Source organism: Coregonus lavaretus (genome assembly GCF_964263955.1).
Source record: "Coregonus lavaretus genome assembly, chromosome: 20".
NCBI classification, from domain to species: Eukaryota; Metazoa; Chordata; class Actinopteri; order Salmoniformes; family Salmonidae; genus Coregonus; species Coregonus lavaretus.
The window spans coordinates 6,067,553-6,133,534 of record NC_140007.1 but is presented as its reverse complement, the minus strand read 5'-3'; the positions used below and the strand labels follow the sequence as shown (position 1 = coordinate 6,133,534).

Here is a 65,982-nt window from a genome sequence, read left to right as displayed (position 1 = left end):
ATTCTTGCCTGGCTACCCAATCCACATCGCTCCGGCCAACTGACGTTTCTTCTCGCGATCGATAGAGCAGCGGAAATAAATTCAGGGTGAGTCATCAGGCAAATCAAATTCCTCCACCTTTTTAAAAATGGGAACAAAGGCCATAAAATGTTAAAGGGTGTATATGAAACAAGGGCTCATGGAGAAGGAAACCCTTCACCAGGTACCATAGTATTATTTTGAACTCTATTAACGTTTGATCCCCCCAAAATAAACGACCTGAAGTTTAAACCAACAGTTTGCAAAGTACTTTTGAATGTTCTGGACGTTTAGCGTTCTGAAAACACACACCTGGATTGTTGTTATTCTTTAAAAAATTATTCAAGCTCTGTCAAGATGTTGGGGAACATGGCTAGACAGCAATTTTCAAGTCTTGCTATAGATTTTCAAGCAGATTTAAGACAAAACTGTAACTTGGCCACTCAGGAACATTCACTGTCTTCTTGGTAAGCAACTCCAGTGTATATGTGGCCTTGTGTTGTAGGTTATTGTCCTGCGAAAGGTGAATTCCTCTCCCAGTCTCTGGTGTAAAGCAGACTGAAGCAGGTTTTCCTCTAGGATTTTGCCTGTGCTTAGCTCCATCCCGTTTCATTTTATCCTGAAATACTCCCCAGTATTTGCCGATGTCAAGCATACCCATATCATGATACAGCCACCACCATTCTTGAAAATAAGGAGGCAGTTACTCAGTGGTGTGTTGTGTTGGATTTGCCCCAAACATAAGGCTTTGCATTTTGGCCAAAAAGTGTATTATATATATTTGTATTCTTGTTTTCACTGTCATTTAGGTCATTATTGTGGAGTCACTACAATGTTGTTGATCCCTCCTTAGTTTTCTACCATTACAGACATTGAACTCTGTAGCGGTTATAAAATCACCAATGGCCACATGATAACATCACTGAGGAGTTTCATTCCTGTCCTGCAGCTCAGTTCAGAAGGACGACTGTATCTTCCAATTATTTAAAGTTTTAATGTCACATGCACAAGTACAGTGAAATGCCTTTCTTGCAAGCTCTAAACCCAACAATGCAGTAATCAATAACAATGTAATACTAAAAATAACATAAGGTAGAACAAAAACACACAATAAATAAAAAAAAGAAATAAGAAGAACACGAGAAAGTAAGTAAGCATACTATATACAGGGACAGTCAGTTCCAGTACCATATTTACAATGTGCAGGATAATAGAGTGATAGAGGTTGATATGTATAGGGGTAAGGTGACTAGGCATCAGGATATACTGTATGATAAACAGAGTAGCAGCAGCAGCATATATGATGATTGAATGTGGGTGTGCGTGTGTGTAGAGTGAGTATAAATGTATGTGCATATTATGTGTCTGTTTGAGCAAATGATGGAGTGTTTGTGTGTGTGTTGGAGTGTCAGTGTGTGTGAGTGTGTAGAGTCCTGTGAGTGTGCATAGAGACAATGCAAAAATATTCAATATTCAATCTCTGATTTGTTATTGTTACCCATCTACAGTACCAATCACTGACCTGTATGAGGCTTTCGAAAAGCTCCCTGGTCTTTGTAGTTGAATCAATGCTTGATGTATGTATGGGGGACAGAGGAAGGGTTAGTCATTCAACAATCATGTCAACTCCTAGTATTTCACAGAGTCCATGTAATTTATTATGTGATTTGTTAAGCAAGATTTTACTCCTGAACTAATTTAGGCTTGCCTAAACAAAGGGGCTGAATACTCATGCAACGACTGACTATATTTTAGTTGTTAATTTTTATTATTTATCCAACAAACAAACAAAATTATCTTCCACTTTGACAGAGTATTTTGGGTAGATTGTTGACAGAAAATGACAATTAAATCCATTTGAATCCCACTTTGTAACACAATAAAATGTGAAGAAATCCAAGGGGTCTAAATACTTTTTGAAGGCACTGTAGGTATCTCCTTCTAGAAATAAAAATACATCTCTATTTTGAGCATCCGCAGATGTGACAGCCCTATATGATCAATGGCTTGCGCTTCACATTTGCAACATTGATCATGCAACGCATGCATGCACAACCTTAAAAAAACCTGCACTTCTCTTTTCCTACTAGAACTGACTTTGCTGTTGTGGTACCTAAATAATGATGCTAATTATGCTGTGAGAAAAAGGAATCCGCTGACACTGTCCTCGATTATAATAGTTTATTTACATTGAAGATTTCAGCGCCAATTTACAGACTTCTGCAGACATCTGGAGAACAACCGTCCCAATCTCTGATATGTTGTTACTACCCGTCCTTTGTTTCAACCATGGTATTTATATCCTATGCCCTATGTAACATAATATGGGTGTTTTCCCATAAACCAATCCCAGGAGGCCACCTAACAGACTTCCTCTAACACACCATTTGCAAACATCAACAAAGTCATAAACTGTTTAGACACTACACTGTTAACTACTTTATTGAGAAAACATGTACTTACTACGACTTTGGTTGTCTCACCTAGCTATCTTAAGATGAATGCACTAACTGCAAGTAGCTCTGGATAAGAAATGGACTTTGCAAGAATGGGAACATTGCAAGAACATTCATGTGTCCAGTTTTCTGAGGGTTAGGAGAATATTCCATCAACGTCCCACCAAACATACACAGAACATGGTTGCCATGTTCTCAGACTATAAGATATTAATGTTCTAGACACATTTCATGGGAATTTTGCAAGAACATTCCTGTGTATCAGTTGTCAGGGTGTCGCCTGCTGGTCCCAAAGAAACGTTATCCACCCCCCCAAAATGTTTTGGATCATTAAACATCACTGCTTGTTACTGTGGCCGAGCCCATCAAGGCTCTGATTGGTGAACCACTGATCCATTCACAGCTCTTTGTTTGTTGGCAAGGGACACTCACACAATGATTTTAACATAGTGTTTTCAACTTACATGTTTGACACACTTTGACATACATGATTACATTGTGCATGTTCATTTATACAGTAATTATTATTCAACATGTCCTCCCTGGGATTTGATCACAACCTCTTAGCTCACGGCATTCTGATCTTCCTGCTATGCCACCATGTCTTATTTCAGCAATTTTAGGGCTTTTTGTATAGTTGTCTAATGTTGGTGGGGCATATACTGTAACCCTGTTTTAATGTTACTCCTGAATCACTATGATCAATCAAATCGTTTTTCTAGTTTTCAGAGCTGAGATTTACTTCAAAGTGCATTAATCCAATTGCTTACACCTGTCCAGTTGTTTTACATCTACACAAGTGCCTAGGGAGAAGGGGTTAGTTAGGGCAGAGTTTCCCAAACTAGATTCCTGGTTTGAAAATGGGGTCGTGAGAGAATGGCTAAGTTCATAGAACCGGGGTTACGTCAGTAACCTCCCGTGGCCGCTAGATGTGGTTTTAATAAACAGAGTGGTTTCTGTTTTCTACCTACAAATGTGGCTCTCTCTTTTGAAGGGTTTAAGTTACAAAATATTATGTCCTCATCATAGAAAGATAAGACTCTAAGGAACACGTATGTTTCTTCTGTTTCCCTCTACAATGCCCACTCATTAGAACAGAGTAGACAAGACCAGGAACTAAATCAGACTGGGGGGAAAAGAACTTCATCAATGATGATTTTCTTTTCTACACAGAAGATCATACTAAATCATTGGGTGATGATCATCTGAACTTCCCAATTCCATTCTAATGCATTTTCCTTCAGATTGAAATCCTGTCAAAAGTACTGTTACACTGATTTGTAATACTGTCATAGCCTCAATAAAAAAAGTAAACATTGGCCATTGATTACACCACCTTTTTTTTTTACATAAAAAAAATCTAAACAGGTTCGCGGGCCAATAGGGGAACCCCTGGGTTAGGGTTTGGTTCTGGACAGGGCACAACTATAATGACCCAAAAGACGGGTTGGTTGTTTAGCAACAAACCGCCGCATGCCCAACCAACCATGGGGCAAAACAGACAGGGTTGACTTAGACAGTTGACAATATGTAAACAATGTTTTGTTTCCAAATGTTTATTGAAAACATAAAGAAATTTGCACAATGAGCCCTTGTTGTCTCTCAAATACATTGTTACAGTTGTTGGTTAGGTAGCTAGCAAATTTGATCCATATTAGCGTAACCATGACATCAGTCAAAACTCCTGAAAACAAGACATATAACGAGCTGAAACGAGATACCTACGATTCCCTGCACGGCAGCTTCTTGTCATTGCTAGTTATCTGACCGTTCAGAATCATAACAGTGCACGCCATCCGGCCACATCGATGTGCCAGTGCATCATTTTCGTGACGTTGTCAGCCAACACGTCTAGAAGCACATGCCCCAATGACATCCCATGTTGGGACAGTGGTTAGTGCATTTATAATTAGTGCTGGTGGCCTGGGTTTGAGACCCGCTAGGGGAATCACACTACTCTTACATTCTTATCAATATCTTTATGTCATTATTTGGCAACATTTACAATACCCCTAACTGATCTAATTAAAATCAGTTCCTCATTGAAAGTTGGGAATGTGTAGGACTGACCCCTGAGCACAATTTATGACCACTACCTCTCATAAATGATCAGTATTTATTCATTCTATATAGCTGAGCATCTCTCCATCTTCTTCTTGAAATGCACTTTGAAATAAATCTCAGCTCTGTTAAAAGTACACTCAAGAAAGTATTATATTGACCATAGTTATTCAGGAGTAACATTAAAACAGGGTTACAGGGCCTTCAGAAAGTATTCATACCCCTTGACTTATTCCACTGTTGTGTTACAGCCTGAATTCAAAATGGATTCTTCACCTGTGGGATTGTCTGAGGGGTGGTGCTGAGGATTATTTCTGTCTGTAATAAAGCCCTTTTGTGGGAAAAACGTATTCTAATTGGCTGGGCCTGGCTCCCCAGTGGGTGGGCCTATGCCCTCCAAGGCCCACCCGTGGCTGTACCCCTGCCCAGTCATGTGGAATCCATAGATTAGGGCCTAATGAATTCATTTCAATTGACTGATTTCCTTATATGAACTGTAACTCTGTAAAATCGTTGAAATTGTTGCATTTATATTTTGGTTCAGTATATTATTCAGCATGTCCTCACCTTCGATTTGAACTCACAACCTCTTGGTTCACGGCATTCTGATCCTTCTGCTACGCCATCATGTCTGTGTCAGTTATGGTGAATTCAGAAGAAGTGGGACACTATCCAACATATTAGCCCAACATGATATATTTCTGAAATCCTCAACATGTTTCCTAATCACACAAAAAGGAAACATTTTGATATCATATTCACAAGAGGCATGACACACCCATTTGTGTACACTGCACCACAACCATACTTTCAGTTCGCGTTTGATATGCTGGAACAGCCGTTAGATAAACTGGGACACCGTTATTATTAGGGCTAGGAATTGCCAGGGACCTCAAGATACGATATGTAGTGCGATTCTTACAATTATTAATTCCTAATTGTACAACAATGACAATTCAATTCACACTGGGTTATATTATCATCTTGACGATTTCAGAAATGTATAATCTGTTAATAATATAATTATTAGTAATAAGCTAACATGTTAGATAGAGGTTACAGAAGACGGAAATGCAAAAAGTGTCCTACCTTTTCTGAAATGACCCTACTATAGATGGGTTAGCTGACAACTTCACGAAAACTATGTGCACGCTGAAATGGGGCAGAAGTCCGACCGTTTATGTTATTTTGGATGGCCAGATAGCTACCAACAATTACAAGAAACTGCCATGTGGGGAATCATAAGTGACTCGTTTCATCTTGTTTTTGATACCTTGTCGTTTTCACTGATTAAATGTAAATGCTAATATGGCTCAAATTCGCTAGCTAGCTAACCAACAACTGTAATGATGTATTTAAGAGACAAGTGCTCATTGTGCAAATGTATGTTTTCAATAAACATTGGAGACAAAATAGTTTACATGTCAACAATCTAAGCCAACCCAGTCGGTCTTGCCCCATAGCTGCACACGCGTCGGTTTTGTAGCTAAACAACCAAACCGTCTATAGTTCTGTTTGGTGCCAAGGTACTCTGGAAAACACGTGTAAATTAAACAGGATAACAGTACCACAAGAACTAGAGCCCTGCCTAACCTAAGTACAGGGGGCCCTAATGTAAACTGGATCTCTTTCCTCCATTGGAAAAGACTGTCGCACTTTAGCTACTCCATGCTGCCCTTCTTTATCTAGCTATGGTTGGTAAAGCAGGACAACAAAAAATGACAATTACAAAAATGAAACCTAATATTGGCAACTTCTTTATTTTGATGCACCAGTACATAGTATGCGCATTTACATCATCATTTGCCACGATGCATTATTTATGACAGCTTTATAACCTTAACATCAAAACAGCAAAAAATATGTCACTGATCTTACCGTGTGCTTCGTGGGTTGCACATCCTGTTTGAAGCTTGCTCCGCCCCCTCTGATGTCACACCAATTAAGTGAGGGGTTTCTCTGCAAGGGCTTAGTAACAATAGTTTTAATTTTCACTTTTCGGACCATGAAATAAACATGGCAGGATTAAGCTGTCCCAGTTTATATGTTGTTTCACTTTTTCTGAATTCATCAGTTAATCTGACCGTTCTTGAATCATTGATTCGATTTGACCATTTCAGCAATTTTAGGGCTTTCTGTATAGTGGTCTAATGTGGGTGGGGCATTTGACCCTGTTTTAATGTTACTCCTGAACCACTATGATCAATACAAGTTTTTCTTGAGTGTACATTTATTTTTATTTTACCTTTATTTATACAGGTTAGTCAATTAACAACAAATTCTTATTTACGATGACCTGCCAAACATCAATAAACAACAATTCCACTGTAGATGTCTACAGTGCATTCGGAAAGTATTCAGACCCCTTGACTTTTTCCACTTTGTTACGTTACAGCCTTATTCTAAAATGGATACAATTATATTTTTTCCTCAATCTACACAATACCCCATAATGACAAAGCGAAAACAGGTTTTTAGAAATTTTAGCAAATGTAATAAAAATAAAAACAGAAATACCTTATTTACATAAGTATTCAGACCCTTTGGTATGACTCGAAATTTAGCTCAGGTGCATCCTGTTTCCATTGATCATCTTTGAGATGTTTCTACAACTTGGTGTCCACCTGTGGTAAATTCAATTGATTGGACATGATTTGAAAAGGCACACACCTGTCTATATAAAGGTCCCACAGTTGACAGTGCAAAAACCAAGCCATGAGGTCGAAGGAATTGTCCGTAGAGCTCCGAGACAGGATTGTGTCGAGGTCTGGGGAAGGGTACCAAAACAATTCTGCAGCATTGAAGTTCCCCAAGAACACAGTGGCCTCCATCATTCTTATATGGAAGAAGTTTGGAACCACCAAGACTCTTCCTAGAGCTGGCTGCCCGGCCAAACTGAGCAAACAGGGGAGAAGGGCCTTGGTCAGGGAGGTGACTAAGAACGCCATAGTCACTCTGACAGAGCTCTACTGTGGAGATGGGAGAACCTTCCAGAAGGACAACCATCTCTGCAGCACTCCACCAATCAGGCCTTTATGGTAGAGTGGCCAGACGGAAGCCACTCCTCAAGTAAAATGCACGACAGGCCACTTGGAGTTTGCCAAAAGGCACCTAAAGGACTCTCAGACCATGAGAAACAAGATTCTCCGGTCTGATGAAACCAAGATTGAACTCTTTGGCCTGAATGCCAAGCGCCACGTCTGGAGGAAACCTGGCACCATCCCTACAGTGAAGCATGGTGGCAGAATCATGCTGTGGGGATGTTTTTAAGCGGCAGGGACTGGGAGACTAGTCAGGATTGAAGGAAAGACGAACAGAGCAAAGTACAGAGAGATACTCTATGAAAACCTGCTCCAGAGCGCTCAGGACCCCAGACTGGGACGAAGGTTCACCTTCCAACAGGACAACGACCCTAAGTACACAGCCAGGACAATGCAGGAGTGGCTTCGGGACAAGTCTCTGAATGTCCTTAATTGGCCCAGCAAGAGCCCGGACATGAACCCGATCATACATCTCTGGAGAGACCTAAAAATAGCTTTGCAGCGACGCTCCCCATCCAACCTGACAAAGCTTGAGAGGATCTGCAGAGAATAAATGGGAGAAACTCCCCAAATACAGGTGTGCCAAGCTTGTAGCGTCATACCCAAGAAGATGCGAGGCTGTAATCGCTGCCAAAGGTGCTTCAACAAAGTACTGAGTAAAGGGTCTGAATACTTATGGAAATGTTTTATTTTTAATACATTTGCAAAAAATTATAAAAACCAGTTTTTGCTTTGTCATTATGGGGTATTGTGTGTAGATTGAGGGGGGGGGAAACAATTTAATCAATATTAGAATACGGCTGTAACTTAACAAAATGTGGAATAGGTCAAGGGGTCTGAATACTTTCCGAATGCACTGCACACACACACACACAAAAAGCAAAGCACAATCATACAAAACAAACATTCAGTAAAAAGGCCCTCTAACATCTACCTGAATTGCCCTAGAGCAGGGCTGTCAAACTCATGGTCCTCTGTAGCTCAATTGGTAGACCATGGCGCTTGCAATGCCACGATTAAGGGTTTGATTCCCGGGACCACCCGTATGTAAAATATATGCACGCATGACTAAGTCGCTTTGGATAAAAGCGTCTGCTAAATGGCATATTTTAAATCCATGGAGGGTCTACTGTCTGCAGGTTTTTGGTTTTTCCTTTCAATTAAGCACTAGACAACCAGGTGTGGGTCTAATTAGTTCCTTACTTATTAGTGAACTTCATTCATCAATTAAAGTACAAGGGAGGAGCGAAAACCCGCACACTCGGCCCTCCGTGGAATGAGTGACACGTGCCCTAGAGGCACCAAATCCCCCAATATTAAGGGCTTTAAGATAATTCCACAAGAGAAAAAAAAAAAGCAGATTTACCCAACTCGATGGAGATTGAAGGGATCTCCAGGGTTAGCCATACCTGAGTCCGAGCTGAGATTTACTTCAAAGTGCATTTCAAGAAGACGATGGAGAGATGCTCAGCTATTTAGAATGAATAAATACTGATCATTTGTGCTCAAGGGGTAATCCTACAGATTCACATCTTGCAATGAGAAACTGATTTTAATTATATCAGTAAAGGGTGTTGTAACTGTTGCCAAATAATGACATTAACATATATTGCTAAGAATGTGAGAGTAGTGGGACTCCCCTAGCTGGTCTCGAACCCAGGCCACCAGCACCAATGACAAACGCCCTAACCACTGTCCAATGAGGGATATCCCAAGGACATGTGCTTATTGGGCCAGTATAGTTAGGCCCTGTCCAGAAGCAAACCCAAACCCCTTCTCCCTCGGCACTTGTGTAGATCTGAAACAACTGGCTGGGTGTAAGCAATAGGATGACTGCGCTTAAGTAAATCTCAGCTCTGTTAAAAATATACTCAAGAAAAACTATTTTTCTGGAGTAACATTAAAACAGGGTTATATGCCCCATCAACATTAGACAACTATACAAAAATCCCTAAAATTACCGAAATAAGTAAACATCAAATCAATGATAAGACAACAGTCAGATTAACATAACTGACACAGACATGGAGGTGTAGCAGGACGATAGGAATGCCGTGAACCAAGAGGTTGGGAGTTAAAATCCCAGAGGAGGCCATGTTGAATAATAACTGTATAAATGTATATGCACAATGTAATCATGTACAGTACCAGTAAACATTTTGGACACTTACTCATTCAATTTTATTTTTTTGTGAAGACATCAAAACTACGAAATAACACATTTGGAATCATGTAGTAAGCAAAAAAAGTGTTTAACAAATCAAAATATATTTTATATTTGAGATTCTTCAAATAGCCACCCTTCGCCTTGACAGCTTTGCACACTTGACATTCTCTCAACCAGCTTCACCTGGAATGCTTTTGCAACAGTCTTGAAGGTGTTCCCACATATGATGAGCACTTGTTGGCTGCTTTTCCTTCACTCTGCGGTCCGACTCATCCCAAACCATCTCAATTGGGTTGAGGTCGGGGGATTGTGGAGGCCAGGTAATCTGATGCAGCACTCCATCACTCTCCTTCTTGGTAAAATAGCCCTTACACAGCCTGGAGGTGTGTAGGGTCATTGTCCTGTTGAAAAACAAATGATAGTCCCACTAAGCCCAAACCAGATGGGATGGCATATCGCTGCAGAATGCTGTGGTAGCCATGCTGGTTAAGTGTGCCTTGAATTCTAAATAAATCAGTGTCACCAGCAAAGCACCCCCACACCATAACACCTCTTCCTCCATCCTTTACGGTGGGAACTACACATGCGGAGATAATCGTTCACCCACACCGCGTCTCACAAAGACACGGCGGTCGGAACCAAAAATCTCCAATTTGGACTCAGACCAAAGGACAAATTTCCACCGGTCTAATGTCCATTGCTCGTGTTTCTTGGCCCAAGCAAGTCTTCTTCTTATTGGTGTCCTTTAGTAGTGGTTTCTTTGCAGCAATTCGACCATGAAGGCCTGATTCACGCAGTCTCCTCTGAACAGTTGATGTTGAGATGTGTCTGTTACTTTAACTCTGTGAAGCATTACATTTGGGCTGCAATCTGAGGTGCAGTTAACTCTAATGAACGTATCCTCTGCAGCAGGTAACTCTGGGTCTTCCTTTCCTGTGGCGGTCCTCATGAGAGTCAGTTTCATCATAGTGCTTGATGTTTTTTGCGACTGTACTTGAAGAAAATTTAAAAGTTCTTGAAATTTTCCCGGATTGACTGACCTTCATGTCTTAAAGTAATGATGCACTGTAGTTTCTCTTTGCTTATTTGAGCTGTTCTTGCCATATTATGGACTTGGTCTTTTACCAAATAGGGCTATCTTCGGTATACCTTGTCACAACACAACTGATTGGCTCGAACACATTAAGGAAGAAATAAATTCCACAAATTAACTTTTAAATTAACTTTTAATATATTTTATATTTGACAAACACTTTTTTGGTTACTACATGATTCCATGTGTGTTATTTCATAGTTTTGATGTCTTCACTATTATTCTACAATGTAAAACAGTAAAAATAGAGAAAAACCCTTGAATGAGTAGGTGTCCAAACTTTTGACTGGTAGTGTATGTCAAAGTGTGTCAAATATGTAAGTTGAAAACACTGTTAAAGGCATTGTTTGTGTGTACGCGTGCAAGTGTCCCTAACCTTGCCAACAAACAAAGAGCTCTGAATGGATCAGTGGTTCAAATATCAGAGCCTTGATGGGCTTGGCCACAGTAACAAGGGGTGACGTGTAATGATGAAACAAATGTTTTGGTTTCAAGAATATTTCTTTGGGATCATCATGCGACGTCCGGACAACTGATACACAAATGTTCTGGCAACGTTCCCATGAAACGTATCTAGAACGTTCATATTTTATAGTTTGCCATGAGCCCCCCGTGTAGCTCCGTTGGTAGAGCATGGTGCTTGCAACTCCAGGGTTGTGGGTTCGAGTCCCACGGGGAGCCAGTATGAAAATGTATGCACTCACTAAGTCGCTCTGGATAAGAGTGTCTGCTAAATGACTAAAATGTAAATGTGCATGTTTGGTGAGACTGATGGAATATTCTCCTAACAATTAGAAAACATGTCTAGAACATTAATATTGAATATTCTGTGAACATGGTAACCGCATTCTGGGTACGTTATGTTTGACATTAAAGGAATGGTCTCCTGGAAACAGTCCTTGCACATCACTGGAACATTCCTATGAAAACATTAGGTAATGACCTGAGACTTAAGGGAACGTTCTCTAAAGTTGTGGGAACGTTTGTTAGCTGGGTTTTGAGAGGTGGAAAATTCATGCACCTATACCCCAGTGGTCCCATGGGCTGCCAACTCCCCTAGCGCTCTGCCTTATTCATGTGATGTTCTGTACCTCCAATAATGGCTTGAATAATAGGCTAGTTAGTCAGAGGAGTTTTATAGGCAGAAACCATGGCATGTTTTCTAATATGAGATCGTGGCAGCTAGCATTCAGACCTTATGACTGTACACTCCCAGGCAGTAGCCTTTTGGACATATGAGCCTTGAGTTGGACAGCTAAAGGGGTTGTTTGTTAAATGAACATCCCCTGATCAATCCATCCCAGTGTCACATATTTTACGTCACAATTACTGTTATGATATTACAGCTATTATGATCAGCACATTTCAGTGATGAATAGGCCTATTATGCAAATCACCTTGTCATCACTATTGACAGCTGTAAATTATCCAAAGCGTTGTGTCAGAACATAGCTTCATGATCTAAAATGCTGCACAATGTTTGTAGTTCCACGCATTGATTCCTATGCCACCAGTTTAGCGAATGGTTACCCAGTAATGTCACAGCGCAATTAAAAGAAATCCAACTTTTAATATCTCTGCAGAAAAAATGAAATTGAGATTACTATTGGTTGTGAATAGGCTACTGGGTGGTTGTAGAGTTGTTTTGTAACAGTTGTTTGCCCTGTTCAAATGTTTCATATACATCCTTTAACAAATGTATAGGTCTCCCGAGTGACGCAGTGGTCTAAGGCACTGCATTGGAGTGCTAGCTGTGCCACTAGAGATACTGGTTCGAATCCAGGCTCCGGGAGACCCATGGGGCGGCGCAAAATTGGCCCAGCGTCGTCCAGGGTAGGGGAGGGAATGGCCGGCAATGATGTAGCTCAGTTGGTAGAGCATGGCGTTTGGCATGGGGTTTGATTCCTACGGGGGGGCCAGTATAAAAAAATTATGTATGCACTCACTAACTAACTGTAAGTCGCTCTGGATAAGAGCGTCTGCTAAATTACTAAAATGTATAGGACCTCCTAACTTTCAAAATCACACCATTTCAATGGACCCAATTATCCGAAATACAGTAATGACATGACTAGAAAGTGATATAAAATATCTGTATGTATATAGCCCTCCTGTAGCTCAGTTGGTAGAGCATGGCACTTGCAACGCCAGGGTTGTGGGTTCGATTCCCACGGGGGCCAGTATGAAAAATGTACGCACTAACTAAGTCGCTCTGGATAAGAGCGTCTGCTAAATGACTCAAATGTAAAATTCTAGCAAGTGAATGCTGCATAATTATACATGACATGGCTTCATTGTCAAAGATGTTTATATCATTTATAAAACAGATAAGAAAATTACATTTCATAAGGGTCCAATAGAAGAAAAAAAGTGTAAAAAGACAAATATACTGTAGGTACAACTCATATGGGGACATACATTGTGCCTCACCACACTTCTCCATTCCTTCCCTTATCAGTCAAGGGGTGACCTATACTATGTGCAGTGTTAAGACAAAACATAAAGCATATTTTTGGATGTTTAGGCAATACCCCAGTGTCCTCTTATGTAAACATATTAACATAAATATCATTTTTTCCAATCTCAGAAAAGTATCCCAAACAATCCCAATCCTCCCAAGCTGAGCACAGCTAATACAAAGCACTGTCTCGATATGAGATGCAACTAAAAATAAAATAAAAAAATAAAAAGGTTTAAAAATGTACATGGAGGACAAATGGACTAAGACTCTTGACGGCCGTTCACATTGGGTAGGCAATAAGTGGTCAAATCTATGACCGGTGACCTCGAAGGATCTTCTGGGCTTACCTCACCTCCTTGTCTGTGATCGAGTCATCAACCTTGATCACCTCAGGTTGTTCTGGCTCAGTCGGCGGTCTTCCTGCTCTTTGACCAGCCAGACCCCATTTCTGGGCCTCTTCACAGAGTTTGTCCTCAGCCTCATCAGTCCTTTTCCTTTTCTGGTCCCTCCAGCAAGGCATTCTGTTGCATTCCTTCAAAACCCGGTCGTTTTGCAGCATGGCAAGAACAGGGACTCCAATGATATTGACTGGGCAAGGCACAAAGTTCACTCTCCTCAAAGTTACTGATTTTGCGGAGTTTCCGGTACCTTCCAAATGCAGTGCTTGTGTCCCTGTTAGAGATGGTGGCCGATGAGAGTTCGGCACCGTTACCTCTTCTGACCACACCTGTGTGGAACTGCAGTCTCGCAGTGTGGCCTGTAGAGGGTCCAATAATGTTTGTCAGTCTTATGTATGACTGCATCTGGACAGGCCCAACAGCCAATTCTGGTGGTTTTGAGAGGACAGTCTGTTTGAGAGACTCCTTTGACAGATTTGTCAAAAGAATCTTGGGTTGATTCTTCAGGACAACTTTCGCTGCTGCACTTAACAAAGCATAGTTGATTTCTGTGTTCTTGCCCAGGGGTTTTCGACCTTTCTTTTTGCCAGTCTTTTTAACCTTTGAGGAAGCAATGTCCAGTGTACTCTGCGTCTTTACTACAGGCCTGAGTACTGAAGTACAAGACCTGTAACCATAAACATCTTTACTTTTAAGTACAGTAGGCTTGTGACCTTCATCTTTGAGTCCCTCAATAAAAGTGGCCAGTTCCTTTTCACTGTCGAAAAGGTCTTTTGACATAGGACTGAATGCCTTCAGGGTCTCCAGTAGAGTAGTTTGGCCAGCTGAGGTGAATCGCGACCATGACAGGACAACCTTCTCTGTCGCTTCCTTACAATTCATGGCATATACCGGTTAGCATTGGTGATACTCACGTCCGAGATCAGCCCTGTGGGAAAGAAAAGTAAAATAAACGTTACAAAATGTGTAGTGACATCGTACTAAACTTCAGTAAATCATTGACATTCAAAAACTTGGATATGGGACATTTCAGGTTGCTGATTAATTAGGCTAACACAACATTTGATTAAAAAGTACCACCACAGACAAAAGGCGAAACCCAGACACGTCACAGGGGGTATAAATCTGAAGCATCCGTTTAGAACTTCCACTCACCACCAAATATGGTGATGATCGGCAGTCCAGTGGCGGGAAGTGGGAGAAAATGGTTCTAGATTAAACTCGGCTGACATTCTTTTAATTCTCTCATCAAGGAAAGATTCAATCTCAACACCGCTTTCGGTTCCCCAAACTAGAATCTGTGCACTAAGTTATGTAGACTTGACCATTTGCCAAAATGTCAAAAAATGGCGTTGTTTAGAACGAGTGCACGGGTGTATTGAGTTATTGCACACGCGCACTTCAGAGTAGTAACGGAACTATGCAAATGCAGCCTAAAATACGGCAATAGGCTCTTGCTAGCTTGTGCTTAGTTCTGCCCACCTCCTTGATTATTTTGCCCATTGTGCTTCATTTGCTCCAATTGGAAACAACGGCGATGATATATCTTGGGTTAGTTACCAGCAATATTCCCTAATTTTTTCTAGCAATGAGCAAATTTCAGGTCTGCTGAGCGCAAACTTGAACGTTGTGAAAATTCAGTGCAACTTCCAGCGCGCATTTACTGTGAACACCGAGGCTTCACCCGCTTTAAGTTAGTTTCAGACAGTGGTCAAGTAGGCTTCTGTGGCTATTTGATTATAATGTAGTGGCCTACCATCAAAAACAATGGAGAAAATGCATCCCATAACATTTTAACATGGAAATAGCTGTTCTATCATTCAGCCTACAGTAGCAGTCAATGTGTGGTGTTCAATGCCTACTTTCCATGAGACTTTGAGGTGGGGGAAAAAATGCACGATTTGACATTAACCTGCTTATTCACTTGTCCTTCAGGCAAGGTGACTGAAAATGTTGTGTTCGACGCAAGAAACCACTTTACAAAATAAAATGCATTATTCCCATACCATTATACAGAGAATCAGACAAATTATGCTACCCTATGCCTATTAGCTACTTAGCTTATTCAAGCCGGTCTCAAAATACAACACTGGCCCTTTAAGACCCCAAAAAATAGCTTTTTACCCAACTCGCTTTGCAAAGATATCTAGAAAAGTACACGTTTTGTGCTCTTGTAGGACGCAATCACGCCCCCATTGCTGACTACAAATTATCTAACACTGGGCTAAAAACTCACTACCTAGCAAAGGATCTGAGCAAATCTGCACACGTGGCTACATGCAGCTCTCGCATGGATCTCAAAACAAGCGCATCTACTCACGACCGCTTATGCTGTAAACACAGTCCAGTTCAACGTGAATGGCACAGATCTATATATGGCAATGGGATATTTGCATATAGGCCGACTGAAGCTCTGATTGGTTCTGCCGCACCGGTCTGTGTAGAGTACGGGCTGAGTTGTGCATGTCAATGCAAAATCTCTTGTGTAGTTTGTTTTGCATACTAAGTCTAGCATAGTTCATTTTGCTTCGGTATGTTGCATTGAAAGTGGCTAATATGTTGATTCAATCATAAGGGGGAAAACTCTTGAATGTTGAGAAGTTCAATCTCGCGCTTCTGCCAGGCTTAGAGGGAACATCGGTTACCAGTATCTTTCAGAATCTTGCCGAAGAGAGCTCGACAGACTCTGAAATAAAGTTGATCCATCAGTGGGGGAAAAAGGCACAACCTTTTGCCCATTTAAGAGAAAAGCAATAAGGCTTTTATTAAAACACTATTTCCTCTTGCTCCTAGCCTAACATTTGGTTAGCAACATACACTTTGACGCTATATGGAGGCATGGGCGGTATACCATATTTTACACCACACACTGACCAGTTTGAGTTTTTACTTGACCTTCTAACAGTATTTAAATGTTTGGTTCGTTAAACGTGATACGCAACTCTGGCGAGTATAATGTCCATTTTGATAGTTTACTCTATATGCTATTTGAGCCATCTCCCTCTCCTCCTGCATGCCGCTAATCACACCAAGCCCTGCCCCGTTGCTCGACCACGGAGTCACAAGCACTTTCTTGCCGTTCACTCTGCATGGGCAGATGGATGCAACAATGTTGGTGACATGCTGCTTTCCACAAGCGTTCTAGAATTGCATTATTAGTTTGTGCATTACTGTTTGCTAGTTTGTCTTTTTTTAGCAAGGTGTTGCTAAGATAATTTGTGTTAGCCGCAAATTCCAAATCAATAGTTCGCACATTTAGCAAGCTAGCTAGCCAGCCAGATAAGAGTCAGCGCAAATGTAGCTAGTTAGCTAATACTGCCTGGTACCAGTGCTGGTGTAGGCCTAGATAAGCATGTCAGAGAGGAATATGCGAAGCATGAATATGTTGGCTAGCTAGCTACATGAAGTAAGAAAACATGTAATGTAACATCTAGGGTCACCTGGAAACACTGACCAACAGATTGGTTCCTACCCTGTCAATAATTCCTCACTGGCTTATTCATTTGTTATCACGTCAAAACAATGCATTCAAGGTGCTGCCCACTATATGAATTAGAATAATCATATTTCCATGAGTCCAACAGTTCACCAATTAACTAGGCCTAGATTTTTTGCCCATACAATGATGCGTGGCACAATGTGGAAATAAAAGTGCAGCAAATACAGAAATGAATGAACATTCTGAAAATATTTTTTTGGGAGTAGGATTCAACAGTATAAATGGAGAAAGTCCCATTGAAATCCCTTATAATGTATGTGTTGCCACTCCATGGTCATGAACTACTAAAGCATATTTAGAACATGTATTATTCAAAAATATAAAATACCGTCAAAAATCAGAAGAATATTGTGATATGATATTTTGTCCATGTCGCCCAGCCCTAGTATACATACCGTATACCGGGGTATTTGGAAATAGCCACGGGATGGTTTTTCCAATAACAGCAATACTGTTTAAACTATTTCCTTGAAGTTTTTCAATACATTTAAAATGTGTAGCTACTCAAGTAAAGTCCTGCAGGCAACTTGTGCAATACGTTAGGAGATAAAGCAGATTGCATTCATTTCACCTGTCACATTATGAAGCTTCCATTGTTCCCCAAAACAGTTGAGCCAGGCCTGTGTTTGTTTGTAAATAGCACAACGTGAGCAGGTCAGTTCACCTGTGTAGACAATGGTCGCTTTTTATATTGAAAGTCAGTTTTATTTTTTTGCTTCAGTGTTATCAGGGACATGCAACCTTCACAGAAAATGCATTAGTCCAACACATGTGGCAGAAAACGGCTTCATTGACAGAGGACAACAGAAGTGCAACACTATTTGGCTGGCAGCCACACAAGTAAATGAGCTTACAATAAAAAACAAAGCAGTATCTTTAGCAAAATGATGCATGGACATGTGGGGATCTATTCTCTTACAACTAGATGTGATGCCTAGCTTAGAAAGAATACATTAATGATTAAACATAATAGGTTTGTGCTGTACTGATATAGATTGTTTAACATAACAAGCTGTGATTAATGTGAGGAACCGTTAGGGGGTAGGCTGAGACAGACTTGTGACACACACACACTGCCTCTTTGTTAAACCGCTCAAGGACATGTGTTCTGCTACAATGAAGAAGAACAAACTATGTCTGAGGTTGCTGACTCGAGACAAGTTGTAAAGATAACAACTAATGCCCGGCAACAGTGAAGTGCCAAGGGGCTGGGACCAGCCTGTGCGCCATCGATAGGTTGGGTAAGTTTAAACCACACCCAGCCTCTAATCTGACAGGCCCAGCAGGGAGATGGGAACTCTCTCTGTCAGAGTATTTAAAGAAGAACTTATAACAATAGCTCAGTTCTCTGTCTGCCCTGCGTGGTGTTTCAGGGAGCCCGTATATACACGAACATCATATTTACCATTGAAGTGTTTGCATTAATTAAAATACTAGTCTATTTTAGAAGACGTGTATTGACTTTTTGTTCCTATACCAGATTTGAATTGATGCAACTTAACAGACATCATATTTCTAATGTTCATCACTGAAAGAATGTAGCCAGCTACATTTCTTAATGTTTTGCTTAAGTTCATCTTGGAGAAAAGTAGGCTGGCTACAGAGAAGTACCAGAGAAAAGTAGCTACACAGTCAGAGAGCAGTCTGCTGATAGAATGCCCAGTCGTGAATTCTCATCCGAGTGGAGAAGTAACTGAAGCACAACATTTGTCTGATGCTGAGCAGAAATTACAAGAAGCATTTTTGATCTGAGTTTACAAAAAGCATCAATAGATTTCTTACGCACTCTTTTTTTTTCCCAGTGTAAAAAATGTATTCTGCGTTAACTAGTGAGTTAAACTTAGTGGTCGCGTTATCTAAGTAAGTTACTGAATTAATAAAGGTGACTGGGCATCATATTTTGCAAGCTTTCTGCCGTGTTTGAGAAGTCAAAGCCCCTTGGATGAGTTCTGTACATCTGCCACCTTTTGATATGGTTGCATTTTTTCTGCTCTCTGTTCTAGGCCCATCTGCTCCTCCCCATCTTCTCTGAGCAGGCAGGCCTGTTGCCCTAGCAACTCCAGACACCCCGTGTATACATGCTATTTCAGAGCCAGTACGATTCTTCTTTCAGACAAGCATGCATCAAAACTTTGTTCATTTTTACAATGTCTCTCGTTCACATTTAATAGTAAATCTAAAAATATCTATATTATTTCGGTAGCTCCCACAGACACATAAAAAATTGAACTGGATTGCCTGTCTTTGCGCTCTTTAGCTAGCAGCCTCCATGGAAATTCACAATTTTGCTAATTTTGTTAGCATTCTGGTGTACTAAGCCAGTAATAACATAAATCCCGGGATGCGAGAAGGACGTATGAAAATCCGACATGTTATTGACTTTGACCAACTGCGGTCTATTGGTTAGAAAGATGGTTTTATACAGAGGGTGGTAGGTTAGGTAAGGGATGAAGTGTAAACCTATAGGAGGATAGCTCTCCACGACGAGGGATCAGCATGACAGCAGGCTGTTCAATACTGAGCCATACTGACTGACAAGTGGCGTGGATTGGTATAGCTAGGCTCAGTCCCACATAGTATGTTATCACTTATTTGGCTACATTATCAATAGCAAGGTTTCCGTTAGCCGGCAACTACCGATAACATTTTTTTAGTGAAAATGCTTTCATTAATGGAAATACCAGTCGATCTACAGTGCCTTCAGAAAGTATTCACACCCCTTGACTTTATCTAGACATGTGTTATCTTACAGCCTGAATTTAAAATTGATTAAATTTAGATTTGTCATCACTGGCCTACATCCAATAACCCATAATGTCAGTGGAATTATGTTTTTCTACATTTTTTACAAGTTAATAAAAAATGAAAAGCTGAAATGTCTTGAGTCAATAATAATTCAACACCTTTGTTATGGCAAGCCTAAATAAGTTCAGGAGTAAAAATGTGCTTAACAAGTCACATGGACTCACTCTGTGCAATAGAGTTAAACATGATTTTTGAATGACTACCTCATTCGGTACCCCACACACACACAATTATCTTTAAGGTCCCTCAGTCGAACAGTGAATTTCAAAACAGATCCTACCACAAAGACCAGGGAGGTTGTCGAATGCCTCGCAAAGGACACCTATTGGTAGATGGGTCAAAATAAAAACAAGCAGACTTTGGACATCCCTTTGAGCATGGTGAAGTTATTAATTACACTTTGGATGGTGTATCAATACACCCAGTCACTACAAAGATACAGGTGCCCTTCCAAACTCAGTTGCCGGAGAGGAAGGAAACCGCTCAGGGATTTCACCATCAGGCCAATGGTGACTTATACAGTTCTATAGTTTAATGTCTGTGACAGGAGAAAACTGAGGATGGATCACCAACATTGTAGTTACTCCACAATACTTACCTGAATGAACAGAGTGAAAAGGAAGCCCGTACAGAATAAAAATATTCCAAAACATGCACCCTGTTTGCAATACGGCACTAAAGTAAAACCACATTGGAAAAAATCCAATGTCACCGAGTACCACTTCATAACTTCAAGCGTGGTGGTGTTGTAGAAAATAACCACTATACTTTATTACAAATAAGGTCTTAGAGTTTTTGTTGCATCAAGAAGTGACTTTATTAAAATTTCAACAAAGCCGATACCAGTCTGCAGAGTGGCACACCGTTCTTCCTCTCTCACGTCACATTATATACCATCATCCCAACTCTTCTAGCTCTAAATCCCTCCCTCTTCAGTTTCCCGCTCTTTATCACTCCACACCCACTTCCTTTGTCCCCGAGGACGGCTGAACTATTACGCTAACCAATCACTCGCTCCCCTGTCTTGCACACACACTCATGTATAGTTTAAACATGACAAGGCCCTAAATTCTTGAATCATACACAAACCTCACCCCCTCATGCTGTAATCAATCAAGAAGATACCAAGGAGACAAAGGTCTAGCCCAAACTCTATTCAACCCTGGTGCCGCTCCCTTCACTGTGTTTGAAGAGAGAGACAAAAGGCCACAAGCTAGTTTCAGTCTCATCAGATAAGACAGCCATGGATTTAAGTAAGAGCAAGCAATCTGACCCTAGGGCAGATTCCCGCTCTACTCACCCACAGTGAAATTAAAATGACCCAATACAATTCCTGGCCCAGTTACAAAGAATTCTAACTTTATGCTCTTGATTAACCCAGTTCTACCTCATAGTCCATTAAACTCTACAGTTCATTAATAATAATAATTCACCACAGTGGCTGCATCATGTTATGGGTATGCTGGTCATCGGCAAGGACTAGGGAGGTTTTTGGGGGGCTAAACAAACTGTACAGAGCTAAGCACAGGCAAAATCCTAGAGGAAAACCTGGTTCTGCCTGCTTTCCAACAGAAACTGGGAGACAAATTCACCTTTCAGCAGGGCAATAACATAAAAACAAGGCCAAATACATTTTAGTAATTTAGCAGACGCTCTTATCCAGAGCATACGTTCATACTTTTCCCCCCGAAGGAATCGAACACACAACCCTGGCGTTGCAAGCGCTATGCTATACCAACTGAGCCACACTGGAATGGCTTGACAAGACGACATTGACGACATTTTACAGCCCTCTAACCAATTGTACTATTATGTGTGTTTTCCCGCATTATTTGTAATTTATTTTGTACATAATGTTTCTGCCATCGTCTCTTATAACCAAAAAGTGCTTCTGGATATCAGGACAGCGATTACTCACCTCGTATTGGACGAAGATTTTTTCTTCAACGATGCGGCCACGAAGGATATCCTACAGACACCCGACAAGGCCTAAAACCCTGTCATTCGCATGTGAAAGAGAGATATCGTGGACGTAGGCCGGGGTGCCTTGTAAGGATCCAACAGCGAGCGAGTAAACTGCCTCTCCCATCAACCCTATTAGCCAATCTTCAATCATTTGAGAATAAATTGGATGACCTAAGATTACGGTTATCCTACCAACGGGACATTAAAAACTGTAATATCTTATGTTTCACCGAGTCGTGGCTGAACGACGACATGGACAACATACAGCTAGCGGGCTATACGCTACATCAGCAGGATAGAACGGCTGACTCCGGTAAGACAAGGGGTGGCGGTCTGTGTATATTTGTAAACAACAGCTGGTGCACAAAATCAAATACTAAGGAAGTCTCGAGGTTTTGCTCGCCTGAGGTAGAGTATCTTATGATAAGCTGTAGACCACACTATTTACCAAGAGAGTTTATCATCTATATTTTTCATAGCTGTCTATTTACCACCACAAACCAATGCTGGCATTAAGATTGTACTGAATGAGCTGTATAAGGCCACAAGTGAACAGGAAAATGCTCATCCAGAGGCAGCTCTCCTAGTGGCTGGGGACTTTAATGCAGGGAAACTTAAATCCGTTCTACCTCATTTCTACCAGCATGTTAAATGTGCAACCAGAGGAAGAAAAAAAAGAAAAAACTCTAGACCACCTTTACTCCACACACAGAGACGCATACAAAGCTCTCCCTCGCCCTCCATTTGGCAAATCTGACCATAACTCTATCCTCCTGATTCCTGCTTATAAGCAAAAACTAAAGCAGGAAGCGCCAGTGACTTGGTTAATAAAAAAAAAGTGGTCAGATGACGCAGATGCTAAGCTACAGGACTGTTTTGCTAGCACAGACTGGAACATGTTCCGGGATTCTTCAGATAGCATTGAGGAGTACACCACATCAGTCACTGGCTTCATCAATAAGTGCATTGATGATGACGTCCCCACAGTGACTGTACGTACATACCCCAACCAGAAGCCATGGATTACAGGAAACATCCGCACTGAGCTAAAGGGTAGAGCTGCGCTTTCAAGGAGCGGGATTCTGACCCGGACGCTTATACGAAATCCCACTATGCCCTCCGACGAACCATCAAACAGGCAAAGAGTCAATACAGGACTAAGATTGAATCGTACTACACCGGCTCTGACGCTCGTCGGATGTGGCAGGGCTTGAAAACTATTGCAGACTACAAAAGGGAAGCACAGCCGCGAGCTGCCCAGTGACAAGCCTACGAGCTAAACCACTTCTATACTCGCTTCGAGAGCACCAGCTGTTCCGGATGACTATGTGATCCCGCTCTCCGTAGACGATGTGAGTAAGACTTTTAAGCAGGTCAACATTCACAAGGCCGCAGGGCCAGACGGATTACCAGGACATGTACTCCGAGCATGTGCTGACCAACTGGCAAGTGTCTTCACTGACATTTTCAACATGTCCCTGACTGAGTCTGTAATACCAACATGTTTCAAGCAGACCACCATAGTCCCCGTGCCCAAGGACACTAAGATAACCTGCCAAATGACTACCAACCCGTAGCACTGACGTCTGTAGCCATGAAGTGCTTTGAAAGGCTGGTCATGGCTCACATCAACACCATTATCCCAGAAACCCTAGACCCACTCCAATTTGCATACCGCCCCAACAGATCCACAGATGATGCAATCTCTATTGCACTCCACACTGCCCTTTCCCACCTGGACAAGAGGAACACCTACGTGAGAATGCTATTCATTGACTACAGCTCAGCATTCAACACCATAGTGCCCTCAAAGCTCATCACTAAGCTAAGGATCCTGGGACTAAACACCTCCCTCTCCAACTGGATCCTGGACTTCCTGACAGGCCGCCCCCAGGTGGTAAGGGTAGGTAACAACACATCTGCCACACTGATCCTCAACACGGGGGCCCCTCAGTGGTGCGTGCTCAGTCCCCTCCTGTACTCCCTGTTCACCCACGACTGCATGGCCAGGCACGACTCCAACACCATCATTAAATTTGCCGATGACACAACAGTGGTAGGCCTGATCACCGACAACGATGAGACAGCCTATAGGGAGGAGGTCAGAGACCTGGCCGTGTGGTGCCAGGATTACAACCTCTCCCTCAACGTGACCAAGACAAAGGAGATTATTGTGGACTACAGGAAAAAAAAGAGGACTGAGCACGCCCCCATTCTCATCGACGGGGCTGTAGTGGAGCAGGTTGAGAGCTTCAAGTTCCTTGGTGTCCACATCACCAACAAACTATCATGGTCCAAACACACCAAGACAGTCGTGAAGAGGGCACGACAAAGCCTATTCCCCCTAAGGAGACTGAAAAGATTTGGCATGGGTCCTCAGATTCTCAAAAAATTCTACAGCTGCACCATCGAGAGCATCCTGACTGGTTGCATCACCGCCTGGTACGGCAACTGCTTGGCCTCTGACCGCAAGGCACTACAGAGGGTAGTGCGTACGGCCCAGTACATCACTGGGGCCAAGTTTCCTGCCATCCAGGACCTCTATACCAGGCAGTGTCAGAGGAAGGCCCTAAAAATTGTCAGAGACTCCAGCCACCCTAGTCATAGACTGTTCTCTGCTACCGCACGGCAAGCGGTACCGGGGCGCCAAGTCTAGGTCTTTTGCACTGCCCCCCCACCATATGTTTACGCTGCTGCTACTCTGTTAATTATTTATGCATAATCACTTTAACTCTACCCACATGTACATATTACTTCAACTAGCCAGTGCCCCCGCACATTGACTCTGCACCAGTACCACCCTGTATATATAGACTCCCTACTGTTATTTTATTTTACTTCCTCTTTTTTTCTCTCAACAATTGTTGTTGTTTTATTTTACTTTTTTATTAAAAATAAATGCACTGTTGGTTAAGGGCTGTAAGTAAGCATTTAACTGTAATGTCTGCACCTGTTCTATTCGGCGCATGTGGCCAATAAAATTTGATTTGATTGTTCCCGAGTAGCCTAGTTACAGTTGACTTAAAATCTGCTTGGAAATCTATGGCAAGACTTGAAACGGTCTGTCTTGCAATGAACAACCACCAACTTGACAGAGCTTGAAGAGATTTTAAAAGAATAATGCGCAAATACTGTACAATCCAGGTGTGCAAAGCTCTTGGAGACTTACCCAGAAATACTCACAAGCAGGTGATTCTAACATTTGACTCAGGGGTGTGAATACTTCTGTAAATGAGATATTTCATTTCCAAAAAAGTTGCAGATTACTAAAAACATGTTCACTGTCATTACAGGGTATTTTGTGTAGATGGATGAGAAAAAAAATCAATTTAAATCAATTTTGAATTCGGGCTGTAACAAGAAAATGTGGAATAAGTCAAGGGGTATGAATATTTTCTGAAGGTACTGTAAATACATTTGACCACCATGCTTATCGGTCTATAGGTTAATATGCATAATATAGTTAATAAAATTGGCCTGTATTTGTTAGTCATCGTGTATCTTATTTATCCAACTATGACATGTGCACAGCATACAGAGCCTATTTTGAGCGTAATTTCTCCTGTAGCTCCTCAGTTGGTTGCTGCTGGAGAAAAGAACGGTGCTTTTACATGGCTATTCATTGCCCAACAATTCCAAAATGCAATCGCGTGTTAAAAGCAGGAGGAGTGCCTCTCATAGCCTATAGGCCAATGCAGCGATAGGCCTAGAACTTCCATTGCTCTTTCACACCGAGGATTGGTGATTAGAGGGGGAGATTGGTCTAAATATTTTTCTAATAGCTTACTGTGAGGAAATATAGTTTTAATGGATCACTAGCAATGGATGTTAAACACACCTACATTTCCGCGCAGCAGGCCAGGTACTCCTATGCTTGCTCAGGCGCACCATTATCAGGACAGAGAAACCAGACATGCTCATTGCTCACATTGAGCACTCCAAACAAGAACGAAAATATTTACAAATCTCAAATGATGGTTATGAAGTAAACCAAAACTTGTTTCTCACAAGTGTAGTAGGCTGTGAACTCTAAACGTTTCCAGAATGGTAAATGACCAACAAATACATTAACAGAATTTAAATGTAACCAAATGACTGGGATTAACGGTACAAATGTACTACTGGTGACATGTAAACGGGATATTATTTTTTTTATCGATCAAAAGGGCAAACAATTCACACATTGATTGCACAAGAATTGGCAGGAGACAGCTGAGCCATTCTGGAGGGAGACTCGCCTAGATCCTCGCCACACACCCCTCCCCTTCTTGTCTCAACATTTTATACTATACTCAGGACACATCATCTTTACACAAACTCAGCAAAAAAAGAAACGTCCCTGTACTCTGGAGCGGGATCGATTTGGAGGTGGAGGGTCCATCATGGTCTGGGGCAGTGTGTCACAGCATTATCGGACTGAATTTATTGTCATTGCAGGCAATCTCAACGCTGTGCGTTACAGGGAAGATATCCTCCCTAATGTGGTACCCTTCCTGCAGGCTCATCCTGACATGACCCTCCAGCATGGCAATGCCACCAGCCATACTACTTGTTCTGTGCGTAATTTCCTGCAAGACAGGAATGTCAGTGTTCTGCCATGGCCAGCGAAGATCCCGGATCTCAATCCCATTGAGCACGTCTGGGACCTGTCGGATCGGAGGGTGAGGGCTAGGGCCATTCCTGGGTGAGGGCTAGGGCCATGGACTGCACCACATTTGCCAGTTCTTGCTGAGATGTTACCCCACTCTTCCACCAAAGCACCAGTAAGTTCCAAGACATTTCTGGGGGGGAATGGCCCTAGCCCTCACCCTCCGATCCAACAGGTCCCAGACGTGCTCAATGGGATTGAGATCCGGGCTCGTCGCTGGCCATGGAAGAACACTGACATTCCGGTCTTGCAGGAATTCACGCACAGAACGAGCAGTATGGCTGGTGTCATTGTCATGCTGGAGGGTCATGTCAGGATGAGCCTGCAGGAAGCGTACCACATGAGGGAGGAGGATGTCTTCCCTGTAACGCATAGCGTTGAGATTGCCTGCAATGACAATAAGCTCAATCCGATGATGCTGTGACACACCACCCCCAGACCATGACGGACCCTCCACCTCCAAATCGATCCCGCTCCAGAGTACAGGCCTCAGTGTAACGCTCATTCCTTCAACAATAAACGCGAATCCGATCATCACCCCTGGTGAGACTAAACCGTGACTAGTCAGTGAAGAGCACTTTTTGCCAGTCCTGTCTGGTCCAGCGACAGCGAGTTTGTGCCCATAGGAGACATTGTTGCCGGTGATGTCTGGTGAGGACCTGCCTTACAACAGGCCTACAAGCCCTCAGTCCAGCCTCTCTCAGCCTATTGCGGACAGTCTGAGCACTAATGGAGGGATTGTACATTCCTGGTGTAACTCGGGCAGTTGTTGTTGCCATCCTGTACCTGTCCCGCAGGTGTGATGTTTGGATGTACCGATCCTGTGCAGGTGTTGTTACACGTGGTCTGCCACTGCGAGGACGATCAGCTGTCCGTCCTGTCTCCCCGTAGAGCGGTCTTCGGCGTCTCACAGTACGGAACATTGCAATTTATTGCCCTGGCCACATCTGCAGTCCTCATGCCTCCTTGCAGCATGCCTAAGGCACGTTCACGCAGATGAGCAGGGATCCTGGGCATCTTTCTTTTGGTGTTTTTCAGAGTCAGTAGAAATGTCTCTTTAGTGTCCCAAGTTTTCATAACTGTGACCTTAATTGCCTATCGTCTGTAAGCTGTTGGTGTCTTAACGACCGTTCCACAGGTGCATGTTCATTGAACAAGCATGGGAAACAGTGTTTAAACCCTTTACAATGAAGGTCTGTGAAGTTATTTGGATTTTTTACTAATTTTCTTTGAAAAGCCTGCCTTCTTGGATGGGAACAAGGAAGAATGGCTCCCGTCAAATATGTGTATAACTAACCCAAGATAAACCCCTGCCTGTCGTTTCCAATGGGAACAAATTAGTCATAGTGAGCAGAACAAGCAAGGAGGGAGAAGGGCCAAGCACGAGCTAGCGAGATCCCATTTGCGCGTTATAGCATGTATTTGCATATTTCCGTTAGGGACCACCTACTCTGAAGTGCGCAATAACGCAATTCGCCCATGCACTCCTAAACATTGCAATTTTTGGAAACCTTGGCAAAGAGTGAAGTCTACTAAACTTAGTCCACTGTTCGTAAAAAATAGTTTTCGGAACAGTTAACTGTATTGAGATCAAATGTTTAATTGATGAGAACATTTTTGCAGAATGTCGGCCAAAATTCTCCCACTGCAGGCCACTGGGCTTCCTCTCACCACCATATTTGGTAGTGAGTGGAAAACCCAAGCAGATGCTTCACACTTATCATCCAGTGAAATATCTGTGCTGTAGTCTTTACAAAGCTAGGCAAAATGCGTCAACCTAGATATCCTGCAATGTCCTGGCAGATAGGAAACTCGTTGAGACATGTCCCTTGGCTTTATTGAACAATGACAACCATATCTACTCACGTGATTGTGCAATTGGCGAAACACAAAGGCCACAATAATTACTACAAAACATGACTCCATGATTACTTTAATTTTTTTTATCAGACAGCAGGCTCAATCAACCAATGACATCATTGGTTTTACTCGCCCGGTGCAAAAATACAGCTATAAATGTCTGAAACACTCTCTCATCACTCAGTTATGAGGGAGACAGGAAAAACGCTATAAATAAAAATTCCATTACAATTTTCGGACAATTTAGGATGTCGCACACACTTGGCTGAACACGGTGTGCAACTTCCTAAGTTGTCCGAAAATGCTGGTGGAAAATACTATTTTATTAAAAGGGATACTTCATCGCATTTGTTTTATTACCACAGTACACATTTTTCCAGTTTCCCCCCCCCCAACGGCTCGCCATAAATGCTAGTTAAGGAGGGAAATTATGCCTTTGTAGCCTGAACGGAGAATGCTTATGTATGAGCCGGCCCATGGCACACGACTGTATTACCGGGAATGCACTTCAACCCCTAGGCGATAGTGCAGATCTAGCGGCAACTATGGACTGCCTAGGCTACATGCGTTTTTGTCCCATCCCCCTCCAGCAAGGTATTATTCGGCAAACACTTTTCACGCCACTTCGAAAAGTGACTTTTCCGCAGCAGGTTAGGAAATTGAACGTAGCAGGTTAGGAGACAGAGGTTAAGGTTATGAAAAGAGTTCGAGGTAGCTAAAATGCAATCCTAACCTGCTACGAAAATCACTCCGTATAGTAGTTGCGTGGAAAGAGTGTGTGCCGGCATTATTCTGCACCTTGAGTGTAGGGTGTGTGTCACAATAACTTTTAACCACTTTTGTAGTGAAATATTTTTACACAACCAACCATTTCATGGTTGTGTTTTTGTTCTACCTAGGGTAGCTACGTTAGGGGCATCTAAAAATGTGTGGAGGCCTTGTCACTACGCACTAGCCTATAAACCTTCTTGCGATATAAAACAGACTTGAATTCAGTCACATTAGCTAGTTAGATAAGTAGATGCCCCTGTCCTCATTCGATGATTTGAGTAGTTAACTAGTCATCACTCCCAACAGCGAGAAAAGGCAACAACATTAGCTACAAACAAAGTAGATAGCCGGTTATCAGCATTGTTCGCCTGGCCAGAGCAGAGGCAGTGCATTTGAAACACGAGTCGACGTAGATAACGTTAGCTAGCTAGTTAGCCGTTTCGTTTGAAGCCAGACAAAAAAAAAATGCCTTGACAAATTCCTGACTCGAGGAACAAGAGAACACAATACTGTATTGACAAACCGGCGGGTAACGTTAGTTAAAGCCAACTAGCTATTTAAACACCAATGCCACCATGGCTTGCTATCCTTTCCCCCCACATCATAGTTTGTGTAACGTTACCTTCTTGTGCAAACCGCTGTTCCCTTGCGCCACTCAGCAGCGCCGATAACTCCAATCAAATTCTAACAGAGCCACACTTTCTTCATACAAACATTAAAGGGAACAGCACTCAAGTCTTCCTCAAATACTGCTTTGACAGCTAGAAATCTAGTCAAGCCTTGTCCAAAGTAAAATGGCAACTGATGGGGGTGTTTTAAGAACTGAAAGAGAAGACGGGCGGAGTTTCGTCTAGAAAAAAAGAGGGACGGCCCTTTGAGCTAAGGCGCGCCCATTGTTCTTCTTCTTTGGTATAATGGCGTTCCCACATTTATTTGTGCATGCCGCCACCTACTATACGGTAGTATGTGATCGTTACATTTTTTGATACAAAAATAAAAAGGATGGGGGAAAGGAACATTTTTGACCTAACATGCTGACCACACCGTGCGCGAGCATTGCAAAATAAATGTACACATACATGTTATTTAATCATTGCACCCACACTGCTCACGAGCGTCAAGGACCATCTGCATGGCTAGGCCCTAAAATAGAACTTGGTTCAATGTGTGACGCTCAACGTGCCGCAAGTCCTGCCTCTCCCATCTCCTCATTGGTTTTTAGAAGCATATACCCACGTGGGTGATTGAAAGATGAACTGAGGTCCACACTCTAGTCCAGTTGGTGGTGGTAATGCATCTTAAAGTTGGTTGCCAACCGACACATAAAGTCCAAAGAAGATGAAGAAGCCTGAACTTGGTTTACCGTTTTATCTGTCGATGAATTGTTGGAGTAGAGGACCTTGTGCAGTTCAGGTAAATTAACAACCCAATGTTTATATCCCAGGACAAATTAGCTAGCAACAGCAAGCTAGCTAGCTAAATTGGCATAAATGTTTAATGCTTTTCGACGTGTCCCCAAGTTAATATAGTTGGTTCAGAGTTCGTTTAGATATTTCAACCTGCGTGTCCTGATCGTGTGTGGGAGGAAAACATCTGCATGCGCGCGATGGCTAACGCACGCGTGCGTGTGGTCTGGTCAGCATGTAACTTATCCTACACCAGGCCGACGGCCTGGGAAGACGGGACTGCAGTAAACCTCATAAACCCAAGCACTTCTCTGCAGCTACCACCACATCTATTGTCTGTGATTTACATTTCTGCGGTACAGTTGATAACCATGGCAATGAATGCTAAGAACCCAACCTTACTTATGCACAAATTCTTATCAATCTGTATTGGCCTAGGCCTACTACTCACCTGTGACGAGGTGTGAAAGAAGGAGTCAGGCACAGGAGGTAAAATACCGAAGTCCAGAGTTTAATCCGTTTGCATAAATCAAACGCCCAAGCGTCAAACGAAACTGTACAAGGGAAAACATCCACCTTGGCAATAACACAGTGAAATGTAGCTCAACCGAGCTACACGTTCTCACAACAAAACAATCACTCACAAAGAAAAGGGGAACAGCGGGAGTACGCCGGGGCCCCCTCAATGTCCAGAGGAGGTGGAAGAACCTCCCGTACCACAGACTACTGGAGCGGACCAGCTACCACCGGCATGAGGAGATACACATGAAACGAAGGGTTAATACGGTAATCAGGGGGGAGTAACAACCTGTATGTCACCTCGTTTATTCTCCTCAGGACCCACAAACCGCGGGCTCAGCTTCCGGCAGGGCAGGCGGAGGGCCAGACCCGATCCCCCGGTACGAACACCGGGGCCTCCCTGCGGTGGCGGTCAGCGTTGGCCTTCTGACGATGCACAGCGCGCTGGAGGCGAACGTGGGCAGCGTCCCAAGTCTCCTCCGCGCGCCGAAACCAGTCATCCACCGCGGGAGCCTCGGTCTGGCTCTGGTGCCACGGTGCCAGGACCGGTTGGTACCCCAAAACACATTGGAAGGGTGTTAGGTTAGTGGAGGAGTGGCGGAGAGAGTTCTGAGCATATTCTGCCCATGGCAGGAACACTGACCATTCCCCCGGCCGGTCCTGACAGTAGGTCCGCAGGAACCTACCCACATCTTGATTCACCCTTTCCACCGGCCCATTGCTTTCGGGGTGAAAGCCAGAGGTCAGGCTGACCGAGACCCCCAGACGTTCCATGAATGGCTTCCAGACTCTAGACTTGAACTGGGGACCTCGGTCGGACACTATATCCTCTGGTACCCCGTAGTACCGGAAGACGTGAGTAAACTGAGCCTCCACAGTTTGTAGGGCCGTGGGGAGACCGGGCAGAGGAAGGAAGCGGCAGGACTTTGAAAAGCGGTCCACAACGACCAGGACCGTGGCGTTACCTTGGGAGGGGGGAAGATCAGTGAGAAAATCAATACTCAGGTGAGACCATGGTCGTTGTGGAACTGGTAAAGGTTGTAGCTTACCCGCTGGGAGGTGACTAGGTGCCTTACTCTGGGCGCACACTGAGCATGAGGAAACATACACCCTCACGTCCTTAGCCAAGGTAGGCCACCAGTACTTCTCGGTCAGGCAGCACATTGTACGACCGATACCTGGATGACCAGAGGAGGGTGACGTGTGTGCCCAGTAGATCAGACGATCACGTACTGCAGCCCAGCTGGACACTGCGGTGGAGATGGATCTGTACGTAATGCCTGCGCTATATCTGCGTCCATCGCCCATACTACCGGCGCCACAATGCATGAGGCCGGGAGTATGGGGTGTTGTCTCTGGGCCTCTCCTCTGTGTCATACAGCTGAGACAGTGCATCTTCCTTCACGTTCTTCGTACCTGGAATGTATGAGAGTGTGAAATCAAACCGGGTGAAGAAGAGGGCCCACCTGGCCTGGCGAGGATTCAGCCTCCTCGCTGCCCGAATGTACTCCAGGTTACGGTGGTCTGTCCAGAAAAGGAAAGGGTGTATCGCCCCTTCGAGCCAATGTCTCCACACCGTCAAAGCTTGGACAACAGCCAACAGCTCCCGATCACCAACGCCGTAGTTCTGCTCCGCTGAGCTGAGCTTCTTAGAAAAGAAGGCACAAGGGCAGAGCTTGGGTGGCGTGCCTGAGCGTTGGGATAAGACAGCTCCTATCCCTACCTCGGAAGCATCCACCTCCATTACGAACAGTAGTGATGGATCGGGGTGAGCCAGTACTGGGGCTGAGGTGAACAGACCCCGCAATCTACTGAATGCCAAATCAGCCTCAGCAGACCAGCGGAGCCGGGACGGCCCACCCTTCAACAAGGAGCTAATGGGAGCTGCGACCTTGCCTAAACCCAGAATAAACCTTCGATAGTAGTTGGCAAAGCCAAGGAAGCACTGCACCCCCTTTACCGTGGTTGGAGTCGGCCAATTACGCACGGCTGCAATGCGGTCTCCCTCCATCTCCACACCTGTGGTGGTAATGCAATACCCGAGGAAGGAGATTGACTGCTGGAAAAACTCACACTTCTCTGCCTTGGCATAAAAATCATTTTCCAGCAGTCGGACCAGTACTTTGCGAACCAGGGACACATGCACGACGCACGTAGCGGAATACACCAGGATATCATTGATGTAGACCACCACACCACGACCAAGCATATCCCGAAACACTTCGTTTACAAAGGACTGGAAAACGGATGGAGCATTCATCAAACTGTAGGGCATCACCAGGTATTCATAATGCCCCGAGGTTGTGCTGAATGCTGTTTTCCACTCATCCCCTTCCCGAATACGCACCAGGTTGTAGGCACTCCCGAGGTCTAATTTGGTGAAAAAACGGGCCACATGCATTGACTCAATCACTGAAGGAATGAGGGGAAGAGGATAACTAAATCGTACCGTCACATTATTCAGTGGTCGATAATCAATGCACGGGCGTAAACCGCCATCATTCTTCTTCACAAAGAAGAAACTCGAGGAGGCAGGTGAAGTGGAGAGACGTATATACCCCTGGCGCAGGGACTCGGTGACATATATTTCCATAGCCTCCGTTTCAGCCTGCGACAGGGGATACACATGACTCCTGGGAGGTACAGCGTCTACCCAAAGGTTTATCGCGCAATCCCCCTCCCGATTAAGTGGTAATTTAGTCGCTTGCGTCTTGGAAAACGCGAGCGCCAGATAATGGTATTCGGGGGGAATGTGCACGGTGGCGTAACGTCTGGACTTTCCACCGTGGTCGCACCAACGGAAACACCTAGACACCTACCCGGACACTCACGCGACCACCCCGTAAGAACCTCTGTGGCCATGAGAAATTGAGGTTGTGAAGGGCTAACCACAGGATACCCAATACTACAGCGTAAGCAGGAGACTCAATAATCATAAAGGTGATGTGCTCAACATGTGTCTCCTGCGTAATCATGGTGACTGGTACAGTAACTTCCTTAACCAACCCGGACCCTTATGGTCGACTATCTATTGCTCTGATGGGGAGTGGAATGGTTAGGGGAACCAATGAAATGCCTTGACGGTGTGCAAATGCCCTGTCCATAAAATTCCCAGCTGCGCCTGAATCAACTAGCGCCTTACACTGGGAACCTACCAAGTGATCTGGAAAGGAGATAGATAAAGTACAGTGCGCCGCAAAGAGCTCTGAACAAGTTTGGGTGTTTATTACCTGGGGTGATGCGTGAGTACCCTGCCTACCGCCTCCAGACCCAAAAGAACGTTGACTGTGACGTGAGGTGGATTGTCCCTTCGTGCCACCAGAGTGGCACTGTCGCTGTCCTCCTGCGCTCTCTCGACCGGCGGCTCCCCCCAGCTCCATCTGCTCGGGGTCAGAGTCGTCCGGAGTGGGAACGGGCAGACCCCTACCAGGACGTCCTCTGGCTGCTAGCAGATTGTCCAGCCGGATGGCCATGTCCACCAGTTGGGATAACGATAGCATGGCATCCCGGCAGGCTAGCACATCCTCCCTTAGATGGAACCGGAAATTTTCTATCAGGGCCCGCTCGTTCCACCCGGACCCCGCTGCCAGCGTCCGGAACTCCAGCACGTAGTCCTGAGCGGTCCTCGTCCCCTGCCTTAGATGAACCAGTCGTTCGTCTGCCTCTCGACCCTCAGGCGGGTGATCAAAAACAGCCCGAAAGAGGCGAGCAAACTCCCCGTAGTTCTCCAACGTGGTACCTCCCTCGTTCCATAACGCATTGGCCCACTCCAGGGTTCTCCCACAAAGGCAGGAAACGAGGACGGTCTCGATAGATCGGATCCTCTCCTCTCCAGGCGTTCAACCACCTGTAGAACCCGATCCATCGCTTCCCCCAAGCTGGCCAACATCGAGGAATGCTCCTGGACCCTTGCCACATCTCCAGGCATGCAGTCTTCTCCTGCTGACTCCATATCAGATCAGGTGAGTGATTCTGTGACGAGGTGTGAAAGAAGGAGTCCGGCGCAGGAGGTAAAATACCAAAGTCCAGAGTTTAATCCGTTTGCATAAATCAAACGCCCAAGCGTCAAACGAAACTGTACAAGGGAAAACATCCACCTTGGCAATAACACAGTGAAATGTAGCTCAACCGAGCTACACGCTCTCACAACAAAACAATCACTCACAAAGACAAGGGGAACAGAGGGGAATGAGCACCAGGTGTGTGTGATTGATAAGACATGACAAGTGGAGTGATGAGAATGGGATCGGCAGTAGCTAGTACTCCGGTGACAACGAATGCCGAAGCCTGCCCGAACCAGGAGGGGGGGCAGCTTCGGCGGAAGTCGTGACATCAGCCTTAACCAATCATCCTCTACTCTTCACTGCTCTTCACTGCCTCAGCATACAACACCTTCTGTTCTACTCTGACCCTGGCAACCTCAACCCATCTTTTCACAACAGGCACTTCTGATCCCCAGCAACATGGGCATCCCCACAATTGACACATTTTCTTCCACCTATGCTACACATTCCTTTGTTCCATGCCCTCATTCACACTTCTCACATCTCGGAATCTCCCTCCTACAAACTGTTGCAACATGACCATAAGCTTGGCATCTAAAACACCTTAGTGGGTTCGGCACAAAAGCTCTCGTGGGATAACTGACATATCCTAACATGACTTTGTGAGGTAAAGACTCTGCTTCAAAACTCAAAAGGACTGACAGTGTCTTCTCAGTTTCGCCACGCTCGGCACTTGGTCTGCGTCACAAGCACGCCCATTAGACATGATCAGTGTCCTTAAAAGGGAAAGAGGCGTGGTTTGGGTGTGGTCCCGAGCAGGAAAGGATAATTTAAAGATCCTTTTATTATTTTTATTCACATGCTTTGAACTCGTTGAGAACGGCGATTGGCTAATGGAAAACAAGCTGCATTTACCATAAACTAAAAGTACAGCTATCATGCTCATAAACAAATTATAGTGTTCAAAAACCATATTAATAGATTGTTTATATATAGTGTTTTGTTTTATTTACCTGCAGAAAATGCTGTTATTAAGTTAATATTAGTTCAGCTGCAGCATGTGGGAGAAGTCTGAGATCAGAGACGATAGATGAGTTTCCCATTAGTAATTATCAATTGGCGGGGCGTTCAAGTGTATTTTTCCCACTCCTATGCTTTTTAAAACAAATTTACGAGATGTTATGAACATGTAATGAGGCATAACCCTTTAGGTGTAATCACAGATTATCCATTATATTGACCAGATACTCTAGTGGCCGCTCTAACAATGAAAAAAAATGTGTTCAAAAATGGAAGGCAGTCAGAGGGAGGCATGACGAGGTGGGACCATTCTAGCCAATGAGAGGGCAGATACCCATACGAACAACAGGCACAACGGTTTCCATTAGTTACCGCTGCCACAAAGTCAAAATTGGCTATATTTTAAAAATGTATGAAAACCAAATGTGCTTTTTGGTCTTAATTTAAGGGTTAGGTGTAAGGTTAGCAGTGTGGTTAAGGTTAGGATTAAAATCAAATTCTAAGAAGATAAATTGTAGAAATAGGCAGGGTTTATGACTTTGTGGCTATGGTAACTAGTGACGACCAAAAAAGTGTTTTTTCTCAAAGTTGCCGGGATGTCACATGTCCTACTTATATCAGTATATTCGTAACAACCTAACTCTTACGAAATGCCTATTTGATCAAATAAGCCACACGTAGCAAATAAGCCAATCCATTTTTTGCTAACCAAATTCAACACTCTCTCATTGACCTCTATACAACAACTCCTCGCTTGGTGAGTGGAAATAATGACACCTGCTGGGCCCAGTTATCCCTCTCGCTTCGCCTCTTCCTCTATGGCGTAATCAGTCTTCCAGATAGATATACCAAGGTAGTGGGTTCGATCCCCGGGACCACCCATACACAAAAAAAATTATGCACGCATGACTGTAAGTCGCTTTGGATAAAAGCGTCTGCTAAATGGCATATTATATTATATTATATTATATATACAATGTATGCAGCTGACAAGATTCTGTAGTCTACATCAGTGGCTTTATTTGACTGGACAGACCATCTACATCACTGATGACATGAGCTCTAGAGTGTTTCCTTTATTTTGGCAGTTACCTGTTACCACAGTGCAGGTATTGCAACCATATGCCATATAGGCCTAAACAGACATTGTTAATATACAGATGAGACAGACATATCCATATATTTACAGAAGGACTGATGATTATTATGAATTATCTTAATTTTACAATCAAATTGTGTTACTATTTACATCTCGTCAATTCGAAAACCAAGATGGCGTAGCAATGCGGTCGTGTATTCTGTTGTGTCCTCGTGTAAATAGCCAGTTTTTTTGTTTTTTGTATTTTTTCGTATATATTTCTCTATCTCACTTTCCATCCTTTAACTAAATATACTTTCCTACAACCCACCTCACCCAATGTGGAATGGAATCTATTATTTCTTTATTTTTATCAAGAACCTACGGCTGAAACTAGCCAGCTAGCCAGCTAACTAGCTACTTGCTATTAGCCACCATTAGTGGTCTTCACCACTGTCCGTGGCCTGCACTACCTACCAGCTCTAGCCTGGACAATTATCGGCCAGTGTGCACATCGTGCTATCGACCCAGAGCATATCGGATTTTCTGCCGGAATCACTGAATCACTGGACCTTAACACCAGATCATCGCAATTAGCTAGCTGCAACCGAATGGCTGTTGTTGGCTAATCACCACTGTCCCGACGCACCAGTTAGCCTTGAGCTAGCCTCGAGCCAGGCCCATCTCCCTACTATCTGCCTCTCTGTCAACCGGACGGGACCTCCTAGTGTCGACACGGAGCCCTGCCGATCCATCACGACTGGTCTGCCATCGTAATCGTCTGATGTGGTTTCAACAGGCTTCCCGTTGCGACGACCATGAAGATCCATCTGCTAGCCCTGGCCCGCTAGCACGCGCAATCAACAGCCATGCCTCCTGCTCGCATGTGCTGTAGCAGCCTACGAACTGCTCCCGGACTTACCTATTGCTGTTCACTGGACCTTATGATCACTCAGCTACACAGCTGATGCCTGCTGGACTGTTCCTTTACACGGTACCCCATCCTGTTTATCTGTTTAGCCTCAGCCCAAACTTTCGTCGCCATTACCAGTTGTTGTCTTAGCCCTCTCGAATAACACCTGTGATTGCGTTATGCCTCTCTCCCATGTCAATATGCCTAGCCTATTGCTGTTTGGGTTAGTTCTTATTGTACTATTTCACTGTAGAGCTCCTAGTCCCGCTCAACCTGCCTCAGATAGCTCCTTTGTCCCACCCCCCATACACGCGGAGACCCGCTCAATCGGTACCTCCAGTGATGCTATCTCTTTCATCGTTACCCAATGCTTAGGTGTACCTCCACTGTACTCATATCCTTTCATATCCTTGTCTGTACATAATGCCCTGAATCTATTCTACAACGCCGGGAAATCTGCCCCTTTTATTCTTTGTACCCAACGCACTAGAAGACCAGTTCTTAAAGCCTTTAGCCGTATCCTTATTCTATTCCTCCTCTCTTCCTCTGGTGATGTAGAGGTTAACCCAGGCCCTGTAGCCCCCAGTATCACTCCTACTCCCCAGGCACTATCATTTGTTGACTTCTGTAACCGTAAAAGCCTTGGTTTCTTGCATGTTAACATCAGAAGCCTCCTCCCCAAGTTTGACATTTCACTGCTTTAGCACACTCTGCCAACCCTGATGTTCTACCAGTGTCTGAATCCTGGCATAGGAAGGCCACCAAAAATTCAGAAATGTCCATCCCGAACTACAACATTTTCCGTCTAGATAGAACTGCCAAAGGGGGCAGAGTTGCAATCTACTGTAGAGATAGCCTACAGAGCTCTATCATACTATCCAGGTCTGTGTCCAAACAGTTTGAGCTTCTACTTCTAAAAATCCACCTTTCCAGAAATAAGTCTCTCACTGTTGCCGCTTGCTACAGCCCCCCCTCAGCCCACAGTTGTGCCCTGGACACCATATGTAAATTGCTTTCCCCCCATCTATCCTCAGAGTTCGTACTGCTTGGTGACCTAAACTGGGATATGCTTAACACCCCAGCCATCCTACAATCTAAACTAGATGCCCTCAATCTCACACAAATTATCAAGGAACTTACCAGGTACAACCCTAAATCCGTAAACATGGGCACCCTCATAGATATCATCCTGACTAATTTACCCTCTAAATATACCTCCACTGTCTTCAACCAGGATCTCAGCGATCACTGCCTCATTGCCTGCGTCCGTAATGGGTCCGCGGTCAAACGACCACCCCTCATCACTGTCATCCGAGCTGGTCATGGGTGCACCTCAGCCACGCTCAAGGTCCTAAACAATATAATAACCGCGATCGATAAAAGACAGTACTGTGCAGCCGTCTTCATCGACCTGGCCAAGGCTTTTGACTCTGTCAATCACCGCATTCTTATTGGCAGACTAAATAGCCTTGGTTTCTGAAATGACTGCCTCACCTGGTTCACCAACTACTTCTCAGATAGAGTTCAATGTGTCAAATCGGAGGGCCTGTTGTCTGGACCTCTGGCAGTCTCTATGGGGGTGCCACAGGGTTCAATTCTCTGGCAGACTCTATTCTCTGTGTATATCAATGATGTTGCTCTTGCTGCTGGTGACTCTCAGATCCACCTCTACGCAGACGACACCATTTTGTATACATCTGGCAAACGAGCTTCAATGCCATACAACACTCCTTCCGTGGCCTCCAACTGCTCTTAAACGCTAGTAAAACTAAATGCATGCTCTTCAATCGAACGCTGCTTGCACCCGCCCGCCCGACTAGAATCACTACTCTCGGCGGGTCTGACTTAGAATATGTGGACAACTACAAATACCTAGATGTCTGGTTAGATCGTAAACTCTCCTTCCAGACTCACATTAAGCATCTTCAATCCAAAGTTAAATCTAGAATTGGCTTCCTATTTCGCAACAGAGCCTCCTTCACTCATGCTGCTAAACATGCCCTCGTAAAACTGACTATCCTACCGATCCTTGACTTCGGCGATGTCATTTACAAAATAGCTTCCAACACTCAGCAAATTGGATGTAGTCTATCACAGTGCCATCCGTTTTGTCACCAAAGCCCCATATACTACCCACCATTGTGACCTGTACGCTCTCGTTGGCTGACCCTCACTACATATTCTTTCGCCATTCCCACTGGCTCCAGGTCATCTATAAATCACTTCTAGGCAAATCCCCGCCTTATCTTAGATCATTGGTCACCATAGCAACACCCACCCGTAGTATGCGTTCCAGCGGGTATATCTCACTGGTCATCCCCAAAGCCGCCATTCCTTCCAGTTCTCTGCTGCAAATGACTGGAACGAACTGTAAAAATCTCTGAAGCTGGAGACACTTATCTCCCTCACTATCTTTAAGCATCAGTTGTCAGAGCAGCTTACCAATCACTGCACCTGTACACAGCCCATCTGTAATTAGCCCCCGCAACTACCTCATCCCCATATTGTTATTTACATTGTTATTTATTTTACTAATTTTCACCCCAGTATCTCTATTTGCACATCATCTTCTGCACATCTATCACTCCAGTGTTAATACTAAATTGTAATTATTTTGCACTATGGCCTATTTATTGCCTTACCTCCATAACCTACTACATTTGTACACACTGTATATAGATTTTCTATTGTGTTTTTGACTGTACGTTTTGTTTATTCCATATGTAACTCTGTGTTGTTGTTGTTTTTATCGCACTGCTTTGCTTTATCAATGATGTCGCTCTTGCTGCCGGTGATTCTCAGATCCGCCTCTACGCAGACGACACCATTTTGTATACATCTGGCCCTTCATTGGACACTGTGTTAACAAACCTCCAAACGAGCTTCAATACCATACAACACTCCTTCCGTAGCCTCCAACTGCTCTTAAACACAAGTAAAACTAAATGCATGCTCTTCAATCGAACGCTGCTGGCACCCGCCCACCCGACTAGAATCACTACACTCGACGGGTCTGACCTAGTGTATGTGGACAACTACAAATACCTAGGTGTCTGATTAGACTGTAAACTCTCCTTCCAGACTCACATTAAGCATCTCCAATCCAAAGTTAAATCTAGAATCGGCTTCCTATTTCGCAACAAAGCCTCCTTCACTCATGCTGCCAAACATGCCCTCGTAAAACTGACTATCCTACCGATCCTTGACTTCGGCAATGTCATTTACAAAATAGCCTCCAACACTCTACTCAGCAAATTGGATGTAGTCTATCACAGTGCCATCCGTTTTGTCACCAAAGGCCCATATACTACCCACCACTGTGACCTGTACGCTCTTGTTGGCTGGTCCTCACTACATATTCGTTGCCAAACCCACTGGCTCCAGGCCATCTATAAATCACTGCTAGGCAAATCCCTTCCTTATCTTAGCTCATTGGTCACCATAGCAACACCCACCCGTAGTATGCGCTCCAGCAGGTATATCTCACTGGTCATCCCCAAAGCCAACACCTCCTTTGGCTGCCATTCCTTCCAGTTCTCTGCTGCCAATGACTGGAACAAACTGCAAAAATCTCTGAAGCTGGAGACTCTTATCTCCCTCATTAACTTTAAGCATCAGTTGTCAGAGCACCTTACCGATCACTGCACCTGTACACAGCCCATCTGAAATTAGCCCACCCAACTACCTCATCCCCATATTGTTATTTATTTTGCTCATTTGCACCCCAGTATCTCTATTTGCACATCATCTCTTGCACATCTATCATTCCAGTGTTAATACTAATTGTAATTATTTTGCACTATGGCCTATTTATTGCCTTACTTCCATAACTTGCTACATTTGCACACACTGTATATATATTTTCTGTTGTATATTTTACTTTATGTTTTGTTTTACCCCATATGTAACTCTGTGTTGTTGTTTTAATCGCACTGCTTTGCTTTATCTTGGCCAGGTCGCAGTTGTAAATGAGAACTTGTTCTCAACTGGCTTACCTGGTTAAATAAAGGTGAAATAAAAAGAATAATAATAAAACTAGTATTAGACCATGAATTTACCACTTGTTATTCACACCTTCACTCTTCCATTGTATGAAAGTGACTCCATATACTACAGATGTGGCATAGTTGTCAGTCTTCTATACTGAACAAAAATATAAACGCAACATGCAACAATTTCAAAGATTTTACTGAGTTACAGTTCATATAAGGAAATTCATAAAAATGAATTAATAGGCCCTAATCTATGGATTTTGCATGACTGGGCAGGGGCGCAGCCATGGGTGGGCCTGGGAGGTCATATGCCCACCCACTTGAGAGAAAGGCCCACCCACTGGGGAGCCAGGCCCAGCCAATCAGAATGAGTTTTTCCTCATAAAAGGGCTTTATTACAGACAGAAATACTCCTCAGTTTCATGAGATGTCCGGGTGACTGGTCTCAGACGATCCCGCAGGTGAAGAAGCCAGATGTGGAGGTCCTGGGCCGGTGTGGTTACACGCGGTCTACGGTTGTGAGGCCGTTTGGACGTACTGCCATATTCTCTAAAACGACTAATGGTAGAGAAATTAACATTAAATTATCTGGCAACAGCTCTGGTGGACATTCCTGCAATAAGCATGCCAATTGCACACTCCCTCAAAACTTTAGACATCTGTGGCATTGTGTTGTGTGACAAAACTTCACACTTTAGAGTGCCATTTTATTGTCCCCAGCACAAGGCACCTGTGTAATGATCATCATGCTGTTTAATCAGTTTCTTGATATGCCACACCTGTCAGGTGGATGGATTATCTTGGCAAAGGAGAAATGCTCACTAACAGGGATGTAAACAAATATGTGTACATCATTTGAGGGAAATAAGCTTTTTGTGTGTATGGAACATTTCTGGGATCTTTTATTTCAGCTCATGAAACATGGGACCCACACTTCAGTATATTTTGCGAGCCAGCCTGCAGAATGTCCAGTGGTGCTCCACTCTATTCTCATTGGCTCACTCGCTCATGTGATGCACTCAAGTGTTCCGAATGGTGAAGCCCTGCTTCATGATGTAGTCCATTAGGTGAACCGTGATTGACACTTCCTGGTGATAGTCACACGGTCCAAAGGTGAACGACACCTGGAAGTCTCTGGTGTCCATCATGTGTTTATTCCACTTGGTGAAGTTTTTGCAGATGCCCTCCAGCAGGGCATCGACCTTGGTTGTTATGGTGAGCTGCGTGATAATGACAGCCACCGGGTTTGAGTACATGGAGAGCTTCCTCGTGCTGGACAGCTCCATCACCTGCTCAAAGATGTCCAGAGGATAGAGTGGCTTGGGGTCATTGAGGCAAGGAATCAGTGGCTCAATCTGGTAAGTCTGCCTCCTTCCTCAGGAGGTCCATCTCTGTGAAGTCCACAGGGACGGTAAGCTCAGACATAAGCAGGAAGTTTAGCACGTATCGGAAGAGCGTCCCGTCGAGGTCGATGAAGTAGTTTCCCTGGGTGTCCCGCGTTGTGGGAAAATCTCTGCGGAACATGTCTAGGTAGCGCTGCAGGGTCGATAGGGAGGTAGTGTACAGGTGGCCCCCCACATTCAAGGTGACTGGGTTAGTCATCTACAGAGAGTGAGAAATTGAGAAATAATACATCAGGGCATTTCCATGTAAAAGGACCCATGAGCACAAATGTGATGTTCATAGGAGTATGTCAAATCTGGTGTCAAATGAAAGAGTCTATATTTTGTAGAAATGAAGGCATATATTTTTCTACAATTTTCTAGCCTATTAGGAATAAGCAAAGGCTTTGATTGATTACTGGACAAACAAATGGAAAAGGGGTCTTAGAAAACAGTGCTGAACGATTAATGCTTTTTGAGGTCGGTTCGGTTTAAAATAAAAAATACAAATAGCTTTCGATATTTTTTAACAATTGATGGTAGTGTCTGTCCATTACAATACCTTATTAGGCTCTAAGCATCATTTATTCACATTACTTTACTTGAATAAAATATTTGGGTTGTGTATATTACATATTTGTTTTTAGTATGATGATGACTATTATTTCAAAACCACCCACAGTGTGGTGAAGAATGCGCAACAGCGCCTCTTCAACCTCAGGAGGCTAAGACCCTCATAAACTTTTACAGACGCAAAATGAGGGCATCCTGTCGGGCTGTATCGCCGCCTGATATGGCAACTGCACCGCCCGCAACCACAGGGCTCTCCAGAGGGTGGTGCGGTCTGCCCAACGCATCACCCGGGGCACGCTGCCTGCCCTCCAGGACACATACAGCACCCAATGTCACAGGAAGGCCAAAAAGGTACTCAAGGACATCAACCACCCGAGCCACAGCATGTTCACCCCGCTATCATCCAGAAGGAGAGGTCAGTACAGGTGCATCAAAGCTGGGATCGAGGGTTAGGCCATCAGACTGTTAAATAGCCATCACTAGCCGGCTACCACCGGCTACTCAACCCTGCCCTATATACATAGACATTGAATCACTGGCCACTTTAATAATGGAACACTAGTACCTTTAATAATGTTTACATACTGCTTTACTCATCTCATATGTATATACTGTATTCTATTCTACTGTATTTTAGTCAATGCCAATCCGACATTGCTCGTCCTAATATTCATATATTTTAATTACTGCAATTGAATTTGCTAATTGGGAAATCATAGTAGTCACAAACTACAATTGGGTCACCTGCTACAGTCTTCCCTTCCACTGGCATACTGTTATGTTCAGCTAATACTTTCTCATTTTTTTGTCTGGTGGTCAAAGCAAGTGTGAAAACAGTCTGGACAACCCCTCCCTCTCTCGCCGGTTAATGTCACCTCTCCCGGTCAAATACTTATTTCCCTCATTAAAATGCAAATCAATTTATAACATTTTTGACATGCGTTTTTCTGGATTTTTTTGTTGTTATTCTGTCTCTCACTGTTCAAATAAACCTACGTTTGTCAGTGGACAAACGTACAAAATCAGCAGGGGATCAAATACTTTTTTCCCTCACTGTATGTTTCACAAGTCTGAAGAGCACAGTACAGTAATTTTTTTTTTAGTATAGTACATTTTAGTCATTTAGCAGACGCTCTTATCCAGAGCGACTTACAGGAGCAATTAGGGTTAAGTGCCTTGCTCAAGGGCACATCGACAGATTTTTCACCTAGTCAGCTCAGGCATTCAAACCAGTCACCTTTCGGTTACTGGCCCAACACGCTTAACCACTAGGCTACCTGTTCAGTACAGTACAGTAAAGTAAAAAAAGTTGTGTAACGCAGGGGTTCCCAACCTTCTTTCCCTATGGCCCCCCCTTTTCAAATTTGAGTAATGGTAGCCTATATTAAATACAACACCGGCTTGATTTTGTTTAATTTGAGGGACCTAGGAAAATGGTGTCATTTTGAAGCTCATTTCCTGCAATTCTACGTAGTTTAACAAAACTCATTACATCTTTAGGTAGTCTATTAAATGATAATAATAATAATAATAATAATAATAAAAAATACAATATTATTCCGCTACCAAATATGTTTTATTGTGATAATTTATATGAACCATTAATTTAATTATGAATATGATATTTTACAGAAAAAAATATCAATCAATTGATAGCGACAGTGTCACACATTGTATAAGATGACTTCCAAACAAAGTCCAATTTCTTTGACTCCTTGACTTTGGTTGTAGCTCAGCTTCTGAATGTCAGAGGCAAACAAAAAATATTCCCATGTTTCCGCTTTTTTCTAGCCAAAAGCATTGCGGATGTATGCGTTGTTTTAGATTGATATAAACAATTGTGAATTTTTAAATATATATCCACTACCGGTCAAATGTTTTAGAACACCTACTCATTCAAGGGGTTTTCTTTATTTTTACTATTATCTACATTGTAGAATAATATTGAAGACATCAAAACTATGAAATAACACATATGGAATCCTGTAGTAACCAAAAAAGTGTTAAACAAATCAAAATATATTTGAGATTTGAGATTCTTCAAATAGCCACCCTTTGCCCTGATGACAGCTTTGCAAACTCTTGGCATTCTCTCAACCAGCTTCATGAGGTAGTCACCTGGAATGCATTTGAATTAACAGGTGTGCCTTCTTAAAAGTTAATTTGTGGAATTTCTTTCCTTCTTAATGCGTTTGAGCCAATCAGTTGTGTTGTGACAAGGTAGGGGTGGTATACAGAAGATAGCCCTATTTGGTAAAAGACAAATTCCATATTATGGCAAGAACAGCTCAAATAAGCAAAGAGAAACGACAGCCCATCATTACTTTAAGACATGAAGGTCAGTCAATACAGAACATTTCAAGAACATTGAAAGTTTCTTCAAGTGCAGTCGCAAAAAACATCAAGCGCTATGATGAAACTGACTCTCATGAGGACCGCCACAGGAAAGGAAGACCCAGAGTTACCTGCTGCAGAGGATAAGTTCATTAGAGTTAACTGCACCTCAGATTGCTGGCCAAATTAATGCTTCACAGAGTTAAAGTAACAGACACATCTCAACATCAACTGTTCAGAGGAGACTGCGTGAATCAGGCCTTCATGGTCGAATTGCTGCAAAAAAAAAACACTACTGAAGGACACCAACACCTCAATACGAAGAAGAGTCTTGCTTGGGCCAAGAAACACGAGCAATGGACATTAGACCGGTGGAAATTTGTCCTTTGGTCTGATCAGTCCAAATTTGAGATTTTTGGTTCCAACCACTGTGTCTTTGTGAGACTCCGCATGTGTGGTTCCCACCGTGAAGCATAGAGGAGGAGGTGTTATGGTGTGGGGGTGTTTTGCTGGTGACACTGTCAGTGATTTATTGAGAATTCAAGGTACGCTTGGCTACCACAGCATGGCTACCACAACATTCTGCAGCGATACGCCATCCCATCTGGTTTGCGCTTAGTTGGACTATCATTTGTTTTTCAACAGGACAATGACCCAAAACACACCTCCAGGCTGTGTAAGGGCTATTTGACCAAGGAGAGTGATGTAGTGCTGCATCAGATGACCTGGCCTCCACAATCACCTGACCTCAACCCAATTGAGATGGTTTGGGATGAGTTGGACCGCAGAGTGAAGGAAAAGCAGCCATGTTTAAAGCTGTCATCAAGGCAAAGGGTGGCTACTTTGAAGAATCTCAAATATTAAATATATTTTGATTTGTTTAACACTTTATTGGTTACTACATGATTCCATATGTGTTATTTCATAGTTCTGATGACTTCACTATTATCCTACAATGTAGAAAATAGTAAAAAATAAAGAAAAACCCTTAAATGAGTAGGTGTCTCCAAACTTTTGACTGGTACTGTATATATATATTATACATACTTTGTTTACCCCTCAAATCAGGGAAGGTCCCATGCCATTAGCCAATCTGTGTTTTTCATTGACTTCAAATCACATGAATGCATCCAACTGGTATTTATGGCTTCACAACTGGTAAACGCCCACCTCCCACATGGTTACAAACGCAGCATCAGAGTGGAAACTTGAGAGGCCCAACATAACAATCTTGTCACAACAGACAATGCAAGGAACATTGTGAATGCTAAACATTGTGAATGGCATTTAATTTCCCCCTGTACCGAAACCGTACTGTGAACCCAAAACATACCAAACCGTGGGTTTGTTGAACCGTTACAGCCCTATTCAGTACACAGTAGAGCACGCTAGAGTTGAGTACACTATAATTTACTGTATTGTACTGTGCTGTACTCTATTTCAGTGGTTCCCAACATGTTTTGAACCATGGCACACCTTGCTGCACACCTAAAATTAATTAATTGGTTGTTCTAAATTCCCTGCTGGGGAGTGTTATCAGCTCCTCACAACCCTGAGCAGCACACTCCACTTCCCATCCCCCACAACCGGAGCCTGAGAGTCTAGGGGGATGCCATAAACCTGCCTCTCAAACTCTCCCTGACCTGTGTTCTGATAGGTTGCTAGGGAGGTTACTAGGGGGCCAGACATCTGCCCATCCTCTTGACTCTGCAGGTCCAACACAATCTCACACTCAATTCCTGCAAATACTGCTGAGGAGTATTTCTGTCATTCAGCTAAAACTCATTCTGATTGGCTGGACCTGGCTTCCCAGTGGGTGGGCCTATGCCCTATCAGGCCCACCCATGGCTGCACCCCTGTCCAGTCATGTGAAATCCATAGATTAGGACCTAATGTATTTCTTTCAATTGACTGATTTCCTTATATGAACTGTAACTCAGTAAAATCTTTGAAATTGTTGCATGTTGATTTATATTTTTGTTCAGTATAAATTACCATCAACCCCACACAAGTATTTGATTGGTCATCTGCATAGCTGGACTAGTTTTGCTGCAGCCTGGGGCAACATTGATGGGTTTCCACTAGATAGCAAAGTCACAAAGTAAAAATAGGCTATATTGTAAAAATTATTGAAAACAAAAATCCGTTTTTAGGTCTTAATTTAAGGTTAGGATTAGGCATAACGTTAGCAGTGTGGTTAAGGTTAGGGTTACACCTCAGAGTGGTTGGGTAGGCTGTTTGGAGTGTTTATTTATGTTTATTCGACTGGATTTAGGACCACGCGGACGCCACAGTGCGGGCTGACAGGCTGTGTGAAGGCAAAGCCTCTGGAAGCCTGGCTGGACCAGCACGGGAGAGTAGAGCATAGTTCAGTGTACGCGTTGCAGTCTTTCACCGAGTTGTAAAAGGAACAGAAACTGGCTACTCTTTAGTTGTGTGATGTAGCTGGCAAGGTAACTGCTGCTTAACTTAACAGAAAGAAACTAAACTAGTGTTTATTCGCAGTGCTGAGCTAGTATTGTAACTGACATGTAACGTTAGCTAATGTTTCATCCCCTCTCGACTGAGTTGAATGAATAAGCTACACTGGTGAGTAGCTACCACAGCCAGGTCAGCTCTAGCCTCTAGTTATCTGTCAGATAGCGATATGAGGTGGCTATTATTACTATCTAACAGCAGTTGTTTGTATGGACATTTTTTGTAGCCTTTGTTTTGTCATGTTTCAGAAGTAAATGAACCTGGCAAGCTTCCCCAGTTAGAGAGAGAGCAGGCCAAAAGTTGGCTTACATTAGTTATTATTTGAAGATTGATATTCTGACGTTTTTTTCAGTGCAGTGTGAGCTGTATTAGTCAGTATGTCAATGTAACGTTATTGATCTGTCAGTTTCCCTAGCTAATACCCTACTTTTCACACTGACACAGTAATAAACAGCTCTAAAGTTACAGGCTTCACTGTCACGGTGCACAGTAGAGGTCTGCATGGGACTAATTTCTTCCTCCCGCTCCCGCCCACACCCTCTGGCTTTCTGTCCGACTCCCACCCGCTACCTCAAGAACTGGTCCCAAACCCAACCGCAGTCCCGCAATGTTATTGTAGGCGTATGTGACGCAGCTCACTTGCCAGCCATGGTCCCAGCAATTTTGTGCCCTATAGGCAATATCAAATGCGCAAAAGTAACTTAAGAAATAGGTTAAATTACCAGAGATTCTCACATGGCCCTTACATTGTATTACTGGGCTATATCAGCAAATATGCTAGTTTGAAGAGAGCAGAGTTGGAGACACTTGCACTTTCTCTTGAGTTATTTTTTATAGCCTACCTTTTAGGAGTGGGTAGATTTTCAGACGGAGAAATATGGGTGATCAATATTTAAGCCTATTTCTAGGCAATGTAGTAAACTATAGCCTAATCATAGGCCTATTTAGGAAGTACATTTCCTTGGAAAGATAACTGTCTCGTGCTTCTCCGCCATGTATACATAGACTATAGCCTACTCTATTTAATTGAGACCACACGTGCACCTGATCTCGCAGGTATGGCTACTGAACTGGAGGCAGCAAGAATGATGACAGCGACACTTGCTATGTTTTGCATAGTCCTATAGGATATAGCCTACCTTTTTAGGAGGACGATTTGTAGGCAGAGACAAATAAATGGGAAATCTATACTGATTGAAAATGAAAAGGCGCAACGCTCGCTCACCATAGTAGCCTAACCTATGTGCGTGTTGTGCCTTTTCCTTTTCAATCATGATTACATTTTTGATTGCACTTCGACTCACGTTGGTTGTGCGCCCTCCACTTCTTTCCATTATCAATATTTATTTACAGACACTGTAGTAAACTACAGTCTAATCATGTTTAAGTTAATTTCATATTCAAGTTAACTGCCACGTGATTCTCCGCCCATGTAGTCAGCCTACTCTATTTCAATGAGACCACACACACTAGGCACACTTGAACTCTCACGCCCAACTAGGAGAGGTAGGCTACTGAAGTTGAAGCAGCGAATTGTGAATAATGCGAAGAATATGTGCTTTTAATACAATAGGTAGGCTAATGCATACAAAGCAGAAAGAGGACCGTTTCAAAATAATATGTGGGACAACAAAAATATTTTCATCCCAAAGTCATCTGTCTGACCGCCCATTCCCGCCTACAGCGTGAAAAATGCCGACCACACCGCAATGATCTCTGTCGGGACCCGCAGGTCCTGCAGGCATCCGGCGGGAATGTAGCCCATTAGTGCAATCAGTACACAACACTATGCTCATCATGTCTTAGCAGGATCATATGGTGACAGGGGTCCCAGCATCGTCAGCCAGGGAAGACCAGTCTACGGAGCTCAGGTGAATTTTGCAGTATATTAACAATATCAGTGAATGATACAAAGTTCCATCTTGAATCGATGGGTAGACCTACAGTAGCTACAGGACAGCAGCTTAAGCTTAAAGCTACAGTCTGGGATCTGGGAATAATGGTCATTTCAATTATTGAACCATTGATTCTATTCTTGGATATTATAATGTATAAATGTACACCAAGGTAATTGTTTGTCATGTCTCATTTTAGGAGGATCTGATGGTGACAGGGGTCTCAGCAGAGTCAGGCAGCCAGGGAAGACCAGTCTGTGACAGAGGTGAGGTGAATCTTTGCAGATACATCACTTTAGTCCCTCTGTGCAGCAAACACTGGACAAACCAGATGCTATTTTAAGGCAGTCTGACAAACCTCCAAAGTTGATTTCCAAACTGTATCAAGGGTTGATCGAGGCTTTTCCCGATGACACAAAACGTGTCAAACAAAAATGTGAGGAAGACCTGGGAGACGCTATTGATGATCATGAATGGATACAGATATGTTAGAATGCCCAGTCATGTTCATCTAATCTCAGACATAAATGACTGCAGTTGAAGACCATCCATAGAACGTACTATATGCCAGTGAAACTGAATACCATGCACTCAGAAATTGTATTGTTCTGCTGGAGGTATAAAGCACAAAAGGGGACATATTTGCATATGTTGTGGTCCTGTGAAGGCTGGCTGAATTCTGGCAAGTGTATGTTCTTTTATCTCAGCATGTCTACAGATTCTCCCTTCTCCCTGTTTTTGTTTGCTTGGAAATGTTGATACTGGAGACTGTTATCATTAGAAACTATGTAACCTAGCATTTATAGTGGCTAATAAACGCATTGCCATTAATTGGAAGGTTGGTTATCCTCCCACAATGTATGGAAGAAATGTGAAGTTATGTACAGCATCACTATATTTGTTTAAATATTAAGGGTATACTGTGCAACTTTCATAAGGTCTGGATGCCTTATATGGAATACTGTACGACAAAAGGAGTCTGTATTGAAAACATGCCCACGTCAGGGGAGAGTTAGGCAATCCCTAGCTGCTGGGCTGCTTAGTCCTGGCCCTGGGGGTCTGCTGTACTGTTGTCATTCTGGCCTTGGCCTAACACACCTGAAACCAATAATTAATGGGTTGGGGCGCTACAGGGCCGTGGACCCCTAGGGGCAGGACAGGGTGACCCAGCTATATTGTGTGCAAGTAAAAAGATCTCTACAGTACTATTAGGCCTATGATATTAATTATATGGAGGGTGTACTGTTTCTGTGTGTTAATGTGTGGTGTATGTGTGTTTTCATTCAACTTCTGTTTTCTAAACCTTTCCCTTGAGACATAAAAAAAAGATTGGAAGGAAGTTGTGTTGGGGAGAGAGTTTAGTTTTTGACTAGACTGGTGGGGTTCAGGCGTGTAGGTGGCTAGGGTTGGCTGGGCGGTCTGGCTGAAATTTGATAGAGGATGTCTTAAAAGACAATCAAAATGTGTCTATATACTTTATTTGTAGGAGTTGTTTGTTTGTTAGGCTATTAGATGACTGTGGGCATTTTTGCTTACTTTTTGTTGTTCTAAATAGAGATGGCTAGAAGGGTCAAGGGTCATATTAGATTGTTTAGAAATGCAGGAAATCTGCTTTAGATGCCCCCAAAATTGGAGGGCCCCCAGACCCCTGCCAAGTTATGTCCCCCTCTGCAAATAGCACTGCTGGGTGATTTTTAAAAGTAATAGTCAATCGATCAATAATATAATAAAATGTTTATTTTTTATTTACAATATGTAGAATCTATGTTCAGAAACATCACAGCACAGTTGAAATACAGTGAGGGAAAAAAGTATTTGATCAACTGCTGATTTTGTACGTTAGCCCACTGACAAAGACATGACCAGCCTATAATTTTAATGGTAGGTTTATTTGAACAGTGAGAGACAGAATAACAACAAAAAAATCCAGAAAAACGCATGTCAAAAATGTTATAAATTGATTTGCATTTTAATGAGGGAAATAAGTATTTGACCCCTCTGCAAAACATGACTTAGTACTTGGTGGCAAAACCCTTGTTGGCAATCACAGAGGTCAAACGTTTCTTGTAGTTGGCCACCAGGTTTGCACCTGTCCCACTCCTCTTTGCTGATCTTCTCCAAGTCCTTAAGGTTTCGAGCCTGACGTTTGACAACTCGAACCTTCAGCTCCCTCCACAGATTTTCTATGGGATTAAGGTCTGGAGACTGGCTAGGCCACTCCAAGACCTTAATGTGCTTCTTCTTGAGCCACTCCTTTGTTGCCTTGGCCGTGTGTTTTGGGTCATTGTCATACTGGAATATCTATTCACGACCCATTTTCAATGCCCTGGCTGAGGGAAGGAGGTTCTCACCCAAGATTTGATGGTACATTGCCCCGTCCATCGTCCCTTTGATGCAGTGAAGTTGTCCTGTCCCCTTAGCAGAAAAACACCCCCAAAGCATAATGTTTCCACCTCCATGTTTGACGGTGGGGGTGGTGTTCTTGGGGTCATAGGCAGCATTCCTCCTCCTCCAAACACGGTGAGTTGAGTTGATGCCAAACAGCTCGATTTTGGTCTCATCTGACCACAACACTTTCACCCAGTTCTCCTCTGAATCATTCAGATGTTCATTGGCAAACTTCAGACGGGCCTGTATATGTGCTTTCTTGAGCAGGGGGACCTTGCGGGCGCTGCAGGATTTCAGTCCTTCACGGCGTAGTGTGTTACCAATTGTTTTCTTGGTGACTATGGTCCCAGCTGCCTTGAGATCATTGACAAGATCCTCCCGTGTAGTTCTGGGCTGATTCCTCACCGTTCTCATGATCATTGCAACTCCACGAGGTGAGATCTTGCATGGAGCCCCAGGCCGAGGGAGATTGACAGTTCTTTTGTGTTTCTTCCATTTGCTAATAATCGCACCAACTGTTGTCACCTTCTCACCAAGCTGCTTGGCGATGGTCTTGTAGCCCATTCCAGCCTTGTGTAGGTCTAAAATCTTGTCCCTGACATCCTTGGAGAGCTCTTTGGTCTTGGCCATGGTGGAGAGTTTGGAATCTGATTGATTGATTGCTTCTGTGGACAGGTGTCTTTTATACAGGTAACAAGCTGAGATTAGGAGCAATCCCTTTAAGAGTGTGCTCCTAATCTCAGCTCGTTACCTGTATAAAAGACACCTGGGAGCCAGAAATCTTTCTGATTGAGAGGGGGTCAAATACTTATTTCCCTCATTAAAATGCAAATCAATTTATAACATTTTTGACATGCGTTTTTCTGGATTTTTTTGTTGTTATTCTGTCTCTCACTGTTCAAATAAACCTACCATTAAAATTATAGACTGATCATTTCTTTGTCAGTGGGCAAACGTACAAAATAAGCAGGGGATCAAATACTTTTTTCCCTCACTGTATACAGTGGGGGAAAAAAGTATTTAGTCAGCCACCAATTGTGCAAGTTCTCCCACTTAAAAAGATGAGAGAGGCCTGTAATTTTCATCATAGGTACACGTCAACTATGACAGACAAATTGAGGAAAAAAAATCCAGAAAATCACATTGTAGGATTTTTTATGAATTTATTTGCAAATTATGGATTTATTTGCAAATTATGGTGGAAAATAAGTATTTGGTCACCTACAAACAAGCAAGATTTCTGGCTTTCACAGACCTGTAACTTCTTCTTTAAGAGGCTCCTCTGTCCTCCACTCGTTACCTGTATTAATGGCACCTGTTTGAACTTGTTATCAGTATAAAAGACACCTGTCCACAACCTCAAACAGTCACACTCCAAACTCCACTATGGCCAAGACCAAAGAGGCTGGGAATACTGAATCTGCAATAGGTAAGCAATTTGGTTTGAAGAAATCAACTGTGGGAGCAATTATTAGGAAATGGAAGACATACAAGACCACTGATAATCTCCCTCGATCTGGGGCTCCACGCAAGATCTCACCCCGTGGGGTCAAAATGATCACAAGAACGGTGAGCAAAAATCCCAGAACCACACGGGGGGACCTAGTGAATGACCTGCAGAGAGCTGGGACCAAAGTAACAAAGCCTACCATCAGTAACACACTACGCCGCCAGGGACTCAAATCCTGCAGTGCCAGACGTGTCCCCCTGCTTAAGCCAGTACATGTCCAGGCCCGTCTGAAGTTTGCTAGAGTGCATTTGGATGATCCAGAAGAGGATTGGGAGAATGTCATATGGTCAGATGAAACCAAAATAGAACTTTTTGGTAAAAACTCAACTCGTCGTGTTTGGAGGACAAAGAATGCTGAGTTGCATCCAAAGAACACCATACCTACTGTGAAGCATGGGGGTGGAAACATCATGCTTTGGGGCTGTTTTTCTGCAAAGGGACCAGGACGACTGATCCGTGTAAAGGAAAGAATGAATGGGCCCATGTATCGTGAGATTTTGAGTGAAAACCTCCTTCCATCAGCAAGGGCATTGAAGATGAAACGTGGCTGGGTCTTTCAGCATGACAATGATCCCAAACACACCGCCCGGGCAACGAAGGAGTGGCTTCGTAAGAAGCATTTCAAGGTCCTGGAGTGGCCTAGCCAGTCTCCAGATCTCAACCTCATAGAAAATCTTTGGAGGGAGTTGAAAGTCTGTGTTGCCCAGCGACAGCCCCAAAACATCACTGCTCTAGAGTAGATCTGCATGGAGGAATGGGCCAAAATACCAGCAACAGTGTGTGAAAACCTTGTGAAGACTTACAGAAAACGTTTGACCTGTGTCATTGCCAACAAAGGGTATATAACAAAGTATTGAGAAACTTTTGTTATTGACCAAATACTTATTTTCCACCATCATTTGCAAATAAATTCATTAAAAATCCTACAATGTCTCATTTTGACTGTCATAGTTGACGTGTACCTATGATGAAAATTACAGGCCTCTCTCATCTTTTTAAGTGGGAGAACTTGCACTAAATACTTTTTTCCCCACTGTATATATATACAGTGGGGAGAACAAGTATTTGATACACTGCCAATTTTGCAGGTTTTCCTACTTACAAAGCATGTAGAGGTCTGTCATTTTTATCATAGGTACACTTCAACTGTGAGAGACGGAATCTAAAACAAAAATCCAGAAAATCACATTGTATGATTTTTAAGTAAATAATTTGCATTTTATTGCATGACATAAGTATTTGATCACCTACCAACCAGTAAGAATTCTGGCTCTCACAGACCTGTTAGTTTTTCTTTAAGAAGCCCTCCTGTTCTCCACTCATTACCTGTATTAACTGCACCTGTTTGAACTCGTTACCTGTATAAAAGACACCTGTCCACACACTCAATCAAACAGACTCCAACCTCTCCACAATGGCCAAGACCAGAGAGCTGTGTAAGGACATCAGGGATAAAATTGTAGACCTGCACAAGGCTGGGATGGGCTACAGGACAATAGGCAAGCAGCTTGGTGAGAAGGCAACAACTGTTGGCGCAATTATTAGAAAATGGAAGAAGTTCAAGATGACTGTCAATCACCCTCGGTCTGGGGCTCCATGCAAGATCTCACCTCGTAGGGCATCAATGATCATGATGAAGGTGAGGGATCAGCCCAGAACTACACGGCAGGATCTGCTCAATGACCTGAAGAGAGCTGGGACCACAGTCTCAAAGAAAACCATTAGTAACACACTACGCCATCATGGATTAAAATCCTGCAGCGCACGCAAGGTCCCCCTGCTCAAGCCAGCGCATGTCCAGGCCCGTCTGAAGTTTGCCAATGACCATCTGGATGATCCAGAGGAGGAATGGGAGAAGGTCATGTGGTCTGATGAGACAAAAATATAGTTTTTTGGTCTAAACTCCACTTGCGGTGTTTGGAGGAAGAAGAAGGATGAGTACAACCCCAAGAACACCATCCCAACCATGAAGCATGGAGGTGGAAACATCATTCTTTGGGGATGCTTTTCTGCAAAGGGGACAGGACGATTGTACCGTATTGAGGGGAGGATGGATGGGGCCATGTATCGCGAGATCTTGGCCAACAACCTCCTTCCCTCAGTAAGAGCATTGAAGATGGGTCGTGGCTGGGTCTTCCAGCATGACAACGACCCGAAACACACAGCCAGGGCAACTAAGGAGTGGCTCCGTAAGAAGCATCTCAAGGTCCTGGAGTGGCCAAGCCAGTCTCCAGACCTGAACCCAATAGAACATCTTTGGAGGGAGCTGAAAGTCCATATTGCCCAGCGACAGCCCCGAAACCTGAAGGATCTGGAGAAGGTCTGTATGGAGGAGTGGGCCAAAATCCCTGCTGCAGTGTGTGCAAACCTGGTCAAGACCTACAGGAAACGTATGATCTCTGTAATTACAAACAAAGGTTTCTGTACCAAATATTAAGTTATGCTTTTCTGATGTATCAAATACTTATGTCATGCAATAAAATGCAAATTAATTACTTAAAAATCATACCATGTGTTTTTCTGGATTTTTGTTTTAGATTCCGTATCTCACAGTTGAAGTGTACCTATGATAAAAATTACAGACCTCTACATGCTTTGTAAGTAGGATAACCTGCAAAATCGGCAGTGTATCAAATACTTGTTCTCCCCACTGTATATAGATATATTTGGTTGTATTATGTCCCCCCCCACTTCTAAAACCAAAGTTGCTCCCCTGGTTGGCACAGCCACAGTTATAAAATCAGATTTTAAACCTAACCAGTAGTCCAATAATGGACTAAAGGAGCCTAACATTACTCCTTATAGTCCAAGGACATTGGCTCTGTTTAGAGGCGAAATGGCTCTGGCAGCCAAAACAGCCAAATACTCCATCTAAACGTGAATCGATTCTCAATTGCGGTACAGTTCTAGAAACATATAGTCCAACCTTAACCACACTGCTAACCGTAATGCCTAACCCTAACCTTAAATACATATTTGTTTTCATGAATCTTTACAATATAGCATTTTCTATACTTTGCAGCTGGCCCATCGAGTGGAAACCACTCAGTTCTGCCTCCAGGACAAGACTCGTCCCAATAAACATCAACCTACTCAATATGATGACATTTCATCTTGCTTTGTGACTTGTTTTCCCAGGTGATATTGAAGACAGAGTCTGCTCATATCAGCAGCCTCTCTGGGTCTGACATTAAAGTGGCCTTCTTTGTTTACAAATGGAGAATGGAGACTAGGGCCTTAGGGTACGTAACACAGAATAGCTTAAAGTCAAAGCTACCTCAAAATTCTGTGCAGATTATGTTGGGGCTGCTGAGAGGAGTATGTTGATCAGTACCAGAGAGCATGGAATGAAATCTGTGATGCATTGTCAGATGTTTTTTGTTCAACATACATGCTTGCTCTTGATGCTATTCTTTCTTGATTTCTTGATATGGCTATATTGACTTTCTTGACTTTCACCACAATGCTGATGGGCAATTTCACGATAACGGAATTGCGCAGACACTCAGATTTTTCACTTTAAAATGTATGTCAAATAAAAACGATTGATTTCAAAGTTTAACAAACCATACAACTCTATCTACAAGGACTACTTTGAACAATTTCAACTGAACATTTTACAAAAAAACATTTACTGGAAGAACTGTGTAAAATAATTTTGGTAAAATCTTCCTCAGTTTTTATGTGACCACGTTTTCCAAAAACTCTGTTAAATATCACCTTGACTTTGAAAAAATAACACTTTTGGTTATTGAACTACAGTAAGTGAAGTGGACCCGGTAACAGTATTACAGTAACAGAATTTCATCATGGGTCTCTGATCTGTACCGTTCGTTGTGTACAGGATTTGACCAAGGTGCAGCGTGGAATGCATACATGTTTATTCACTAAGTTCACACACAACAAAAACAACATAACGTGCCGCTCACAATGGCTACACACAAACAAGCATCAAGATCCCACAACATAGGTAGGCAAAATGGCTACCTAAGTATGATCCCCAATCAGAGACAACGATCGACAGCTGCCTCTGATTGGGAACCACACCCAGCCAACATAGAAATACACCACATAGATTTACACATAGAAATTCACATTACATAGATACTCACACCCTGACCAAACCAACTAGCGAACTCTATGTCAGGGCGTGACAGTACTACACATAAACACATACTTATGGATATGAATGTAATTATTTTCATGGGGATGTAACCTAAATAAAACAAAGGTAGAAATATGCAATATCCTCCTTTGCATATTTGGCTGTTATTATTATTTGGGTATTATTATTATTTTAATGAGCTCCTGCCCCTTTAAAAGCTAGCATTGATTTTGTACCTTATGTTATTATTGTGATCCTCACCAAATATGTTGTAGTTTTCTCACATTATTCAAACACTACAATCAAATTAACAGCCTATGAAGCTATTTTGTAGCCTATAGATTAAATGTAGCAAAAATAATAAATCGGAACATTTAGTCAGTACAAAACTCCACACGTTTTGGCATTTCTGTGCATCCTTGACAATCAATGTCCAAAAACGGCACACGTATTTTCCTGCAAAACATCTTCTCTCATTTGTGGCACCAATTTGAAGGGTTATTACATGCTGACCACACCGCTCGTGTTACGTGTGCGAGCGTTGCAAAATAAATGTACACATATATGTTATTCAATCATTTAATCCAAACTGCTCGGGTGTGTCAACAAGCGTCTGCGTAGCCAGGCGCTAAAATAGAACTTGTTTCTATTTGTGACGCTTGACGCGCTGCAAGTCCCGCCTCTCCCATCTCCTCATTGGTTTTTAGGAGCATATTCCCACGTGGGTGATTGAAATATTAACTGAGGGACACACTTCAGTCCAGTTGGTGTGGGTAATGCACCTTAAAGTTGGTTGCCAACCGCCATATAACAAGAGTGACCCGGCTCTACATATTTTACTTGTTTGTGACTCACTGACACCGTCCTCAGTTAGAGGGGAATAAAGCAGCCCAAGAGTTAACACACCCAATAACTTTAATAACACACAGGAGAAGATCAACATAGGAATGCACATGGGGATGTACATGGAGATAGTGGAATGGTAGTGGTTCTGTAATGGACAGAAATAGAGGTAATGAATACACACATACCGAATGAATACACCAAGGCAAATCAAATCAAATTTTATTTGCCACATGTGCCGAATACAACAGTGAAATGCTTACTTACAAGCCCATAACCAACAATGCATTTTAATAAATAAAAAAATTAAAAAAATAAAGAGCAGCAGCAAAATAAAATAACAGTAGGGAGGTTATATACAGGGGGTACCGGTACAGAGTCAATGTGCGGGGGCACCACTTAGTCGAGGTAATTGAGGTAATATGTACATGTGGGTAGAGTTAAAGTGACTATTCATGAATAATAAACAGAGTAGCAGCAGCGTAAATGAGGGAGTTGGGATGGGGTGGGGTGGGGGGGCATTGCAAATAGTCCGGGTAGCCATGATTAGCTGTTCAGGAGTCTTATGGCTTGGGGGTAGAAGCTGTTAAGAAGCCTTTTGGACCTAGACTTGGCGCCCCCGGTACCGCTTGCCGTGCGGTAGCAGAGAGGACAGTCTATGACTAGGGTGGCTGGAGTCTTAGATAATTTTTAGGGCCTTCCTCTGACACCGCCTGGTATAGAAGTCCTGGATGGCAGGAAGCTTGGCCCCAGTGATGTACCCTCTGTAGTGCCTTGCGGTCGGAGGCCGAGCAGTTGCCATACCAGGCAGTGATGCAACCGGTCAGAATTCTCTCGATGGTGCAGCTGTAGAACTTTTTGAGGATCTGAGGACCCATGCCAAATCTTTTCAGTCTCCTGAGGGGGAATAGGCTTTGTCGTGCCCTCTTCACGACTGTCTTGGTGTGTTTGGACCATGATAGTTTGTTGGTGATGTGGACACCAAGGAACTTGAAGCTCTCAACCTGTTCCACTACAGCCCTGTCGATGAGAATGGGGGCGTGCTCAGTCCTCTTTTTTTTCCTGTAGTCCACAATCATCTCCTTTGTCTTGATCACGTCGAGGGAGAGGTTGTTATCCTGGCACCACACGGCCAGGTCTCTGACCTCCTCCCTATAGGCTGTCTCATCGTTGACGGTGATCAGGCCTACCACTGTTGTGTCGTCAGTAAACTTAATGATGTTGTTGGAGTCGTGCCTGGCCATGCAGTCATGGGTGAATAGGGAGTACAGGAGGGGACTGAGCACACACCCCTGAGGGGACCCCGTGTTGAGGATCAGCGTGGCAGATGTGTTGTTACCTACCCTTACCACCTGGGGGCGGCCCGTCAGGAAGTCCAGGATCCAGTTGCAGAGGGAGGTGTTTAGTCCCAGGGTCCTTAGCTTAGTGATGAGCTTTAAGGGCACTATGGTGTTGAACGCTGAGCTGTAATCAATGAATAGCATTCTCACATAGGTGTTCCTCTTGTCCAGGTGGGAAAGGGCAGTGTGGAGTGCAATAGAGATTGCATCATCTGTGGATCTGTTGGGGTGGTATGCAAATTGGAGTGGGTCTAGGGTTTCTGGGATAATGGTGTTGATGTGAGCCATGACCAGCCTTTCAAAGCACTTCATGGCTACAGACGTGAGTGCTACGGGTCGGTAGTCATTTAGGCGGTTATCTTAGTGTTCTTGGGCACAGGGACTATGGTGGTATGCTTGAAACATGTTGGTATTACAGACTCAGTCAGGGAAATGTTGAAAATGTCAGTGAAGACACTTGCCAGTTGGTCAGCGCATGCTCGGAGTACACGCCCTGGTAATCTGTCTGGCCCTGCGGCCTTGTGAATGTTGACCTGTTTAAAGGTCTTACTCACATCGGCTACAGAGAGCTTGATCACATAGTCATCCGGAACAGCTGATGCTCTCATGCATGCGTCAGTGTTGCTTGCCTCGAAGCGAGCATAGAAGTGATTTAGCTCGTCTGGTAGGCTTGTGTCACTGGGCAGCTCACGGCTGTGCTTCCCTTTGTAGTCTGCAATAGTTTTCAAGCCCTGCCATATCCGACGAGCGTCAGAGCCGGTGTAGTATGATTCAATCTTAGTCCTGTATTGACTCTTTGCCTGTTTGATGGCTCATCGGAGGGCATAGCGGGATTTCTTATCAGCGTCCGGGCTAGATTCCCGCTCCTTGAAGGCGGCAGCTCTACCATTTAGCTCAGTGCGGATGTTGCCTGTAATCCATGACTTCTGGTTGGGGTATGTACGTACGGTCACTGTGGGGACGACGTCATCGATGCACTTATTGATGAAGCCAGTGACTGATGTGGTGTACTCCTCAATGCTATCGGAAGATTCCCAGAGCATATTCCAGTCTGTGCTAGCAAAACAGTCCAGGAGGATAGAGTTATGGTCAGATTTGCCAAATGGAGGGCGAGGCAGAGCTTTGGATGCGTCTCTGTGTGTGGCGTAAAGGTGGTCTAGAGTTTTTTTCCCTCAGGTTGAACATTTAACTTAATGGTAGAAATTAGGTAGAACGGATTTAAGTTTCCCTGCATTAAAGTCTCCGGCCACTAGGAGCGCTGCCTCTGGATGAGCGTTTTCCTGTTTACTTATGGCCTTATACAGCTAATTGAGTGCAATCTAAGTGCCTGCATCGGTTTGTGGTGGTAAATAGACAGCTACGAAAAATAAATAGTGTGGTCTACAGCTTATCATGAGATACTCTACCTCAGGCGAGCAAAACCTCGAGACTTCCTTAGTATTAGATTTTATGCACCAGCTGTTGTTTACAAATATACACAAACCGCCATCCCTTGTCTTACCGGAGTCAGCCGTTCTATCCTGCCGATGTAGCGTATATCCCACCAGCTGTGTGTTATCCATGTCGTTGTTCAGCCACGACTCGGTGAAACATAAGATATTACAGTTTTTAATGTCCCGTAATCTTAGGTCGTCTAATTTATTTTCAAATGATTGAACATTGGCTAATAGGATTGATGGAAGAGGCAGTTTACTCGCTCACCGTCGGATCCTTACAAGGCACCCGACCTACGTCCACGATATCTCCGTCTCTTCCTCATGCGAATGACGGGGATTTGGGCCTTGTCGGGTGTCTGTAGGATATCCTTTGCGTCTGACTCGTTGAAGAAAAAATATTAGTCCAATACGAGGTGAGTAATCGCTGTCCTGATATCCAGAAGCTCTTTTTGGTCATAAGAGACGGTGGCAGAAACATTATGTACAGAATAAAGTACAAATAACGCGAAAAAACACATAGTACAATTGGTTAAAGGGCTGTAAAATGGCAATTGGTTAGAGGGCTGTAAAATGGCTGCCATCTTCTTCGGCACCATTCTCACTCCGCACAAATGCACAGATACTGAATCTTACAGAATATAGCAGTAATAAATGTCAAAGGACTGTATAGATTGCATATGCCACCTGCAGAGTATTACACAACACAGTAAACTAAGAGGGGCAACATACAATAGGCAATAGTAGTAACTAACTATGAAGAACAATATACAAATGTCACACAACTCACTTTGGGCACGCACACCATCCCACAAGTCCAGAGATATGAGTGAGTCCAGTTGTTGATGGGCAGAGACAGAGATGTTGCTCTCTGTGACTGGTTGAGGGAGACTGCAAGTATTGTGTGACCTGCCAACACAATCTCACACTTAATTTGTGCAAATGTGTACAAAAGGTATTTCAGCAGATTTTGTGTGTTTATGGGCATTTTTGGGTGGCTTAATTAGTGTGAAAAGGCACACATTTTTGTGTGACTTAATTCGTAGGAAAGACACACATTTTTGTGCTACTTCTTTCATAGGAAAATACATTTTTGTGGTGCAAACTTCAGAACAATCTTTTGAAAGTTATTAGAGTAATGCATGATGGTCAATGGTGTTCTACACTGCTTTTTTTGTGTCCCACATATATTTATATAAAAAAAAACGAACGTGTTAACAATCCAATATTGTTAATCAACCAGGTTGTGTTGTGGAAAATAATCACTATACTTTATTAAAAATCAAAGTTCTTCCAGAGATTTTGTAGAATCAAGATTTACTTTATTACAATTCAACAAAGCCGGGCTGGTCTGCAGAGTAGCCTCTCTGCTCCCCGTCTATATACTGTAGTCCCATTCACATCCCTTCTAGCTCAAAAGCCCTCCCTCTTCAGTTTCCCGCTCTCTATCGCTCCGCCCACTCCCTTTGTCTATGATGGCGGCTAAATTAAACTTTTATTCAATTCATAATCAATAGTAATACAATCAATGACTCCCTTATCTTGCAAAAACACTCATGTTTAGTTTAAACTCAGTTCAACTCCCGGCTCACCCTAGCTTGACCTGAAGATTGATTGTTCGACATGACAGGTTCACACTTAATCTTTCAAACATACACAAACCCCACCTCATCATGCTGTAATCAATCAAGAAGATAGCCAAGGAGAGACAAAGGTTTAGCCTGAACTCTGTTCAACCCTGGCTCGCTCCAGGGATATGCCTAAGGAGAGCCACAGGGTCATAGTCTGGTTACAGTCACTGATAACATAAGATAACTGTAGAATTTGACCCAATGACAGGGCAGATGCCCATTTTACACACACACAAACCTAGTGAGAGGAATTCACTAAGTTCTTGCCTAGCAACAGCAATGTACCAATGTTTAATTATGACTCCTTGTTTGTCATGTGTGTAATTAACTTTGTTTATCTAATAGTTTACAGAAAAATCACCATCAGTTGTCACTGAAATAATTATTATATAATAGTATAGTAGTCTTACATAGTTTTAATTTATTTATTAATGCCAATACTGTCTTCTATGCTTGTTTTCGCTTGATACTTTGGGATACTAGTACACTTGTAGTCAGAAAGGCCCTTTTTTCGTGTAGGCAATGCATATCATATTTAGTGGAGTCTACATTAAACCATTTTCTTCATAATGCATTTAATACAACGCTCCACTTGAAATTGTGTACATTACACCATTTCTTTCATAATGCATTTTATACAAGGCTTTGTCGAATTTTATGAGGGTTGCCAGACTGGAGAAAAATACTGAATTTTATTTTTTTTTGGGGGGGGGGGTAACGATGAAGGTATTTGATTGGGGAATGGAGATACATTTTTGCCATTTTTATACATATTCTGTATTTCCACTGAAGAAAGCAATACTTAATCAACACACTACTGTAAATAAATGCACACTACCTGTTATAAAACAGAAATTGCTCTCTGTAAATAAATGGTGAGAAAAGCTCAGTCTGAAGCCATTCAGCTATGGGTTTCACAGGCCTATAATAATGATCAAAGTTATATCACCTTAAAAAGGGTTTATTTAACCTTTTCACACGTACCAACAAATGGGTGTGATCATTCTACAGTGGTCCCGTGTAGCTCAGTTGGTAGAGCATGGCACTTGCAACGCCAGGGTTGTGGGTTCGATTCCCACGGGGGGCCAGTATGAAAATGTATGCACTCAATAACTGTAAGTCGCTCTGGATAAGAGCGTCTGCTAAATGACTAAAATGTCAAATTTAAATGTCCCTGGAGCGTATGCTCAAACCGGTTTGATTAGAATGCTTATTTAGAACATCCAGTTTCGATTGACGCAACAGTCAGCATTTGAGCAAGCCACAAACACAGTCCTTACAAAGTTATGTCCTGAATGTGACCAGTTTATTTTTGGATGCAATGTTCAGACATTCACAGAAGTAGGGACAGCATACACAATCATCCAAACCGGAAAATGTAGGCTACATTAGTCCTAGCGCTAACTGAGGAAAGATTGACGTAACACAAGCGGTCATATTTAGATAACTCTCGGCTGACAGGAACCACAATATGAATTAGCTAATAGCAATTACTATTTATAATTCATGACATCACGTGTGAGCTCAACATTGATCAAAATAATTGATTAAAACACTTTCTAGAAATCGAAAGTAATCCGATGATGAGTTTGGTCTGTTTGCAGTATGCATGTTGAAGGGGGTGTGTCGTCTACGATCATTCACTTCCCTTCATTCACTTCCGGAAGTTTACTCGAAAGATGAGTGAACCATTCCTTCACCTCATTATAACATCTTTGCTCTGACAGGCGTTTACGTGACACCCAGAATGCATTGTAACGATGAAGGTATTTGATTGGGGAATGGAGATACATTTTTGCCATTTTTATACATATTCTGTATTTCCACTGAAGAAAGCAATACTTAATCAACACACTACTGTAAATAAATGCACACTACCTGTTATAAAACAGAAA

At 43.2% G+C, this 65,982-nt stretch overlaps 1 protein-coding gene and 1 pseudogene across 2 annotated transcripts; both read right to left on the bottom strand.

Moving 5' to 3' along the window:
- Positions 1-13,126: 13,126 nt before the first annotated feature.
- Positions 13,127-29,953, bottom strand: LOC311148262 (coiled-coil domain-containing protein 71-like). Its single transcript, XM_084185163.1, has 2 exons — positions 29,866-29,953; positions 13,127-14,623 (listed from the first exon to the last, which is right to left on the bottom strand). Exon 2 carries the CDS (start codon positions 14,575-14,577, stop codon positions 13,780-13,782), a length of 798 nt encoding a protein of 265 aa, XP_084041289.1. The 5' UTR covers positions 14,578-14,623; positions 29,866-29,953; the 3' UTR covers positions 13,127-13,779.
- Positions 29,954-43,110: 13,157 nt separating this feature from the next.
- LOC311147564 (BTB/POZ domain-containing protein KCTD6-like) lies at positions 43,111-43,777 on the bottom strand (annotated as a pseudogene). The gene has a single exon. The product of its transcript is annotated as a BTB/POZ domain-containing protein KCTD6-like (transcript).
- Positions 43,778-65,982: the final 22,205 nt, after the last annotated feature.

What these genes read in the sequence shown, in the direction of transcription:
- LOC311148262 (XM_084185163.1), bottom strand. Translation starts at nt 14,577, where the DNA reads ATGAATTGTAAGGAAGCGACAGAGAAGGTTGTCCTGTCATGGTCGCGA.